Source organism: Saccostrea cucullata, unplaced genomic scaffold (genome assembly GCF_032062105.1).
Source record: "Saccostrea cucullata isolate Sc308-1 unplaced genomic scaffold, CSIRO_AGI_Scuc_v1 ctg1491, whole genome shotgun sequence".
Taxonomy (NCBI): Eukaryota; Metazoa; Mollusca; class Bivalvia; order Ostreida; family Ostreidae; genus Saccostrea; species Saccostrea cuccullata.
This window is the reverse complement of record NW_026922769.1, coordinates 51,261-123,349: the sequence shown is the minus strand read 5'-3', so window position 1 is coordinate 123,349 and position 72,089 is coordinate 51,261. Positions and strand designations below refer to the sequence as shown.

Genomic DNA, 72,089 nt, shown 5'->3' with positions numbered 1-72,089 from the left:
ATATATACCGAACTTCTTTGTTATTAGAGCCGACCGCCATGGTGCCTTCTTTTGGTAAATAGATCGCTCCATGTTTGAGAGGTCGAATCATTGCCGAGAGTAATCTACCTATAGCACATTCATACGATGCGATTTGCATATACCTCAGTATATTTTACACAAATATAAATTCACATACATGTGCAATTTTTATCGTAAGAACTGATTTGCTCACATGCAAATTCTGCAAAGTTGGGAAATTTTGCACTTGCTCAGGACTATGTTTAAAATAAACTTTTGCATGTTTAAATTTATTTACATATACAATTTTTGTCGTATGAACTGATTTGCTCATATGAATTTTCCCGTGTGTAAATTTTGTGGTATGATAACGCAGCAAATTAACTCGCGTACGTATTTCGTCTTGCATATAGCATCACTCTCTATATTTAGCGTTGTTACAGACGCGGGCTTTATTAGGTCACCTGAGTCACTCAGGTGACCTATTGCTATCTGTTTTTGTCCGTCGTCGTCCGTCGTTCGTTGTACGTCGTTCGTCGTTCGTCGTCAATCGGTCGTAAACTTTTGAACATTTTCAGCTTCTTCTCTGCAACCACTGAACCAATTTCAACCAAATTTGGCACAAAGCACCTATGGGTGCAGGGGAACAAACATTGTGAATTTCATTATCCCTGCCCCCCTGGGGCCTGGGGGGTGGGGCCAAAACCACTAAAATTGATGCAATCTTCAAAAATCTTCTACTTTACTCCTGGACATCAAGCAGTCAAACTGTTTGCATGATTGTAATAAGCAATGAGTTCTCTACCAAAATTGTGAAATTCATGGCCCTGGGGTCAGGGGTTCTTGTACTAGGGCGGGGCTAAATAAGCATATAGTGAAAATGCATTATTTCTTTGAAAATCTTCTTCTCTGCTCCTGGGTATTAAATAAACTAACTAAGTACATAGTTATAATGAGCAAGAGTGCCTCTACCAAAATTGTAGATTGTATGGCCCCAGGGTCAGGGGTTCTGGTGTCAGGGCGGGGCTCTATTGATTATATAGAGGAAATACATGAATTCTTTGAAAATCTTCTTCTTTACTCCTGGGTATTAAATAAACTAACTAAGAACATAGTTATGATGAGCAAGAGTGTCTCTACCAAAATTGTGAATTTTATGGCCCCAGGGTCAGGGGTTCTGGTGTTAGGGCGGGGCTCTATTGATTATGTAGTGAAAATACATGAATTCTTTGAAAATCTTCTTCTCTGCTCCTAGATTTTATATAATTTAACGAAGTCCATAGTTATGATGAGCAAGAGTGCCTCTACCAAAATTGTTAATTTTATGGCCCCAGGGTCAGGGGTTCTGGTTTTAGGGCATGGCTCTATTGATTATATAGTGAAAATACATGAATTCTTTGAAAATCTTCTTCTCTGCTCCTAGGTTTTATATAAACTAACTAAGTACATAGTTATGATGAGCAAGAGTGCCACTACCAAAATTGTGAATTTTATGGCCCCAGGGTCAGGGGTTCTGGTGTCAGGGTGGGGCTCTATTGATTATATAGAGGAAATACATGAATTCTTTGAAAATCTTTTTCTTTACTCCTGGGTATTAAATAAACTAACTAAGTACATAGTTATGATCAGCAAAAGTGCCTCTGCCAAAATTGTGAATTTTATGGCCCCAGGGTCAGGTATTCTGGTGTTAGGGCGGGGCTGTATTGATTATACATGTATAGTGAAAAAACATTAAATCTTTGAATATTTCCTACATTGCTTCTGGGTTTTAAGCAGATGAAATACCTATATAGTTATGAGCAATCCCTAATCTTCAAGAATTGTAAATTTCAAGGCCCCAGGGTCAGTTGTACCATAGTGGGGGGGGGGGGAGGGGAGGAGGCTGAACTTATGTACTGAAAATGAATGAATTGTTTGAAATGTGCTCCTTAGTATTAATCAAATATTTTTGAAAGCAAGTATTCCTTTCCAAAAATAGTGCAATGTGTGGATCTAGGCCTAAGGGTCAAGGGTTCATGTGTGGTAGCGGCACTACTGATTATTGCTGAATATTACTGATTAGTTGAAATGCATTTTTTGTTCCCCTACCCTGCCTATCGGTATAAAGTAACCAAACTAAGGAACTGCTAAGTGTATAGTTATGATGACCAAATTGTAAATGCTATAGCATCTGGCTTAAAACATATATAGTCACTGGGAAGTTGTTGAATAATGCTCAGGTGACCGATAAGGCCCAGGGGCCTCTTGTTATATATTTGGGAGGAACAAGTCATAGAGAAGCAAATGTAGAACCAGAGAGTCAACGGTGGATCTATATACAAGTCCATGTCTGTTGAGTTTTGAATAAAGGCTTTGAAAAAAACCTGAACAATGGAAGGCGAGAATCCACACTTTAAGGAGAATGTACAGAGAGACAAATACCAAACTTAAACAAAGTGGAAAAAGGAAGATTTCAATGAGTTAGATTCGATTCTTGGAAATCGGCCGGCTTCTTCACATGTAAAAGTGATTGAAACAATAAGTAAAAAGAGGTGTTATGAAATTGATGATTGATGCAATTCCAGTGAATATGAGTCTATAGATGCAGGTATCCGTTCTCTTGAAAAACTAGATGAGTCTGGAAATGATGACGATGATGATGATGATGATGAAAGTTACCCGGCCACAAACTCAGAGGATAACAGGATGCTACTAATAAAAATAATTATAAGGATAATTCGCAATCAAAAGAGAAGGTAAAAGGCTGTGGATCTGCAAAAGAGGCCTCGGAAAAAAAGAAAACAAAACAAAAAAAGAGGAGCAACTGCAAAAAAAAAAAAAAAAAAAAAAAAAAAAAAAGAAAGAAAAGAAAAAAGCGAGGAAAAGTAAACTTGAATTGGCCTAAATATCGGTAATGGATGGCTTTAATAGCTCAAATGAAAAAGATGAGGACAGATTTCTTGATCTAGATTTGGAAAAACAGAAAATAAATATCAAAAAAGCAAAGTTTGATTCAGAGGAAAGACAAAAACGGGGGGAAAGACAACATCAGTATAACATGATGTAAACGATTTTGGGTGTGTTTAACCAGAGACAGTCATATCCACAAAAATCTCCATTGTTTGCCACTGGAAGGCAAATATTAGGAGGTCAAGGAATATCGCAAATGTCTTCACTAAATATATAAACATTTTTCAGGTGCCAACCAATTTCCAAAATATCAGCACCAAACTCATGGGGTAGATAACTGTGAGGATCCTACTTATTATAACTTGTGACTTTCAGTGCAAAAATTGAGGGGAGACCGCAAAGAATGTTATCATAATCGTTTTTTCTAATTCTGTTTTTTTGTTTGTTATAAATTTATCTTTTAAGTGCTTTAAAATATCTTAAGAAAGTGTTCTCTAATAGGAACTATTAAAAATATTGAAATCCGTATGCATTTTCTTAAGTATAGGAATTGTAAATGCTTCCATTATTCTTTTTATCCCTTCACAAGAAATGATTCATTTGTTTTAGTTATGTAATAAATAAACAGATGTATTTTTATCGTGTTAGAACTCATTTTAATTCAACATTCTGTTTAAAGTTTTTAAATTATTGATTGTATATCAACGTTATTATAACAGAACATTTAGTGGTTAAAACATTGTCATCAGACGTGAAACCCATTAATTGTCAACAGACGTGAAACAAAATAAATCATGTGGCTAAAGTGACACATAATTATATATCATCATCATATCATTCAAAGGTCATTACTGGCAAAATATGCAGCAGTCACGCCGCCCATGCCTTTGGCAGAGAATAACCTCTACGTCTCCATCCTGTGTATCGTCGTCTTCATCGTCAGTGTCGTCCGAATATGTATCCCAAATGTAATCTTTTTTTTTAATTTCGCAAAAGTTAAGCAATACAACACAAGCTCCAATTACGGTGCAGGCGAATTCGACTTCAACGTCAAGTCTCTTCTGTAGACGACCGCAATCTTCCTTCCAATCGGCTAATCGAATTTTGAAGTATCATTTTTGCTCAATATAAACGATGGTTGAATTGAATTGAGTGTTTGTGATGGTAGATCTCTTGGTACAAGACTTCAAAGGATACGCTGGGTCGCCAAAAAGAACTACTGGCATAGTACTTTTCCCAAATGGCTTTCTCCATTCTGGAAACAAGGAGTCGTTAGTTCCTTTGAGATAAACCTCTGAATATGCAAAAATTTTGTGCATCGTGCACCCTTTCTGGCCAACCAATATTTATGTCTGTAAAGATATAACTATGGTCGCAAACACCCTGGAGAATCAGAGAGTGGAACCCTTTCCTGTTCCAAAAGTCTCCAAGGGAATGTTTCAGAGCTATAATAGGTATATACGTACCATTAATAGTCACACCACAATCTGAGTGGTCCCATTTTTCCTTATAACCCTTGATTACTTTCTTTTACCTTTCTCCTTCTGAAAAACACACTTATTCTTCAAACAAATTTTCGATAATTGCCTCACAAACGTGATATAAGCACTCATAAATGGTAGATCTTGCAACACCAAAATGTTTTTAAATTGTCTGATATTCCGCTGATGAGGCTAACCAGTAGATGGCAAAAGCTACCTTTTTGTGTCAAATCCAAAGGGTCCTCTACCGTCTTTCGGCCGGGGACAAAGCATTTTCCAACTTTGCCCAAATTTTAAAGAAATTATCCTTCTTCATTCGAAAATTCTCGCACCAATCTTCGTCCCTTAAGTCATGAAGTACGGTTCTCTCATACAACTCTATAGATCGGACTTTTCTTCTAAATTCCTTCAATCGGGAACATCCCAAGGCTAGTCCTATACCCAAATAGTAGGGAAATACTATTTTCCTGTGAAAATTCACACGACTAACGCGACAATGTGAAGATTTTCATAGAGGACTTTAATGTTGTCTCAACGCATAGCAAATTTATTTTAACTTTATATGTGTGCGAATTCACTCATGTATTGAATTGCTCACATAAGCAAATTTTCCTCGTCTGAATGGGATATTAAATAATATCAACTGGTAAGCATGGCGGCTAGATATCAAAGCTCTAAAAACACAGATTTGAAATTGACATCCTCGCTCTACATAAACGACCATTGAAAGTGATTACATTTTCTGTAATGGTACATGTAAATCTTTTGGTGTGTGAATTCAAAAGTCAAGTCTTTAAAGGATTCGCTGGGTCGCAGAGCTTAGTACTTTCCCCACTCCGAAAACAAAAAAAAACCCCTTATTTCCTCCATGATAAATTTTTCGATTTTGTTTTTACAAATGGGGCCCATTCCTGCCAAACATATGTTTATGTCTCTAAAGATATAATTATGTAGCTGTTGTGGAAAACACCCAGCGGAATCAGTGGGTAGAACTCCTTTCTGTTCAAGTGCTATCTATAAGAATTCTCTTGAGTTATGATAGGAATATGCATTCCATGAATTGCAAAAGTACAGTTAAGCTCTTGATGACTTTCTTCAACCTTTCTCAGTTTTTAAACTGAGGCAAGCTACTTACAGGAAATTTAATGGAACAAAGATTTCGACAACCTCGCTTGAAGTAAGATTTTGAATTTGTAAGTAATTGATTTTTGTATGACGTACTTTCCCTTTGAGTTAATTAACTCGGCTATCAATAATCAAAAATAAACGATTGCCACTTTATCCAAGTATTAATAATAAAAATTAAAACTTGTGAAAGTGCAAGGGTGTGTCAATAAAACCCATCCAACAATTAAGATGTTTAATATATTTTTGTGTGAAATGCTATTACAATATATAAGTTGTGATATTCTACAGAAAATATAAACTTCAAATCTGTGTCTATGTACTTTTAACAGTATTTTCTCTTAAAATCAGCAGAAATTCAAAACATTGTAAGTTACATATACTACTTATAATTTGAATTGACCAGTCCTACCTCAGACGACTTTGATCTCTCAGCGCATAACTAAATCTAATTTCTTGACATAATGTAGTCTTTACATGTATTTGATTTTCTTCACAAAACCACTGGCATACTCAGCCACAAAAAGGTTATCTTTGGTGTCTACACATAAACCAAATGGATCATGTAAATCACAGTTATCAATATAACGGAGGAACTGTCCATCCTGATCTAGGATGTGGATACAGTTCTTGTTACTGTCTGCTGTAAGGATCTGACTCTGGTTGTCTGTTGTGAGGCCGATTGGACCAAATGATCCCTTGGTAGAGAAATGACCAGTGTATCTAAATCTAAGCTTCCCTGCATGATTGACTACCACTACTGATTTGGCTATATTGTCAGCTACACAGATATCAAGGTTTCTGTTCTCACTAATGTATATAAGGTCACCATATGAATATAGACGTTTACCTTCACTATCAAACTGAATGGTTTGGATCTCATTAGAGCCAGAGTAACGGACAACTTTTGATTGTTTATCCTCACCGAGTATGGTAATCAGGAGGTCACCAGAGGAGGTACTACGGACAGAACAAGGTATCCATCCCTGTAGTCTGATCACTTCCTGTATCTGTTTATTCTTCACTACAGTTCTATCATTAGGGTCAGTAAAAACTAGATCTCCATTTCTTATGACTGCTATATCCCGTGGCCATCCAGACTTGGTTTGAATTGACTTCAGTAGTTTGCCTTGGAGGTTGTACAGTTTTATGATTTCGGAATTTCCACCTGTCCAGAATTCTTCATCACTGAGACAGGTAATACTTTTTAACAAGTATTTATGGCCAGTTTCTATGGTAGTGATGAGCTCTGGTTCATCAAGTGGTGCTTTGAACGGAAGACAGGCTATAGCTTCCGGTGTAATGGATAATACTGACAGAGAACCAAACATTTGATATAGCTGTTCTGTGTTGATCTGATGAGGAGAAAAGGTTGGAAATGAAACATTCAGATCTGGAGGTAAATGTTTAAACTCAGTATTCCTGGATTTGTAGGCAGATGTTAGGGGCACTTCATTGGATTCAAGTATTTCCTTCACTTTAAGAATGCACTGATTCACTTCTGTAGCAATGTTTTTGATTTCCTTTTCCTGTTTTTTTTATAGCAGCCAGATGGTGAGATCTCATCCCATCAATTTCAGATTTCTGTATGTTGACAATGATGTTAATTTCTCTGTGCCAGTCTTCTCCTTGTTTTGTGACAGCTGTTTTTAATTTACTGTAGTGCTTTTCCAAGTTGACTTTTTTTGGTTTTTATGCCTGAGGCAATTTCTTCATATTTTCTTTTCTTTTAATTCTTTTTCCATGTCTTTTCTTTTGGCGCTGATTTTTGCTAAAACATCTGATAAATTATGTCCTTTATGTTTACCTGAGGAGATGCAGGTTGAACATACAGGAATGTCACATTGCTCACAGTAGAGTTCACAGTTCTTTGAATGATTTGGACATTTTAGATTGTTTGGAGTTGAGGTTCTTTTATTATATGGTACGACTTTATGATTTTTGGTTGAATTGGAAAGATGTTCTCCTACACACATCTTACACAGGTTGACGTGACAAAACTCGCAATGACTTTGTACTACATTGGTTTCACAGAGGTCACATCTTACAATGTCCTGACAACTATACCGGGGATCCATTACTTATTTTACTGCCAACAGATCAGGTGAAAGTCTGCATTGAAAATGGAAAAGTAAAAATAGTTAAATACCTCTTATAGAATTTTCATGAAATTAATTAATTGTTGATACCTACAATCTAAAAACAATATTATCTACAGATAATAGAGAAAATTTGATACTGTTACTCCAAAGGACTATGACAATTTTAATTGACCTTAACATAATTATATTTATTGAGAGAATTTAAATTTCAGACAATTTAATGACCCGATTCAAAGTCAGAAATTCCTTTTCAAACACTGAAGTTTCAGAAAATCTATCTATATTATTTTACATTCATAAATAGATCAATAATTCATTCATTCACATAACTGAAAATATAAATGTTACTTCGTAATAAGGTAAAAACAGCTTCATGCAATATGTCGGACCTGTAAATATAACATGGCTCCTGGACGATAATATTACTTATTAGTTCTGAAATCTGTCCTAACTTGTCTTCTGGTCACGTGATTGAAATACCTGTACCTATTTATAACAAAAAAACATCGATGTAACAATAGCCGCCCGGGAAATAAAGAAATGAGACTTGATCATCAAACCGCTTCGATATATACAGCTGTATTTGTGAAAAAGGCATACATCTTAATGATGGAGACGATAGTTTAGAATATTTTGAAAACTTATAGTCGGATGAAAATCGCACAAAACGATACCCCTTAAACTTTATATCATTTCCTCAAGTTATTGTTGGCTGCATAAAATATAAATTGAAACCAGACATATGCATCACATATATCCTAAAATGTACATGCATTTCACTTCAAGAATAAAAAAAAACACGAACTGTGTATTTAATACGTTTTTATGCGACAAGTAAAATTCGAAAAAGGAACTGTCCTATGTTTGATAGTATATGATAAACACTTTATATACCGACACGCAAAAGAAACGCAACAAGCAGTAATTTACAAATGTTTGATTTTTTATCATATGATTTTAAAAAGTGAATAAAGTAAGGGAAAATTCACTTTTCAGAACATCAGAGATTTTATAAAAATGTTAAATGTTGATCTGTTTACTTTACTAAGTAAAATAGTACCCCCCTCCCAGCCATTCAAGTAAAACGTGCAAGACTGCCCTAAACAACAATTGCAGCTTAATTTCTATGATACAGTAATTTCATTAATATCGAGATCTGGGCGAAGGAATTCTTCTTTGACATTTTTAAATGCCCGATTTTCAGATAATTAGGTCGAATTTTCTCTAACTTAGAGCAGTATAGTCACCCTTGGTCTTCCGTTACAAGGACTGTCCTTAATGCATATGATACGTAAGACCCTGTTGAGGCGAAATGTAGTGAAATTTTGCATCAGCAACTCTCCATCACCTTTACATTGAAATTTTCCAGCTAGAGCAATGGAAATGCCTACATAAACCGTTTTCAAGTAGCCTTAGTATTGTTTCGGGAAACGAAAGTAGAGTTTATTTTCTGAAATATTGCTGCATGGTGAACAGTAAAAAACCCTTAAAACTCCATAATAATGCAAAATGCTTTGTTAAACATGCATTTCTTATTTCTGTTTAGCAGACTTAAACTTGACTTCCGGTTATGTTATGGAAATCGTCCAATCGTCAATTTACTGATGTTCACCAAATTGAAGATATTAATAATTTTAAGATACAGATTTCCTTAATTTACATAATTATTTCCCCCTAAAATAGGGTGTTGCGTTTCTTTTGCGTGTCAGTATATATTAAACATGAAGATTAAGTTTATGGAAATTGATATAATATTATTATGTATCTCGTAATTTAGAAAGGGAAAAAACATTCTGATTTACAATCTTTTGCATGATTAGAACACATTTCATTCTGAATAACTTTTCCCACCTCATTCCCCATACACGAACAGTTTAACTTTTATGATAATGTACAGAGCAGCCCAGTCCTCCGGGCGTAACGACTTTACTTTACCGGTCCCATGAAAAACGCACTGTAATGTAGTGTCGCCGAAGGCGACTTCAGTATTATAAGATTGCGTAAGCGATCAAAAAAGAATTTAAAAAAAAATTTTTTTTTCATCTTTTGACCCCAAAATAAATTCTACGGTTATAACTTTAGTTTAAAACATCGTTTTCAAACATTGTTTTTAACCCTGTTCTCTGAAAAAATTAATAAATAATGTTAATATTCATGGAATTCATCGACAAAAAATAATTCTGAATGAAGCGCGTGCGGTGCATGCTTAGTACCATTTCTTTCGGACTTAGCCATTCTTGTTGAAACGATCGAATGAAATGCCTTTGAAGCTGAATTATGATGTTGAAAAAAATTACAGAAACAACTGAATTTCTTAACTTATTGAAAAGAAAAAGCCACTAACACTCATCCATCGGATGGTATGCAAGGACTAAGACGCTTATACGAAATTTCCCGGACAGATGCTAGACTAACCCTTATCAGTCGAATAATGTGCGAGGACTAACCCTAATCTCTCGGGTGGGTGCAAGACTAACCCTAATCAGTCGAATAGTGTGCAAATTTAACCCATTTCAGTTGAATGACGTAGTTGTGACGCCATAGTCTTATGAGCGCGAGGATCTTGCGGATCTGAAGATCGGTAATGTAAAGTCTATCCCTCCGGGCTGCAATGAAATGTAAAATCCAAATTTAAATGACAAACTCAAAATTATGCGGGCTCCTCAGTAGATTTGAAATAAAAATTAACCTGATGACGTCATTCGCGTGACGTTATGCAGGCAACGTAATGAAATGTTTCTTTCGATCTCAATAAAAATTTGCCATGCCAGTTCAATTTGGCTAGGAATTTATTTAATTGTGTAGCATTCATCCAATTCTTTTTTCTTAACGCATTAATATATTTAGATGATTGATTTTTCATAACAGACCTCAAGGTGAAGATAAAACTTTGAATTGAATTGTATCAGTGATACATACCTGTACCTACTATGTTATGTTGCAGAGTAACTGAAACACTTTCAATGGGCCTTTCTATTCTCAATCTTGAATCAAGAAAAAAGGAATAATTTTAAATTCAACAGAACAATTGGAAAAACACAAAGAAAATAAATATCATAACTTGAGCTTGACCTTTGGCCTTTGTCCCCTTAGTATGAAAATTTTATCAACTGTCTCCGTATATTCAAAAAAAAAAAAAAGAAACAAATTTACAATTGATTTTTTTTCTTTTGATAAGCATTTTGCTTATCACACTTATATATCTTACTGTATCTGTGTATGTACTTAGAACTGACGTTAGAAATCTGATCAATACGATATAGTTCGGGTAAAAAATTACACATAGTAACATGCAATCAAGAATAAAAATATTCTCAGCTTGAAGCAACGGTTTTTGTTTTACTTGTTTGTCTGTTGTTTAACATCCCTTTCTTAAATTTTCAACACCATGGAGACGCCAATAGAGGGTTGCAAATACAGATAGATTTATAATCAGGGACATTAAACAGTGCGGAATCTTTTTCTTGCCAAAAATATAGCAACACAGGAACTTCATTAACATGTATATGGTGTAATCCGCAGGACTGGTGTTCACGCCCCTCACCTGTGATTTAAGAATAAGCTCATTACAACGCCCTTTTAGAGCAGACACTCCAAGTGCTGCGTCACGCGGGTGACCATTGCTTTAAATTTTTGCCCTGGAATTCTTTTGGAAAAAGCTTCTGTCGCTGCTCAAATTATAAAGCTGTGACCCTTATATCGTGTACAGTCTAAACCACACCAATTTAATTGCAAACATAACTGATCTGTAAAATACTTCCGTGACACCGTTGACCCATTCATAAAATTAAAAAGAGGAAGTTGGTTTTCTTACTTGAAAATATGTCCATAGGGCCTGAACCGGACATATTGTGTTATCTTTTTTTTGTTACTTTCCACATGCACAGTATAAATTGGTCTTTTCTATTTTGAAAGTTTCTATAGTCAAATGACAAATTCTGTCTTTTGAAGCAGTGACTTCTCCAATCCCAAGAAAATAGTGAAATGCAACTAAATACATAATTTTCTTGAGTACAGTACAAAATGTGAACTTGCTGTGTAATGTAAAATTCTTTGTGCTCTTCTTCATATCACCTTAAACTATATTAATACCTTACATCTTTCTGTTAATTAACTTTAGTTTTAAGACCCAGACCCCAAAATGTTCATAAGATGGCATATTTAAACTTGGGCATATTCCAAAATGTTCTGAAATATGTCCATTAAACTGTCAACCCTTCCCAACAGTAACACATTTTAATGCATACACCATTTCCTATTTCTGAATCAAAATCACGCAAATATATCACAGGCACTTGTTTCGGAAATGTGGAAAGAAGAACTCAACCAAGAAACGGTCTGTATTAATCTCGGGCAAAGAGCAAAACTAAATAAATCAGTAAGTTTAAATTTCAATTCCAGTTCTAAAATATTGCATTGAATAAACAAAATCTATTACGTCTCATTTTTCATAAAACCACTAATCGCACATACCGTTTCGGGGTTGAGTTCAACTTTCCACCCGGCAGGCAGTTTTGACGCTATTTACGGAGATAAATGAAAACAAAGACATACATGCCGTACATAGTTGTGTAGATGTATGATCGTAAAAGACAATGGTAATAAAAGTTTGCCAGTGCATTTCATCTGAATGTGTAAATGAGTGCGTTTCTTAGGAGGGGGGGTACTGAGTGTAATTCGGAGTTATATACCTTTTGTTATTATTAAATTATATATGGTTTAAAAAATTATTTCCGAAACAAATGCCTGTGACATATACATACCGTTTCCCCGCAATCATGCATTTTCACGCACTTTAAAAAGTTCACTTAATCTTCAATTTTTGGCCAAATTCCTTAAATTTTATACTTGCTTGAATCTCATAAAATAAGAAAAGTTATTTTTTAATAAAAAATCACGTCATAATATTATTCACGCTAAATCATATCTAGAGAAACCTGTACCATGCTATTGAGTGCTAGCGGGGAAATGGATATATGTCATATTTCTATGACATGAACATAAAGTGTATGTATATTATTTACTAATCATACACTTAATAATATATATGGCCATACCTCTAATAAAAGGTTCTGATACAAAATAAAATTTTATTGTTCAAATTTCTTATTGTAATATGTAATTGAGTTCTTATACGCTTACATTATTTTTTCTCGTGGACAGGCGCGGATCAACAGATAAAAATCAAAGCTTCGCGTTTGATCTGATGATCCGCCTCTGTCAGCTCGTCGTGATACGACCTTTTTTCATTCCTGGTAAAATCATATGCCTTGACATCTCTTGATACATATATATTATTATAACAGTGACTTGATCCGAAGTGTCGTATCACCTCGAGTTGACAGGCGCGGATCACCAGATCTAACGAGACGCAAAGCGTCGAATTTGATCCGATTTTCCGCGCCTGTCAACGTGACGCGGCTCTTCGGATCAAGTTATTGTTATGATAAATTTATTATATACCCCCTTATAAATAGATAAATATATCGCAATAAAACTTAAAAGATCAATTATATTATTTCCATAAACCAAAGTATTATTTCAGGGGACTTTTTAAGGTGCAAGAAAAATAACGTCATGTTTTTGCGTACCGGAATTACGTCATCAGTTTCAGTGAGTGGTGATATGGATTCAGAAAACCACATGGTGGTGATCCAGATAATCGGATCAAGACGTCACGTGATAGCATAAATTCAACAGTGCAGTATGTGATACGCATTAGTTTATAGAATAAAGATTATTATTTAATGAATTTTTATTATCAATTTAGATTCACAAACATAGTCTATTTTTCAAAATCTCATTTATTATTACAAGAGTACAAAATAAATCGGCAAAATACAGATTAAGACTGTATGCAGTAAGAAAATTATTTTCAAAATCATTAGAAAATAGAAAAGGTACATTCAAAGTGATAAAATTATATTGCAGAAATTATTTACAGTACAGCTCACGAGTTTTCCGCAACGCCCGGTGGAAGAAACACCGCGTGAAATGCTCTGTGTTACACCGTGTACACGGTGTGCCACGGTGTGTGTATATTCTCAATATACAAGAAGTCCACCGTGTCCCTCCGTGTCCAGGAAGCTCGTCCATTATACCCTCCGTGTTGCACCGTGTCGGTGCCCGTGTTACACCGCGTCTATTAAAGAAAGTTAGAAATATATCGCTTTTAATGTTTAGAAGTTAAAACATGCATGTAAATTTTAGATGAAGGAATAGGTAACGATGTTGCAATTCTGCTTTTAAGTCTATTTAATGAAACAAACCTTTAGTTTCCTATTTTTTTTTCAAGATTAAATAGTAGTCCGTTTGCCTGAAATATGAAAACGCTATTAAATCTTCAGAGTTCTCAAAATAATTTTCTCAAATAATTTTATCGTGGCAATAACTCTTTCAATATGTAGAGATTTATAATGACCTTTTTAAAACGAGTGTCTTTGGCCTGTGTGTAATAAAAACACAATGGTTGTCGAATTGACATCAACATGTACTGCTTTTCATTCATAAAAAAAACCAAATAATGAGTAAACGATACATGCTGCAGCAACTTAAAAAATATTTAGATTATAAACAGATTGTATTTTCGATACTTAGTTCAAGATATGTAGAAACAATTCTTTTTGAATTGTGAAAAAATAATGCTTATTTACAGATAAGAACATACACGGTCTGCCGGTAAATTTTTTTAATGTAATTAAACGTACTTGTAATTCTTCACTATTAATTTATCACTATCAAGAAAATTCGATTTACATATTTTGTTCGATTTTACATGTAATTTAACAAGATTTATTAAATGATTTCTGTAGAACACTACTTCACCGGTAAAAACTGGATTTCTGAACAGATAACAAAATCGTGAAAATTAACCTTGAAAACCCGAAACAATGAAATTTCCAATTTCTTAATTTACATCCACGTGCTCCACCTGTCAATCAACTGAGGTATATATATCGGTCATGGATCTGAACACTTCTTGTAGAAAGGCATTGTCCACCATATATCCCGTTCATTAACGTTACTCCCTATACAACCCATCTTAACAAATATTGAATAAATGTATTATGCTATAGAAGTCCGACGAGTGTAGATGCACATGCCACGCTGCTTTGCTACTTGATCGCGATGGAATTATCAAATTTTACGCAGTTTTCCCCAAAAAGTAATGTGAAAAATACATTGAAGTAAATAATCATAATCCACATACAAAAAGTCCACATAAACAAGGAATAAACGCAAAAAATCTAAGACCACAAAAGGAATACTGTTATTTCCTCTTGGCCATGACCTTCCCACTCTTAGCCCCAGGTCCCGACACCTATGCTGTATACATGTATTTAATAAACACCTTACGCGGGAAAATATTAAAACATTACTACTAAAATATCTCACTGAGTATTCGTTGGTTGTGAATCAGTGTTTGACCATGGATTAGTTGCAAGTTGTTTTTTTTTTGTCGATTATGAAAATATGACATAGGCGTCGGAACCGGGGGGGGGGGGGGGTCCCCCCACTTTTTTCCCAAATATATACTTAGTTAAAGAGACATTGAATATTGCTTCGTAGGTTTAGCCCCCCCCCCCCCCTTCAGAAATAAAAGCAGGATTTTCATGTTTGGAAATGTACTTTTTTGCTTGTCAGGTTTCTTTGAAGGTATATATTTTTTTTTACACTTAGCCCCCCTTCCAATTTGCTTCTGAGGCAATGTATGGCCATACTCATATTTTTCGATCTGAACAATAGGAGCTTGAGTTAAAAAAAAAATAATGATATCAATTTAGGTTAATGATTTATCTTTTTCTTGTATATTTATTTTCTAGCTTGGAAACAACCACTTTTTTGTTGTTGTTGTTGTTTGTTTGTTTGTTTTTTTTTTATCGAGGGGGTCTAGAAATTTTGTCCAATTCAGATTAATTACATTTTTCTGTAAAAGGTCAGATAATCTATTGACAAGATGATCGCAAATAGCTTAATTCGTATTTTCCTATAATCTACGAAAGTGTGACAAGGAAAAAAGCCGAAACTTTATATCATATGGATTTATCTTTGGGAAGGGTGATAGCATAAATATTCCATATTTATTTTCATAACAGTCGTAGCTAGAGAACTGTAGCTCTCTGAAAATTTGGACAGATAAAGCAGAGAGCTACAGATTTACGCGTTGTAAAAAAAACCTTCTATTAACGCCGCGGATTTTTTGGCACTCAGTTCGGGTATTATTCTTGTGGTTTATGCTCACCACACACACACTATCACGACTTGACAAAAAATATAAGGAATCAGTAATTTTTACAAAACTTTGGATGTAATGTATCCCTTCTCATATTTATTTTTGCTTACATCTTTAAACAATTTGTGCCTTTCCCCGGTTGGTTTTTACATCAATCTTCTTTTTTCATTAATAGTTAATTTTTTCTTACGTCGGTATATTAAAAAAATATATTTATTTAATGTAAGAAGAAGTTGAAGGTTTGTAGATTGCATATTACGGATGTGTTGGTGTTGAATTTCTCAAATTCAGTCTGTCTTGAAGAAGAGTCTACCTGTCGCCGTAATGTTGCGTAACTAACTTCCAGTGAAATCCGGCGAATGGTCTTCTGTGTAATGCTGCAGTGACACCTATTGTCCTCTTTACCCGCTACCGTACACACTCGGATCGCCTCAGACAATTTCTTTTAAACACAGGTGCTTCACCAAGTTTACGATTGTATGTTGAATGATTATGTAATTCGGCTGGATACCAGCTAAACGACTTGAATAATTTTTGACGAATAAGAAGCACAGTGTTACTGTAAAATCATGATACTGGTTTCGATACCGAAAAAAGCTATGAAATGTCGATTTATTAAGTTAATTTATTATGTTTACTTTAATTAAATTTATTAATTTTTTTTCCTAAACAGATAAAAATGAGTACAAACTAAACACGACAGTATAAATTGTGTGTTCTACTTAAGTAAAATAAATAAGGACGTGTTCATCGTTCTACATTTAATTCGCACGTACCCCCCCCCCCCATTTTAATTTGAAAAGAAACTAGATCCATGTGAACGTCTACCGATACTCTAATTGGAAAGAACATTGATATTAATTTCTATCAAAGTTTTGTTTCAGGAGTATGCATTAGACAAATGATGATTATATAAAAGGTCATAGTTTTACATATATTTGAATTAAAATAACACTTTCAGGTGGGGTTCCAGAAAATCCAGATTCGAGAATCAGCTAAAAGATGTACATTATTTCAAAAGAATAATGCGGACAGTAACTAAATCAATGAATGTCAAAGGATCAATGATCAATCCAAGCACCCCTCCCCATGCCCAATAAATAAATAAAGAAAATATTTAAATCCCCCGTCTGTCTTTTAATTGTCCAGTGGTTTCTTCTTGCAAATGCTTGGATTCGGGTACGTTTGATTGCACAAAAACAAATGCGGGCGCCCCCCACATAATAAAAAAATTAACACGATATGAAAACTTTAACAAACGCCTTTCCTCAAAAGAGGGCACCCAGGGCCTCACCGCGCGCTATGAGTTTATTATAATTTTTCAAACTTATTTGAATAAATCAAATTGAAATTGAATAAAACACATCTAGCCTAACAGTTTAATTCTTTAAATTAATATTAAAGAAAGTCAGGGAGTCAATGTTAATTTCAAAAAATTGCATGTCATGTAATAACATTGTTTTATTATAAAAAGGAAAAGACCTCTATAAATTTCATATCTCAATACTAAACGAAGATTTTTATTTTTTTTAATTGCTGATCTTTTTGAAGGTTTTGAAATTTTATCCATTCTCTTGAAAATATTTTTTTTTCAAAACAATTTTCTATAAATCGATCAAATAAGCTTCTTTTTTTTCAAAGACATCACCTGGACATAGTTAAAAATTATATGAAAAAACAAATAAATAAAATAATAATCTATGTTAAAATATAAAATTTAAAAAATCGATTCAATCAATTCCACACCACTGCAATTTAATTTAAACAATATTTTATTATGATAAACATAATTGGATTGGACAGCAGGCATTGCCTATATAAGTCCTTTCCACAATACAAGGTCAAAATCATACATGTACAAGTAAATATTATTATTATAACATTGAAAAATATAAACATATACATGCATATATTCAATAGAAATGTATATGACAAGGCAAATTAAGGAGAACAAATAAAAAGAGAAATATATGAGCTGATAATATAATTTAAATTTATATTTTAACATATATGACTGGCAATTATATTAATAATTGTATAAATTTAAAAAAAAAATGAATAAGAAAACATAAATAGGTTTTGGTTCTGTGATTTGACAATTGAAAAACAAAAGCAGATAGAATATCATGCAAATCGCTTTGTAGTTGCAATAAATTCTTGAACAAGTTTAAATATTGCAATATTTTGGTTGTATGTAAGATTATTGTCTCCATTTAGAATAAGTTGTAAACATAAAGGCATTGGTAATTGCAAAGTATTAAAGTTTTGTATTAGGTTCTGTCTTTGCATACAGTATTTTGGACAATTCATAAAATAGTGATATGATGTTTCTGAATTAAACCCGCACATGTCACAACTTTTATCTTCCTTTAAAAAATGATTAAATAAGTCAGCATTTAAATTACTAGCATTATTTCGCAACTGACAATGCAATATATTCATTTTACGACTTCCATAATTGTAATATTTCTTAGGTTTTATGCAATATATATTCTTTATGGCAGTCTTGAATGATGTAAGTGAAGAAAGGTTTCGGATATTAAATGGTAAATTATTCCAAAGTCTTATAGTTGAAGGGAGGAAACTTTTCATGAATGAAGTTGTTTTGGCTTGTGGAATATGAAATGTAAGATTGTCCTGATTCCTTAAGGGATAAGAATTATCTGGAAGAATGCATTGTTGTAATAAATCTTGCAAATACTGGGGTGCTAATCCATACACTATTTTATAAAATAACACTAGTTTATGTATTTTTCTTCTTATTTCAAGAGTATCCCAGCCAAGCTCTTCATAAAGCTTTGATCTTGATGAATTGATTCTTAAACCGGTTATTATTCGTGCAGCTGCAACTTGAACATCTTCAAGTAATTTTGCATCTCTTTCTGTACAATTATCCCATACAATATCTGAATATTCAAGAACAGGACGAATAAAAGCAAAATATATTTTTATCAAAGCATCCCTCTTAAGTGTGTGTTTTAACATTCTTAAGATATTTAAGCGATTACATGCTTTAGCATGAATATCAAGTATGTGGGATCTCCAATTACCATCTTGTTGAAATCTTATTCCTAAATGAGTATGTGTTTCAACATTTTTAATAGTGGGCCCATCTTCACCAAACTTAATTTTTGGATGGCAAATATTTTTCCTGCTAAAATCTAGATTGACTGTTTTACAAGGATTAAATTCTACTGCCCATATATTAGACCACTGTCTTATTTGTCCAAGATCCTTAGTTAATATGTTTGCAGAATTAATAATATCATCATCAACTATGACATAAAGAGAGGTGTCATCTGCAAAAAGCCTTACAGGACATGATAATTTTTCAGATATGTCATTAATATACAATAAGAATAAAAAGGGACCAAGGACTGACCCTTGAGGGACACCTGAATTGGTAGCTCTAGTAGTTGATGAAAAGCCATCAAGAACTACTTTTTGAGTTCTATCAGACAAGTAATTCTCAATCCAATTAACAATTTGTTCTGATATACCATAATATTTTAGTTTATAAAGGATACCTTTATGCCATACTCTATCAAATGCTTTTGAAATGTCACAAAAGACAAATCTAATATCTTTACCTTTATCAAGACTAGATATTATTGTGTGATATATTTCTAATAACTGATTAGTTGTGGAATCACCAGGTTGAAATCCAGATTGATATTTATTAATTAAATTATTTTCAAGACAATAATTATACAAGTGCTTGAATATGATTTTTTCTAAGATTTTACATACAACTGAGGTTATTGATATTGGCCGATAATTATTAACATCTTGTGCACTTCCTTTATTCTTATAGATGGGAGTAATTTGTGAATTTTTCCAAATGTCTGGAAGTTGCCCAGTAGTAAGTGAATAATTGTATAGTTTGGTAAGGGGTTTTACTATCGAGTTAGTTATATTTTTAAGAATCAAAGGTGACATACAGTCAGGACCTGGAGGTTTAGTAACATTTATAACTTGGAGCTGATCCAATACTTCCTGCTCTGTGATAACAAAATCATCAAGTGAAAAGTTCAATGGTGGTCCCGGTCCATGTAATGGTACCTCAGGTTCATTGTAAAGGGTTGAAACTCCAGCAAAATATTCATTGAGTAAGTTAGCTTTTTCAATAGGATGAAAGTATGTATAATTTGAGGACTTTAAAGGTGGTGGTGGATTGCTTTTATTATTTTGTTTGGATAAAGATTTAACTATTCTCCACCATTTTCCAGGGGGTATAGATTTATCTATTTGGTCTGAAAGTTTTTGGTTGAGTCTATCTCGTGAAGCTCTAATTTCGTCAATTACTTTGTTTCTTAAAATGCGGTAGTGTTCCCAGTGTTGAGGGTTTTGAGTTTTCACTGCCTTCTTGTGTATACGATTTCTTTTCCTCATTAGTTTTCTAATAGAATTATTCATAAATGCCTTATCTCTGGGACGGATTGTTATGGTTTTTGTTGGGATATGTTTTTTAATGCATGCATTTATTTTGTTTACAAAATTTGTATTTATCTCATTGATGTTATTAGAATTAAAGACTTCAGTGTCCCAATCAGTTGCATTTAATTCATCATTAAGACCTTTATAATTAGCACTTTTATAGTCCCTTATCTCTCTTTTATAAGCATACTGTTTCAATATATGAAACTTAACTTCCACTCCAGTTACAGAATGACTACTACAACATGGGGGATAGACAAAACTCTCATTAATTATACCAGTGTTGTTGGTAATGATTAGATCTATGCATGTACCCACACTTCGAGTGAAATTAGTAGGTTCATGAATCAAATTCGAGAGACCAAACCTTTGTAAGAGAAGTTTAAACTGTGAACTTTGATCTATCAAAACATTGACATTAAAATCTCCTAATAGAATGATTGGTAAATTACATTCCAGTACCTTTTCAATATTGGAGCAAAAACTGTCCCAATAGTCTGCTAATGAATTGGGTGGCCTATACAATACACCAACAAGAATTTTTTTCTTAATAACATGTACCTCTGACCAAAAAATTTCTAAATTAATAGTATTTAAATCTTTACGCTCATAGAATGCAAGTTCATTGGATATATACATTGCAACTCCTCCTCCATGCCTATTTCTGTCTAGACGAATAGGTGGATGAAATCCATTTATTGCCAATACCTCATTTTCTATGCTGTTATCAAGATGTGTTTCACTAATTGTTACAATATCAAAATGTGATAGTTCTGCAGTTATAATATCAAGTTTTGGTAATAAGCTGCACACATTGTTGTGTGCTATTTTCAATGAACTAAGTCTCATATTATTTGAAGGACCTGGGTTTGTTTCAATGCATCCAAGTATTAGAAGAATGCGAACCACAGTGACATGATAATGAATATTAGAATATTTATCACTGCAGTTGGCGACATACAAAGGGATAAATAAAAAACTACTTACTATCCATGGCTTAGATATACTATTCACAAATTCAATCATTGGTGTCAAAAATAAGAATATATTCAAGGAAGATAGCGAGCAAAGCCATGGGTCGTGGAAATCTGTATAAAACCGGATATACATAGAAGAATACTAAACACAGAACCAAATCCGCACAATTACTAGAAAAATAAGTGTGCGAAAAAACAAAACAAGAAAAAATATATATACAAACTAAATAAGAAAAGAAATGTCTTGAAGGAATGACATCTTTCGTATTGTAATGACAAGCAATACGAAGTAGAGATATTTCTATAATGAGAAGTATGTACAAAAACCTCATTACATGTAAGTACATGTATACAAGATAAGCATTGTTGCTCCGTAAAATATCAAAATGATTAGGAAATCATTGATTAGATGTGTTATTTAAATGATTTATAATTTCTATGATGAATAGAAAACGCTTAAACGCAAATTAAGTCAAGTCATGTAATCATGATCAGAATGTTACTTATTTAAACCTTCCACTGATCTATAAATAGACACGGAAATCCCCATACACTAAAGTCTTACCACTCAACAATGTGAGTTGTGCATACTGGTAGTTTACCCGTACTGGGGAGCTGGTGTGGACGTCTGTGGCTTCGGGGCGGTTAGTTTTTGCAAATCACTGAGACAGTTAATTGTTACTTTCTTATCATTCAGCGTTTTTACAATCACTCGCCCGTCATAGGTCCATGCTGAGTCAATCAGCTGTTCCCGTGCGAATTTCCTCGCCTGAAACAATAGGTCACTTCTTCTTTTCGTAAGGGCCTCGTTAACGAAGATTTTGTAACCGTTTGCGTCATTATCATTGAAGGTTTTAAGGTTACTTTTATGGGCGTATACCATGGCAGCCTCCCGGAGAGCGAGAACAATAAGACAGTAAACGGGTCAAGTTTTTCAGCACCGACTAAGATTGTCAGCACTTTTCTAAGTTTATCAGTACCGACAGTAAAAAGGTCAGTAATTGTCTAAGTTTTACAGTAACGACAGCACATTGTCAGTAATTTTCTAAGTTTGTCAGTAAAAAATGGGAATGTCAGTACGTTTTTGACTTAGTAGTGTGTCCGGTGTATAAGGTGCAGGTCTGAAGCTCGCTAGTATTAAAAAGAAATGAGAATCTGAAATCAATCGACAATATTTTATTGTGCTTGTTTTTCTTGACCACACATGTCAATCACGTGTAAAAGTTCTACTTCATTTTAGAATCGGATCAATTATTAGTACATTTATTATTCGGTTCGCCACGTGGTACACAAAGAAAATGACTAATTAATTGTTATAAAAACATATCAATTAAGGATACCCCCGATGTCAATTAAGGATCCCCGATCATTTGTTTGACTGGGTAGAAGCCATTGTACTTAATTGGTATGTCGGTCGGAGCTTTGGAACCATGGCAATTGACACTTAGTAAACTAAACAAACAAAGCATAGCATTAAGATTAAGGGAAGGCGGTCAATTAAAATAAAATTATTACCAAATTACTGAAGATTAGAAAATTAATAAGATCAAATAAATGCAAAAGTAATCACCTCGCATCAATTATACCAAATAAATGAACGCTTATGCTTATTTGATTTTAATGTAATTTTAAATTTTCGCAGAGTTTGGTAAAATAATTATTTAAAAATGTTAAATTTAGACCCAAAACAGCTGAAAGAGGCATGGAAATTCAAGAATCAAAAGTATACTTGATGCTGCGACAAGTTTTCACAAGAACACTTTGTAGTGATTTTGAAATTATTCCCCCACGTGTAAATTAAAAAAAAAACTATACATGTATATATCAATTGCTTTTACTGATTTTTAACGAAAGTTTTTGACATGAATAAATCGGAGTGATTTTTTTCTATATAAAATTAACAACACAGTAAACACACTGACAGTGCAATTACACCGTTAACACAAAAACTAAAACAGTGTAAGAGATTAAATATGTGATTCTAGGAATTATACGCAAGAATTATTATTGGTTTTGGGTATGGATATTTTCCAGATTTGTGTTTGTATATTTCAGAAGTAATTAGGGGGGAGGTATCAAAAAAAATTAATTTGAAAAAAATAATCTACCAACAGAGTGGTTTTACACTCACACACACACACACCCTTACATACACATAAAAAAACAGAAACAAAGATAAAACAGAAAAAATAAACATTTGTTTTAACTTTTTTTTTTTTTACTTTTATCATCGAATATAAAATGATCTTGATTTAAACTACTTTATTATAGACCACCTTTTGCATAATCAATGCAATACAATGATGTGTTCACGTAATATATTTATTTAATAGACTCAGACTTCACTATAATCCATAAACAGCCTAAGGCATGTTACCTGACCAGTTGGCTGTGTGCGTTCAAATTGAAGCGATTTCCTGTCACGAAAACATACTTTGGATGCATTAAAAGCATCTGAAAATGAGTTGCAAAAATAGGATTATTCAGTCTTGACACTGCTAGGCGATTTATTTATTACTTTAAGGCGAGGAAAATGGAATGACGTCAAGGGAAAAAAAAAGCCACGCAAAGCTAGCTGACATCGGATATTAAAATAAAACTATAATTTGTAACACATGTTCGTGAGTTTAAAAAATAGTAAGATTTCTTGGTCATAAACTCCGTGCGACACGGTGGAGACACACCGCAACACTCTGTGGACACACCTAGGTGCACCGTGGACACACCGTGCTACACGGAGCGCTGAAACCGCTACTTCAAAGGTGCCGACTATTTTCAAGGCCCACGCTAAAGCGTGGGTTCTCGGTCCACGGTGCCCCGTGTTTTATGCGGAAAACTCGTGAGCTGTACTGTACATATAGAAAATAACATGAAACAGAAACACTATTCAAAAAATCATACTCTTTTAAAACTATCTATATTTTTGGGAGTTAAGTTAAGATGCTATTCACCAAAGTGGTCCTGAAAATTTAAAAACTTCAAAACAGCGTATGCTGTGTGTGCAAATTTTGTTCATCCTTAACATAGTTCATACAGTAAATAGAGTATATGTTTTTAATATAAATCTTTCCTGTTTTTTTTTTTTTTTGTTTTGTTGGCGAAAGAAAACATACACGTGTCCATTGTATTTATATCCATTGCAAATTTGGTATTTAAGTTCAGTTTTTATTTAAATTCTTCTTCTACACCGGTGTTTCTTTTTGAGTTGATTTTATCAACTGCTCATAGACAGCGCACCAGGGTTGCATTTGCATTTACATGATTCAAATATCAAACAGCCACAAGAGGGGCTCCAGACTATAATAAGGAAAGATATGGAGATAACGAACAGTATTTAATCTCAAAGTCCATAAAACAATACAAAATAAGAGCAGAGCAAACAGGGACCCCCGAAACATCAGAGGTGGGATCAGGTGCCGTGGAGGAGAGAGCACCCCTGCCGACCGGCCACACCCGCCGTGTGTTACTTGTCATTATTAGGAAATAACGGAAACATCCGTAGTCAATTAGTGCATAAATAATGGACTAACCATTGGTATGAAAAACGTCAGTCAGCATTTGACTCAATGATAAATTGTATACGCTGACAAGGTCACTGTATCGACCATAGAACTTACGAAATGATTACTTTAAACGAGACTGCTGATATATTTGCTTCATCAACTTGCTTGTCAATAATTTACCTCTTTTTAGAAATTGTTCATACTTAGAGCATGCTCTTACGTATCGAATCAACTGAGATATATATACCCCGTATGCAGGTGATGAAACAATGTACTTTGAGTAAATGTTAAAATTTTTAAAGATTTATTGACGAAAATCGGTTTACATTGTATATGAATTGTGAATAACGTCGGACGACGCACGATGGCACACAAAAACAGATAGCAATAGGTCACCTGACCTAAAAAAAGACAACTAAACATACGTTACTAAATATATCAGCAACCTTATTTTTCTAGCTGTAAAATGTCTTTTCTTCTCAATAGTAAAGTTATATTACATAAGTTAATCATTAACTATTCAGCATATTGATTCTTCTTTACTATTGTTATCATGAGTATACCCGTATAATTTCCTGTGGCTGTAGATCTGTTCTTAGGACAGAAAATATGCCTAACCATAATGTCAAAGCAATACAGGTTTTTGAAACATGCCAGGCTCAAAGTTCATTCTTACATCAGAATATTTAAAAAGTTTTAATTATATTTTCTTCAACGTACACTTTCGAAAACATTTTTCCTCGTTACATCGTACTATGAATAGACTAAAAATTAGAAAAAAAATTCTCTCTCTCTCATCAAAACCAAAAATTCTTTTGATGTAATCCATGTACATTGCAAGGAAACCAATCATTTTTTGGGCAAGACTTTTTGTTGAAATGAACATGGCAAATCCCGTCTGTAAGGAAATCAAATAAATGTTATATTAGTGCATTAAAGTTCTACAAGACATTACCTTCACAGTTTAAACTGTTTATGAAAAATGACTAAATGTACAAGAAAGAGTTTCATCTTAATAAAATCTGCTTAAATAAAATATGTAAAAACAAATCGTCTAAATCTCTTCTTTAACAATTATTGCATACGTAATATTGGCACTTATTTAAAAAAGTTCGAGGACTGATGGTATAAAATTGATACTATGAAGTCTATGATTACAAACTTTGTACAGAACATACATTATAAAATAATGAAATAGAAACAAACGTTTGAAAATATTAGCTTCATATATATACATTGACAATTTGCCAAATTATACTAAAATATGAAAGATATATGATCATTCGGGGTTATTGCCCTCATGCACCCTTATAGACCAGTAACAGTTGCCTAGTGATGGAGCGTTCGCTTCGTGATTGGGAGGCCCGGGTTCGATTCTCGTTAACACGTTAACATAGGTAGTCACTGTTCCTTAGCTAAGCGCTAGGCATTAGAATTGAAAGTCACCTCTCATTCGGATATGACCTAAAATACGTAGGTTCCTTGTCACGGTAAGCGTTGGCACGATAAAGAACCCTTTATTAAATGGTCCTGATTGCCGAGTAGAGGTTTCAAAACTGAAGCTTTTCACTGGCATACGGTGACGTCAATATATAAGTGAAATATTATCGAATGAGTCAATCAATCACACAACATTATTGATGAGATTACCCGGGGTAAATTCAAGACTTATGCCCTTCTTGTCCATAAGACTTTTCTAAAACATGATCAGCTGCTGCTTTTTTCTTATTTTATATTTAAATTGGATGTATACATTGGGAAATGGTCTCACTTTATTATGCCAAAATACTTAAAGCTTGTTGGAGGTACATTTTCATCCACATGATCAGTGTCATTTTTTGATATAACTAATTTTCTATACTGACCACAAATCAACATTTTTTTTTGCGTCGTTCAATTATCGTTTAAACATTTGATTCGATGGGCAAGAGAATGCTCTACATATGAACAATTTCTAAAACGAGGAAAATTATTGACAAATAAGTTGATGAAACAAGAATATTAGCAGTCTTGTTTTAATTCATCATTTCGTTCATTCTATGGTCGATAAAATAACCTTGTCAGCAAAAACAATTTATCATTGAGTCAAATGCAGACTGACGTTTTTCATACTTATTGTTAGTCCATTTTTTATTCACTGATTTGACGACAAATTTCCCGAACATGACAAGGAGCACACGGCGGTTGTGACCGGTCGGCAGGGGATGCTCACTCCACCATTTCACCTGATCCTACCTCTGATGTTTCGGGGGTCTGTGTTTGCTCTGCTACAATTTTGTATTGTTTTATGGACCTTTGATCTTTAATACTGTTCGTTATCTCCATATGTGTCTTTCCTAGGTATAAAACAGATTTTGCCATGTGCCAAACTTTATAGAATGTAAAAAAATGAAACGATACTTGTATATTTTATGAAACAGTGCTGCCGTACAACGTTAACAATTCTTATTAACAAGATTTTTTTGTGGAAAATACTTATTTCAAAAGAGTTTTTCTCAGTTACACTCGGATAGGAAAACGACATCATACCTGAGATTGACATTCACCGCCAATGCTTACAAAACATTAAGAATTTAAAAACAAAAATTAAAAGATGATTTATGAACTATTCTTTAGATAGAAAATTTTATGCTACATGTAATAAAATATATTAAAATTCATTTATGTAGCTCAAGTAGTTTTAATTTTATGGCGCTAGTCCACAAACTTTTATGATAACCCCTGCTAATACAATGCACTTTTATGTAATTCTAGTATTTGAATCATGCTATTCTGCTGTAAGAAATAAAAAAAAATCCATCCAAAACTCTCTTACACTTACAGAATTCTTGTTTATTCTATTACTTACAAAAGTAAAGTATTTCAGTAAGAAGACAACGGTCATTATGTCAGCTATTAGTAACAAAGTAAAGTATTTAAGAACGAAGTCCACGACCATTATGACAGCTATTACTTACAAATTAAAGTATATCAGTAAGAAGGTCAAGGTCATTATGACAGCTGTTACTTACAAAGTAAAGTATTTCAGTAAAAATGACCAGCTTCATTATGACATATATTACTTACAAAGTCAAGTCTTTAATTAAGAAGGTCGAGGCCATTATGCCAGCTATTACTTACAAAGTAAAGAATTTTAGTAAGAGGGTCAAGGTTATCAAGTCAGCTGTTACTTACAAAGTAAAGTATTTCAGTAAGAAAGCCGCGGTCATTATGACAGCTGTTACTTACAATGTAAAGTATTTCAGTAAGAAGTCCAAGACCATTATGAAAGCTATTACTTACAAAGTAAAGTATTTCAGTAAGACGGTCAAGGTCATTATGTCAGCTATTACTGACAAAGTAAAGTATTTTAGAAGAAGTTTTTGACAGCTGTTGCTTACGAGGAAAATCTCAATACTCTTATCAAACAAATTGTAAAATATTTTCATATGTACAAGAATTTATTGAATCTTCTAAAAGACTAAATTAGGGACACTGTTATATTAAATATTCTATTAAATGCATAATTTTTTTTTTAAATATTTGTATTATTTTATGACATGTAAATAATTATACAGTGAAGTATTTTTTTTTTTGAGATATAATATTGATAAATAATACTTGATTGTAAAGTTTATTTCATTATGATTTTATTGATTATCATGTTCATGTATTATTTACAAAGTTGTATTTGACCAATATAAAAGGAGAGGGTTTACATAATTTGAAAGTAATTATTTATAAAGTTCAATAAAATATGTTTAAAGTAAGAAGGTCATTATGACAGCTGTTATTACAAAGTAAAGTATTTCAATAAGAAGGCCACGGTCATTATGACAGATCTTACTTACAAAGTAAAGTATTTCAATAAGAAGGCTACAATCAATTTGAAAGTAATTACTTACAAAGTAAAGTATTTCAGTAAGAAGGCTACAATCAATTTGAAAGTAATTACTTACAAAGTAACAATAACCATTATGGCATTTGTAGTGGAATCATCCTCACAAGTAAATTATTTAAAAAAACGGCCACGACCATTATGACAGCGATTACTTACAAAGTAAAGTATTTCAATAAAAAGGCCACGACCATTATAACAGCGATTACTTACAAAGTAAAGTATTTCAATAAGAAGGCCACGATCATTATGACAGCGATTACTTACAAAGTAAAGTATTTCAATAAGAAGGCCACGATCATTATGACAGCGATTACTTACAAAGTAAAGTATTTCAATAAGAAGGCCACGATCATTATGACAGCGATTACTTACAAAGTAAAGTATTTCAATAAGAAGGCCACGATCATTATGACAGCGATTACTTACAAAGTAAAGTATTTCATGAAAAAAAAATACAGCCACGATACATTATGACAGCGATTACTTACAAAGTAAAGTATTTCAAAAGTAATTTCATGATCATTATGACATATTTTAAAGAAACAATAAACTTACAGCCAGTGTTGTAGTGGATAATCCTCCATAGACCCTCTCCTGAGAATTAAAACAACGGATTAATGACGATCTTGTTTAATTATTGTAAATTTTAAAGAAAATATATTGTATAAAATTCGCGTTTAAATGCGTATTTAGACACGTATTGTTGTGTCTAGTTAGTACATGTAATTAAATCAAATACATTTTCTTCTGAAGGAATACATGTACAAGAAAAAACTTACCGTTTTGACTGGAGCTGTTGGTTTTTGGAGTTGGAGGAGCGAGACAGGTTCCATTTTGCCCTATTGTTTAAATTTTTGCTTTAATCAGGATTAAAATTTTGTTCATATTTGAAATCAAGAGACGAAATTGTTCTATGAATTTAAATACATTTTACAGTTGACTTTCGGCACATGCATACATTATTAGTGGATTTTTCAGCGAGATGCATATTAAGCAATTTTTCTTTACGAATTTGGCATTTAGCTTTAGAAAGAAGTTAAATTTTGAATTTTCGGATGCCTTGAAAGATAACAATTTCCTCAGATGTGGTAATGAATTGTTAGCAATATCAAATTTTATCGATCTCAACATCCTTGCTAAAAGTGTCAAAACTGAATCTTGGTAAAATTTCTGCTTTAACGTCATTAATATGAATGACAGGAAAATCCTTTCTGATGACTCACCGAAGCAATATCTTTCGTCCCTTTCCGTTACTGGTAATAAGCAGTAAGCAATAAATGAGCTGCAGTTTTGGATTCTAATATCATAAGTTTTTTCACAGCAATGCGTTCTCCCACGTCTACACACAGTTCTATTAACAGCACCATCTGATTCTTCCGGTATAGTTCCTGATATATATTTAAAACAAATTATTGTAAATATATGTTTTAAAAAAATTACGCGTATAAATATTTTTTTCTGAATGGTTGACAAAGAGCAACAGATTCAAAGAGCAACAAATTCATATAACGTGAAGAACAGATGATTCAAACAAAAACAATGGATGCCTGGATTAGTATTTATTTCTGGGCCTATATTTGTTGCAAATGATACAGTTAATAAATTTCTAAAATATTAAGAAATCGCAAACCGTCTATGGTGTTCATAATTATACATTTTTTGCAACAATCTTTACTGAATTATACACGTATTTTCACTTCAAATCCCAGTATTGTGACACTTTGAATAAAATACCAAAAAGGTACGCAGTGAAACTTGTTTACTTTATTCATTAAACATGCCTCGAGTTGTTATTTTCAATTTTAAAACTTAAATTTGTATCAGCTGTTTAATTCATTAAAATACGGGAAAGTACTGCATATAGTGTTATTTTCTCCCCATCTAATTTTCGCCCTTCTGCACCCGTGACGAATTTTGCCCCGTTTTAAATTCGCCGTTCCGTGGTTCTGTTTGAGAAATTATACTGTTTTCTTTGAATTCGCATCGTTCTAAATTCGCCCAAACATGAAGTGGCAAAAGGGGCGAAAAAAACGGGCGAAAATGTCCCTGTGAACAGTATTGTACTCACCATTCAACCACAATGGATAGACAGCCCCACACTCTAATAAACCAGGACAGCGTGTAGGCATGCTTATGTTAGACTTGTACCACTGTTGGTTTAGGTTTTGATCACTTAATTTATACGTTGAGTTATAAATGCAGTTTTGTGATCGTGAGTAATCTTCAGGCAGTGTTGAAGAATTTGCCGATGAGCATATGTCTATGGAGAATTAATTTAAACAATATTTTATAATGAATGAACATAATAGGATCGGACAGCAGGTACTGCCTATATAAATCCTCTCCACAATACAAAGATCAAAGTTATACATGTACAAATAAATATTACTTTCAAAACATTGAAAAATATAAATATATACATGCATATATGGAGGGTTGAAACAACCATAAGAATTTATTAAGCTGAATTCATGTTTTTCTCTTTATCAATATATCTCAATATTTGTTACATTTGAAAATACCTGTTTCTTTTTTCTCTAATTCACAAATATATTGTTTGTCTGCATAATTTAACATATTAAGGATTAAGCATAATTACTGGTTTTCATGAATAATCCTGAACACATGACTGTGTCCTGTACTCTATAATATTTTAAAATTACTTTTATTCACACAACAGGGTATCAGCGCCAAAGCCGCTAAAATAGGAAACCCGCTTTTAAAGTGCAAGTACAATGCTGGTATTGAGATGTAACAATTAAATGACACTCACCTGAAACGTCATTGCATGGAGATATAGAACCTAAAACATGACAATAACATGGGATCATATGACAGATTAGATGTACTCAATAAATATAATTTATGTCTTTTACATTTGAAATGCATGCTTTGTGATCATACACTAAAATTTTTAAATATGCTATAGAAATAGACATACCAGTTGCTCCGCATAACGTAATAAACATCAATACTTTGTATGTCGCCATTGCTAAAAATAGATGTTAAACTTTACGTTGTTTTCGTGATTTAAGAATGATAGAAACTTCATCTGTAGAAAAATAATACACATGAAATTTACCTTACATTCCCCAAAAATATTAAACTTCCTTCAAAATCCTGTCGCCATTAGGATAGGTAAATATTCGGCATCATTGAATTTACATCCTGTTTACAAAAGTGCTCTGTTATTGATCCTGTACGTTACTATAGAGTCGATCGAAATAAATCGACTAGCGCTGATAACAGGTGAATTTAAATACCCATGAAGCGTGAATCGGGAAACGTAGAATTATTTCTCCCGCTTATGTTTGTTTCATGATCATATTTCAAATATATATAAAATAACCTCTATATGGTTTATTCACAATTTGTGTTTTCTATATATTTTTAGATTAACTGTGTGTACGTATTGTAATTGTTGCAAATCTGCTGTTTTTTTTTTATTTTTTGTAAATTCATATTGTAGCAATATTATTGTCAATAAGTGTGCACAAAGTTTACATGCATTCTTAAGTATAATAAATTATATTTTTTCTCTTTATTTTCTCCTTAGTTATAATTACATTGATGTTCTTAAGTCACACGCAGACTAAACATTATAGATAAAAAGCAAATTAACAGCAAAATAAAAATAAAAAGAAAAAGAAAAAAAACTGTAGCTTCATTAACCTTAGGTACTAAAGATATAAAGGAATATAATATACTCTTCAAAAAAAAAAAAAAAACGCATAGTAGAAACAATGCCCTAAAAATTTTTGATAGTTTTGTCATACCTTTTATTTTTGTATGAATACGATGTATTCGAGTGAAATGAATGATTTTTTAATGCAATTGTTAACTTTACAGCTATTCTACAAGTCTCACAGACAAAAAGACATGATTTTGCAAAATTTTCCCCAAAGTTTTGATCTCAATTTTCATTTGTTGAATTACGATGCAATTCTTTCTGGTACAAAGGGGCTATCAAAAGCGGGGGTTCTCGATATTTTGAATCTGGTTTTATCTGAAAAATGACGCTTCCTTAAATTGCTGCATCTGAATGTTGCGTGGCACAAAAATGAAAATGGGCGACTGGAAGCAGGGGTACCGCAATCTACAGTTGCAAGAGGTTTAAATGTTACACATAGACCATATCTAACCTATAAAACATAATCCATTAACATCGAACACCCAATGTTCGCAAAAAATATGGTAGACTACGTATGACATCAGCAGCACAGCATCACCTCCGAGGATTACGCGAATTGCAAGAATGTAATGCAAGGACGTCATCTAAAGCATTAGCTAACCCTGAACTGCACAGATCATCTAACAAGACCGTTTTCAGTTGACTACGAATTATTGCAAAAGGATTATTCATGCCGTTGTTCCGACCCTACAACACCCCAAATATCGACTTCAAAGATCTCAGATGAATAGAGTATGACCACAGCATCACTGCTGAACATTTTGGTTCACCTACTAGTCCAGAATGTTTATCTAAAGCCTCTTATAAGTTTAAGAGTGCTAATGCTTTTTAATGAAGGTTAGATAGATAACTGCCTCCTGGACGTTAAAAAAGTTGGTGGTGGTAGTGTAATGATATGGAAAATGGTATTATAAGAACGTAAGATTGATTTGGTTCGAATTCAATGGACTTTGGTGGAAAAAGGTACTCTAACCATGTTCTACCTACACATACCCATTCAATTTTGCAGCATTCTAGAGCCGTATTGTAATCTCACAATACACAGCCACATATGGGTCGTTTGACACACCTATTCTTGCAAAGAAACAACAACCTGTTTCAGTCACAGTCATCTAAATCGCTAGATTTGATGCAAATTAAGCAGCATTGGAAAAAAGGGATTTACATGGTTTGCCAAAGACAATCGCATCCCCAGACTCTGCAACAGCTGGCTAAAATTCTACATTTGGAGTGGGAGAGTATTCCTATGCAGTTTTTATTACACACATTTGCTTCCATTAGATGCCGTTTGTGGCTATCATTTGTGTCTGCGGGGGCATACCAGATATTGATCTTTAATGGTCTTAAACTGACTATAATTTTAAAATTGTTGAGTAATTATAACATTTAGATAGTATTCCTGTTGCTTACCACATTTCTGTTTTATCAATGCATTATTTTACTAAATAATCTTTATGTTCAATGTGTCACTAAAACTCCACGATGCGTTTCTTTTTTTAAAGAGTATATTTCCATCAAAACATGCAGTCAATCTTATACATTTTTATCAAATAAAAGATCAACTCATATAACCAAATTACAATACTTATTTATTATCTTGACTTTAGATGACCAGGGTTTGTCCTGACGTGAGTACAATTTTTGGAGGAAAACCTACTTTAACATTTAATTCTCAAAACCACAATTCACAATACATAACATGATAAAACCACACTTCCTATTTACAAAACGGGAAATGCTACAGCGCTCCTTTTACTTTATAAAATGCACTTCATACACGTGAATATATTAAAGCATTGTATATTTTATACATTGCCTCATCTTTTTCTAGCAAATTTAATGGATGTTCATTGATGCCGTTGACCATATATGCATTTTTTTTACTTGACAACCTTTAATTGTGGGCCTCCGTCTTTAAATTTGGTAAGTTTATTATTCCAACCATTTATATTATGTATTCATTCATCAATTTTATAATAATTTGTATTTATTTTGTATTTATTCCTAAAAAATGCCATAATTAAAGAAAATAAGCATAAATAATTTTCATTGCAGTAAGTATATTCAAATTTTAATTTATAATATGAAATGATGTAATTTAACCGATACCTTGCCTTTAAACCTACTTGTCACTATAGATTACCAACACCTTTGTCATTTATAACGAACAACTCGTATCCCCTAATTACTTAAAGATTTTTCTTTTACTTATCAGATTATGCAAGCAAATTTACTTTTCTGCAAAAAAAAAAAAAGAAAAAAAAGACATTATAACATGTTGCTTAACTAGGCTTTTTTATAAGGAAAAACGTAGAATAATTTTTATTTTTTTAAGTTTATGCATTTCTTATACAGGTTTCTTATATAGATTTGAACTCTTGACTATTTTATCATAAGTGTTAAATACGAAGAAATATTTCGTTTTTCCCCTGTGGAAGAAAATGTAATTTTAAAATTGTTTATTGTTTTTTAGCATGTAGACAGGAATAGTAAAATTATATCCCAAAAGAATTTAATAGAGTCAATGTGGAAATACGTCCTTAGACATGTGAGTTTATGCAATCAATACATCATTGTTTTTATAACTTACATTCATTTCCCCGCTATCTCTGACTGACCGCAGTCTTCTTCATCTAAGGGCCTTGTTTATTTCTTTTCAAAAGATCACTTGTTCTGGTTATATTTTACTAAATTAAAATCTTCCCGCTGCTATAATAAAATATAAAGTTTCTTTTGCTGTATATATAGTATATGATAATAGTCAAACTTTAAATATGTATTAAAGATCGAGTATGTGGATCTTCTGTTATAGAAATTTTTAATTTGGGAAGGATCTGTGTCTTATTAAAAGTTCGATCTCTTGTGTGGTTAAATATTTTTCATCTGCTGTACATACTGATACTTTTTGCATACATAAGTTTGAAGGGTTCTCCTATTACAGTGTAGGGAACTAACTTTGTTACATAAATCAGTATAAGCATAAGTATCAGCACCAGCAAGCAAAGGATAAAATAACATTGGCCTACTTAAAATCAGCATTATCCTTCTAGGATCAGAAAAATCAGTTATTTTTTTCTTTTAAATAAGAACACAAACAGGGAAAGAAAACAGGTCAAAATTGTTCGAATATTTAATACAAAGTAGAATATTATTGTAAAATAATTTTAAAAATTAAATGCACTTTAATTGCTTTATATGGCAGTGCTGAAATTCAATTATTTACTTTTGGTGGCACGATGCTACTTCTGGTAACTTGGAACTAATTATAGAACAGCACCAGGATAAGGATTACTAGCATTAAATCAGCATGCAAAAGAAGTATTCAAATCACATCAAAACTGTAACAAAATTAGTTCCCTACACTGTGTGATAAACGATTTAATGTAGCGATATGTATAGATAAAGACTACTTTTGCTTCATGAGAGAACATCGATCTAATTATTGCTTTTACATGTATATTTATGTCCACATTCATTAGGAGAACTGCAGTACACTGAGGGTATATTCATTGTCTGTCGGACTGTGTGTCAATTCCATGTAAGCCAGTGTAGCTTGCGCAAATTCCAGATTTATTATTTATTTATTCTATATTTGTGTATGTCTGTATATGCCTTTTTTAAAAATGTGACTCTTTATTGATAAATGACAGATCAGTATGCAATTTGTTCCGTTTTAAAAATTATTTTTGAAGAAATTATGACACATACCAAAATTTAATTACTGAATAAATTTACCACGAATATTTACTTCGGCAGTATCTAGTGTTATAATTTGTTTTAAGCAGATCTCACCATTATAGATTTTTTTTTATCTCTCATAAATAAATAGATTACTTTAAGTTTTAGTCGTTTTCCCTCTGAATAACTGGTTATTCATACCTCTTCTTATCTGCCACAATAAACGGAATTGCATTCAAGGAGAAGGTGCGTTCAAACAAACTCTATTTGTAAATAACCGGAGGTGAAGTTCATCCCATTCACACCCTAAACAATTCAATATTTGCATAAGTCAAAAATGATTATATGTGAAGGAATATTGAAACTATTGGAAATTGAATTGAGTGGTACATGTATAGGAGGAGTTACGGATAAGAAATGGAAATCCTTCAATTAAAAAAAAGGAAGTGTCCATGTTTCGCCACGAATAACCCAAAATAGGTGTCAAATCAAAAAGTAAAATAGAAGGTTCAAAATGGCTTTATTCTGTGAAAGTAAATTAAAATTCATTCAGGTATAATAGGAGTTTAGGATAAGAAATAGGTACCCCATTGCTTAACAGTCGGACGGACTTACATGCATATTACTTATGCATAATTTTATAAACTTATGCATTTGAATTGTTAAATTGAATATCATAAATAATTCAAATTCACGGAATAATTATTCGGCAAAAAGTATTATTAAACTTGAGGTTTATGAGCTCTTTAAATGATTCACCCCTCCTCCGCCTTCAATATGGTTATTATGACAAAGTTCATGATTTGCTTTGGAAGACACGAAATAAGTGTCAGATAAGAAATTAAAATAGGAGCTGAACAATAGCATAAAGTAATAAAAAAATCTTTTAAGCAGGATATCAAAATTCAAACATTTATAATGCTTAAACAACTTTTAATATTTTGAGTATCGTTAAGGGAAAGTAATATTTTGACACAATTTTATTCGCGTAATTAATTATGATCTGGTAAATGACAATGGTAAAAAGTCATCTTTTCATCAAAAAGTACCGATATTTTCCTTCCTTGTTAACCACAACGTTCTTGATTTATCTTAGGGTTTTCTAAACTCGACATTGATAAATAATCGCCGATAACGTTTTTCAGTATATCATTAAAATATTTAAGTTTATCATTTTTAATTTTGTAGCTCGCCCAATGGCTACCTGCAGTTTACCATTAATCACCAAGTCTTATATCGTCTTCATTAATATCATTAGTAAGTTTAATTCTTCAAGATTATAAGCGTTTATCAACAAGTGACTGTAATGGCTACAGCATACGCAATGCCCTTGAAATGTTGTAAACAAAAGAGTTGTAAAATGCGACAATCAATATTAATTTCAAAATATGTTTCAAAGGAGAAATGCAGAGGATATTAAACGTTCAGATCTTTTTTATTAGATCGACATAAAATATATTTCTTTTGTATTTTTATTCACATTCGAAGGTATACTATCAATTGATCCATGCTTAGAAGGAAACTACAAGATTCTCTCGGATTTACCAAAACGTAGTCCCGACTTTGCTCAGGACGCTGCTCCAATCTGCGATCGCTATCTCGAGAAAGGATGGTATAAAGCTCCTAACTATGAGATGGTAACATCCCCACCCAGTATTGGGTTTTGTGGAACTCTGTATCCGTTTTGGTTAAAGGGTAAGTTATAAAAGGATTAAGATAGAATGTATAAAAAATAAAATTCATTTCAATGTTTTTTCATTTCATTAAAAAGAAACATTCTTAAGTGTCCTCCATAGGCTTGTGTTTTACCCAGAAATTATATACCGTATATCTGAAATTTTTTGCTGTACATAATTTTTTAGCAAATTTGCGAGTTCAGTGCATTCTCAAAAATATTTTTCTTAAGGACAGATAATACAATAGTATTTTTTCTTTGAAAAAGATTTAATATCTCTGAAACGTAAAAATTAATCAAAACATTTTAACCCGAATTCGCAAAATAAAATCGACGATAAAATTTCCAGCTTTACGGTAATAATAAAGATAGGATTTTCAAAATTATATATTCCATTTTTTTTTGTTCTGTAGTGGTTCATCAGCCGTAGATAGTCTGAGTTGGTATATTTTCGTAAACAAAGAGCAACATAATTATATACTTACTCAACTGTACAATTCAGGGGGGAAATCTGTCAATTATCAAAACGTTCATAATCTACAATTGTTATAAATCTATTAGAGATAATTCTTTTTAAATAAGGTTAAATGAAGAATATGGATATAACGAACAGTATTCAATATCAAAGTCCATAAAACAAAACAAAATAGGAGCAGAGCAGAACAGACCTCAAAAACATCAGAGGTGGGATCATGTGCCATGGAGGAGTTAGCATCCCCTGCCGACCGCTCAAATCCGCCGTGTGAGCTCCTTGTCATGATCGGGAAATAACGGGCAAATCCGTTGTCAATACATTGTATAAATAATGGACTAAAAATTAATATGAAAAACATCAGTCAGCATTTTGCTCAATGAAAAATTGTATTTGCTGACAAAATCATTATATCGATTATAGAACTTACTCAAATGTGACTTTAAACGAGACTGCCTTAAACCTCTTTCCCCAGGTGCGCTCCCGGAAACTGCTGGTACAAGTAAAGTTCTAGAAGCCTGCGAGGTAGGATTTGCTACAGACTGCCAACAGATCATCTACGTCAATGTTACCAACTGTGGATCGTTTAATGTCTACTATCTCATGCCTCTGTTCCTGTGTAACTCAGCCTACTGCTTTGGTATGTGTAATGTATTTTTTTTTATTTAAGATAAATAAGGAAACACTTTATTATAATTCTTTTCATGAATGAATTTTCAGATAAATTTACATATGATTAAATCTTTTCTAAATATTAGATAAGGAATAAATCTTTTACAAATGGATTTAAAAAGTATTTTTTCATTAATCGTAATTTTTTGCATGTTACGTAATATGCCAAGAGTTTCGTACAAAAATATCCTTGATCCGTTAATACCAGCATCAATAAAGTCGATGTCCTCTTTTCAGAGAAAGATGCGAATTGTAAGTAAAAATACAATCTATAACTTAACAAAACTTGTTAAATTTTAAATTTAAGTCCATTCCACTAAATCTGCTTATGCCAGGTAATCTTACCCCCCTGTAATCTATATATTTTCCACTTAAGGTATTGAGGAAGTGCCAAAAAATCCACGAGTGATATATCACAACGTGGAGTATACCGAAACAGAAAACGATTTTGGCATACAATACAGCCCTCTTGTTAACCTTAGATGTGATTTTACGCCGCTGGACGACGAGACCTTACTCTATCACATAGACTGGGATGTTAATAAGAAAACTGTTATATCCGGTCAGACTGTAACATCCTCTTCACTTAACAATGCCACATTGTCTACTCAGCTTCTAAGTGACGAAAAAATAAAGATTGGAGCCTCGGTAAACAACAGAAAGATTGTGGGAAAACTAACATTAATGTTATAATTATGAAATATTTGAAGGAGTTGATTTAAAGAATATTGTGCTTGTTTGAAGATAAATAGGTTAAGAGAATAAATGATTGATTGATTTAATTTATCATTATTTAACACCGAGCCGGCAATATTACAGCCATATTTCGGGTAAGAAAATAAAGAAAAAATCATGGCTTGATTAAGTCTTGCTCTTAATAGATGCATTATCAAGAACCAAGAACAGCAATTCCCATGCGATGACCATCATACTATTGTAATTTGCAGGTTCAGTGTATTGTTGGCGCTAAAAAGACAGAAAAAGAAAAGCCATGTACAAGTTCTTCCAGTTCTCTGTTCTTTGCTGGGTTCCAGGTAAAATATAAAATTAAAAGAAACAAAACAGGTATTTAAGATTTGTGAATACACAACAGTACATGTACCAATCAACTTATTTTATGTCGGCCTAATCAACTTAATCAGGCTAATGCAAACTACGAATAATTTCTTATTAATCACTCATTTCTTAACCTGTGAAGGACACAATTTATTTTAAGGATTTAAAATAATTTTACTTCAAGGTGTTGACGCCTACATTAACTTTGCAACGAAAAGGATCAGCAACAGTTAAGATACGCCCAACTATTCCATTTGCCACAGAAACTTTCTATAGTAAACGCGCCAAGAATTACTTTGCAGCAAGCTTAGATGTTACCGTATCCTTTCCTGATCAAATAGGAGCAAAATGTGCGTCTGGCAGTTCTAATCGCTGTAAAATAACCATAGAAGGAATAACCTACGACCAGAGACAAAAGTTTGCCGATAATTCTTGGTATAAAACATATGAAATGAAGGTTCATAATACAGACAATATCGCTTTCAACAACAACGTCAGGCAAATTATATTAAGGATGAAAACAAGTGGAGGGGGCGCAAATGCTGCTGATATCTTTAACGAAGTCACTCTACCTGATATCAACGTGAGTAAAGTCATCAGTAACATTATTTTAACAGCTACCTATCGTCTTTAAGTACACATTACGAGTTAATCTTGCTTCAAGGGGGTTCCGAAGGGGGAAAATGTGCATCTTCAGAGACAGTAGCAGAAATATAGCTTGAAGAGAGATCCGTCCCTGTACAAATAAAAAAAATATCAAATCATATATTTACATATACGAAGATTCGTATCTAATGTGAAAACTAACCATGTTAAAAGACCAGAAAAAAATGAACTATTCTACCATTTGGCATGCGGTCTAACCGCGTCTGCATATTTTTTTTTTTTGGTTGAAATTGAAAAAAAATATAAGGCAAGTGATTTGAGTATTCTCAAAAATACTCAACCATTATAAATAAATTAAATGTTTCAACCAAACAGTAGCAAAGAATGTTTGATAAAATAAGATTGTAGATACATGTAGAAGAATCATCTTATGTGTTACATCATATCTTCCCTTAAAATATTGACTTTGAAGTTAAAATTTCTAAAAGATAAGTTTACTTGACAATTTCTTATCCTATAGTTTAGGGTAATTGCGTCTTCAAAAGTAAAATAATTTTATTTTTTTTTTGATATTGATACGAAATCGATGTTAATAGTAATTTAAGCATGATTATTAAACTTAATTAATACACTTGAAGAGAACTTATTTTTATCAATTTAATATATTCATTTTAGATAAACGTTGTGGAATCAATGACTGTCTGGAAAGGAAAGCGATGTCACTCTCACGCTGATCCCCATATGAAAACATTTGATGGATAGTAAGTCAGGGCCTTGTCAATTTCAGTTCCTTAGAAATTTCCCTTAATCTCTAATATATTTATTTCTTTAGTTTGAACTATATATAGATAACGAATATTATTCAAGCTCAGAAAATCTGTTAAACAATACAACATAAGAGCAGAGCAAACACAGACCTCCAAAACATCAGAGGTTGCATCAGAAGACATGGAGGAATGAACATTCCCTGCTGACCGGTCAATACATGTGTATATCAATTATATAATATACGATTGATATCTGAAAACAATGCATACAAAGCAAAGGTCAAATTATTTCCATGTTCAACCCTTGTATAGGAAAGGCAATGACTTATCAAATTAACTGCAATTTCCCTAGTTGAGGACAGCTTTCTCGTACTCTATCTTTTTCTAAAAAAGACACACAAATTTTGTTTTTGATTCACAGCGCCTATGAATGCCAGCATACAGGCTGTGTGACAGGAATAACAAGCATCCTCTTTGAGAACAAAGAACAAAATCAGCAGGTATCTTGATTCAGTCAAACGGAATATTTTATTTCCTCGAATATTTATAATGCAAAGCGTTATATTGGACAAAAATCACTGCTTGTGAAAATAATGGATCGCTTTAAAAAAAATCTATGTTGTTTAAATAGAATCTTTCAAAAAGATAATGTTCTTTTTTATGTATTTAATATTATATTATCCAGATATATGTATTTAATATTTACCTGGATAAATATCTAATTTCAAGGTACAAGTGAGGCACCACAAATGCTTTAATCCTAATGCTAGATGTATCTGTGCTATAGCTGTTCGCTCTGGCAGAGACGTGTTCATGTTTGATGCCTGTAATGGACGCCAATACATTAACTTTCCAATCTGTGATGATAAGTCATTAAAGGTGGTGAGGGTGACAGACAAATCGTACAAGGTATAATCAATATAAGTATGAATATATTCTAAGAGTAAAAAGGTTTAGTGATTCTATCAAATGAAATATGTCTCCCTGCGATGAAATAAAAATATAATTAATGAATAAAAAATACAATAACACTTTTTTAAGAGAATTCTGTATAAGTTGTTTTGGTTTGTTTTTCTCTTTTATGTATTAAATGTAAAGTAGCTAGATTGCTGTATAAAACTTTTGGCAACACTAACTATCTCTTTTAAAATTCTCAGATATTCTTTCCCACTGGAACTTACGTGGACGCCACTCTCAATATGGCCAGGGACTGGTTTATTCAGACACAAGTGTATCCGTCTGTTGCTGACGTGGGGAAATCGGGTGGATTATGTGGTCTCTTAGATGGCAATACCCGAAATGATTTAACACGACGATCTGGAACAGTTGACAATCCAAACAATTATAATTACCGTAATCCTCCGGATGCATTCTCCATCTCATGGAGGTATAATCTTCTTTTTAATACGACACATAAATTGAGGGGATAGATTGGAAATATCATTGACATCACGCTTTTATTGAAATGCTAAATGCTCTCTTAGCTGAAAACTTTTTAAATCATTTTTTTTAAAAGATAATTTGTTATAGAATACCAAGATATTTTTTCATTGAACTCCAATGTGCATATGTATGCACCTTCTACAGCACACAAAAATGTTATTGTTTCATCAGGGAATATGATTGAAAGAAAATACTTAATAGTAAAAGTTTGGGTAAAAGGATTCATATTGTATAGACCTGAAATTTTTTTTGTCTTTATGAGTATATTTTTTTCAGAGCTACCTTTTCAGAGGATCTTTTTGCTCCTTCCATGGATTTTTCATCCTTGAAATCTTTATCGCTGACGAATGTTAAATTTTGTGCGTGTAACCAGGGCGTAACTGAATGCAGCTATCAACAATTCACCGACTGTAGCGGTATGACGCGGGGAAAGGAGTATGAATGCATACTTCACAGTAGTACCAGCAGACGCAAGCGTCATGCAGTATACATCTTATCCTTCTCCCCGGATCCTATTGAGCTTACGTTTTCAAACGTAAGTATTTTGTTTAAATTAAGCAGACACGTTCCTTGAAAATATATAATTGTTATTAATTATAAACTGAAGTTCCTCCTCATTAAAAATGTTATAATAAAAAGAACATTTCATGACCTTTGGGCATGATTTAGGAGGATTCTTCTAAAAATTAAATGTACTTGACTTATTTTCATCCCCATATTCTGTTCAAATAATTTCATAATTTAAAAAATTGCTAAGAAATTAGAAGATATAAATAATGATTAAAAAATTTAGTATAAAAGGAAGAAATGATATTTGACAGGTATTTGACAAACATGTCTTCGGACCTTAAATCAAATCAAAATCATTAATCAGTACGATTTATTTCCTTTATGGGTAAGTTTTTTTGGTATTATTGCAGAGAGTAAAAAGACAAGCTTATGATATAACTGACAACGCAACAACTATATGCAGCGCTGCATTCGAAGCCTCCTTTGCATATAGAACGTGTCGAGATAATGTCGCTGATTTTTCAAGTGATTCCGTAAAGGATTGTATCTTAGATGTTTCGGTGAGACCATTTAAATTTTATCATAATTCCTTCAACCTTACTTAATAACTCCAATTTTGTATCAAAGAATGGGGGAGTCGTAAGGTGTATCAAACATTCTTCAGAAACGTTTCAGTATTAAATACCCTTGTTTAAAAACATGTATATTTCTAAATTGTCAGTTAACAGGAGATCCTTCCTTAGTAACTTTTCACTTAGAGAGCGCCATCGACCAATGTAAAGCCTTCATCAACCTCAATGAAACGCTTCAAGAGACAGAACCGGAAGTAGCAAAGGAAATAACAAGCATTTGTCAAAATAATTGCAGTTTGCAGGGAACATGCAGAGATGGTTAGTTTTTTTTTTATTTTTTTAATATAAATTTAAGTTTTTTCGTGTGATCTGCATAATTTTTTAATTCCCTTTATTATATTTTTAAATAACACATTTTTAACATATTATCCGAAAATACAAATAAGAAACGCCCTTTAAAGATAATAAGATACGCTGAGCAGAATCTGGTATTCTATTCAGAAAATTCTGTATGTGTCGTTTTACTTTATTTTCTCTTTTTTGTCATGCTTTGTTTACTTATTTTGTTGTCCTCAAATGTATTGGTCGCATGTTTGGCGCAGTGGTTAGAACGTCTGCTCTAGAGTCGCGAAGTAAGAAGTTGATCCTTACGTCGCGGGTTCGAATCCCACTGTGGGACGTCGAGACTGGTCCCTCGTACGCGACCGTATAAACCGAGGCCCCGTGTCGGGTAGGTGCTGGCACAAAAAAATCTCGCATGGCTCAATGGCCCTAAGTGCCGAAATTAGGACAAAATTTGTAGCACTCAACCGGCAAGTGATGGCATCGCCACATGAGTAAAACATTCTCGAGAGTGACGTTAAACAACATAACCAATCAATCAAACGTATTGACATCAAACTGCAGATATCAGTTCATGACTTACTGTATAAGTACTTTTTTCCGCGTGATATTAATTTACGCTATGTACGCGGTCACAAATTTTCCGCGGAAATTAGTCCAAGCGAACTTAATATAAATGTAAGACATAAAGAGACAGTCTAAGAAATCCGCGTAATTTTCTACTAAAACAGAAGTTGAGATTCCGCGGAATTATGACCCCGAGGAAAAAAAGACGTCTACAGAATTCGAAAATTCTTCAAAAAGGCTGAATACTATTGACATGTCTTTCAGTGTTAATATAAATACCAAGTGACTCTAACTGTGGTGTTAGGTATATTTTATGAGTAAGAATAACGTAAACTGTTAACTTCTTGAACAGGAAGCTGTTTCTGTGATGACGGGTTCGGTGGAAGTGATTGTTCGTTTAATATGACGGAACCTCCAAATATAACGGAGGTGCTGGTCGGTGAATTGTGCGACAAGTCTACGGAAATATGTAGCTCCATCACCTTCTTTGGACAGTACTTTGTAGAAAACACCAATGCTACATGCTACATCCAAACTAATGATGTAAGTCGATATATAATTCCATGACATGTAAAATAAAATTATTTATTTTTGATCGATTTTGTTGACTTGAATGCTGCAAAAAAAAAATTAAGGAAAAAAATTAAAAGATATATTTTTCTTATAAAAATTGCTCTTTGCTAGTTTTCCCTTGCTGGTAAAATCCAGAGCAGGAAGACATTCGAGGAACCCCTTGATGTACAAACACTGTATGAGGCGAACTGCCCTAATCCCAACGTTAACACAACATCCTGGATACATCAGTTTGTTTTCAATGTTTCCAACGATGGTCAGAAATTCACACGGACGTTGTCGGTTTTTGTTTATGACTCCGAGTGTCAAATACCACGGAATAATTCTTGGATGGGCACCTTTGGATTAACTGCAAGTGACTTTTCATTACTGAATTATCTTGTATGAAAAATTTATTCGAAGGAAATTTACGAATAGATATTGTAACAGCTTAATTATTATTTTTTCATGTGTTTATATCTATAAATATGTAATTTGAAAATAATAAATAACAAAATTCAACTGAATATAACTGAATAATGTATGAAAGCTCTTAAAACTACCTTGTTGCTGATTATCATTTTTATTTAGTATTATTTTTTTATTTTTCCTTTGAAAACGATCATCAGAATTTCAATAAATGATTCTATATCATAAAAAAATTGATGTTAGAAATTCGAAATTGATTTCCTCTTTCTCGTTATGTAAAGAGAAATGTATGCTTTATCTATGATTGATTTAGGATGGTTACTGCTTCATCGATGGTCAATGTATTGTGGACGGTCAGGCTAAGAAGGAGAATGAAAGCCTGATCTGTGATGCTAACAGAAATGTCTTTCAGTGGTCTCTAGTTGAAGGTTTGTCTTACATTATGTAAAATAATGAATGTAGTGAAGCTACGAGATAAACAGAGTTATCCTTTCTATACCGCACATACACATGTTGCACATTTCTAAACGTTGCTGTTCTAGGTAATCGAACGAAATTAGCAAGGTTATTATTTCACTGGAGCTTTTTAAAATTTATTCTTATAAGTAAACATTGGAACACTTGTCATTGGTTAAGTTAAAATATTGACATTTAAGCGATACTGTTCTCTCTCCCCTATGAACTGAAGTAAATTTTCGAGCAATTTTCAAAAAGCCTTGCTTCATGATACAAAGAATAATATTTTATGCAACAAGAATATATATATATATATATATATATATATATATATATATATATATATATATATATATATATATATATATATAATTATTTATTTGATGGATGCTATTCACCTGTTAAATGGCGCAGTGTTGTAGAGTCGCGAGGTAGGGATTTAATCCTTCGTCTAAATACAATTCCTTCGGATGAAACTTACAAACCTACATGTAGTTCCCGTGTCACTGTAGGGCCGGCCCTAGCGCAAAAAAAATCCCTAACTGCTTCATGACCCTCAGTTCCGAATGCAAGTCAACATTTTGAGCTCTCAACCGGCAAGTGGTGTTGGCTCCATATGAGTGAAAAATTCTTGAGAAGACCATGAAATCGATGAATGCATATAATTCGATTTACTATATATTGTATTTCAGATTCAATATCTCTGTCTTTTGTTTTTTTTTTTTTACTCAGGCAGCACAGAAACTGCAGTTTCAAAAGCAGATGTAAGTCAAGCAATTCTCCTAACAAATTAGTTTTTTGAATAAATGAATGCATATTATATTTTTTAAGCATTAATCTTATTTCAGTACTCGACCAGTGGTTCGATGACGGTGGAAACTTCCACACGATACACAAGTGTTACAACTCAGATGCTGACAACTAAAGAAATGACGACAAAATCAGTGACAACAGAAAGTAATCCAAAAACAACAATGGCTTCTTCATCAGCAACAACTAGCAAAGAGAAAATAACAAACACTAAAACAACAGCTGCTCTAACTACCTCTAAACAAACACTTTCCACAACTTCCAAACTGACTTCGCGGATACCTACTAACACAGCCCCACCAATAACTTCCGTTGTTTTTCAGACGACAAAACAATCTACCAGAAAACAACACACTACCAAAATAATGACACCGACTAAGATGTCTGACGTAATACAGACAACAGAGAGTATCAACACTACTGGTACTGTTATTGATGTTCCAGTACAACTGGAGATTTCACAAGCCGCTATAGTTCTCATAGTTCTAGCCTTCATATTTCTAATCGTGATAGGGGTGTTTGTTGGTGCAATGGCCAAGAGGTGAGTACTAGATTAAAAGCCATGTGCTATATTTCTAGTTTTACAAAATTGTCCGTTTGAAACGTGTCGTTAAAATGCATTGATGACTTCAAAAATTTTCTGAAATTGAACAATTTTTAAATTTTGATCGTATTTCTGATTCTTATTTCAGGAAGTGGAATGCTGGATCTTTTGGAGTTAGAGGTGATGGCCATGAAATGAGATACAGATCCTTTGATTAGATGGTTTTGCAATTGTTAGAGCTACAGAACAGAAATAGCTTAAAGCTAATTAACATATATTAAAACATTGAAAATAATGATCTCCATTTAGTAAGAATTTGTATATTACATTAAAAACAAAGCTGGGGGACACGTACAATGTAAAGAGGAACTCAATTTACTTATTTTTCATTACGTCTATAATTTTTTTGCTTAATATATTTCATATTGCTCGGAGATTTCAAAAATACTTTTTTTAACTAATGAGTTTTTTATGCACAGTGATATTATTTTCTTTTTACTTCAGCAATGGATTGATTATTAGTGAATTGCTATTTATATGCTAGAGCTTTTTGTTAGTAAAATTTCGCTTGCTTTTCCTTTCAAGACGTAAGTTATGATACTATTTCAAATAAAAGAAAAATGGGAAAAAACCCTGAAATAACTTTCTTCATTTGTTTAATAAACACATTTTAGATTTATCATTTTAAAAATATATATGTACACAAGCGTAAATAACTTAATTAGGCCCAGAACACAAATGTACCAAAGTCTTTATTGTGGCGATATTTATATAAAGAAATAAAAAAAAACACACAATGTTTTATTGTGTAACAATTCATCGGAATGCAATACACGAATATTACGTGTACTTGGTTAAAAAGATTTTACTATAGGTAAATTAGACTAAACCTGAAAATCAACTCGGCCACACCCTTTATTCCTTTTTTTTTTAAAAAAAAATATTTGTGATAGCAGATCAAATTTGTGGTCTGGAAGCTTTATTGTAATAAAAAAAATGACTGTTCAGATTACTAATTCATCTGATACAATGTTTAACTGGTGCAGAAAGGTCCAAAAACAATTAATGCACACACATTTGCTATATTTATAAAAAAAAACTATTGCTCAATTTCTTTAAAGTTTGCATGATATTAGATTGTACGTATTCTAAATTATTAAATTTACAAAAAGAATATATGAAAAATTAAGGGGGATTATCCTATGCCTCAATTTTTTTTCTCTTTTTGTCATTTATTTTGTACAAAAATAAAAGGAAACACACGAACATATCATATATTTTATGCTTATTGCTCTGCGTTTTATATAAAACCCAGAAAATTTGATAAAACTTTACAGAAAATAAGATTTAAAAACCTGGTATGTAAAGTTAATAACGGTATACTGATTACAAATGTATAACACATTCTTCATTTTATAAAACATTTTGAACACCAAGAATTTGTCAAAACCAAGAGAAAATATTGGACAGCATAAGATCCAAATAGCTACAAATGGACATGTACATGTATGTAATAACAGATTAGAGCAAAATATATCTTTAGACATGACTTTTGTCTTACGTAAGGCAGTAAATGCATTTTATATTCACGAAGAAGCGTAGAAAATACAGACGTCAGTTTGAATTTACCCTTTTATAATTGTATTTGCACATTTTAATGATTAACACTAAATAATTTGTCGAGATGCTGCTGGTCATATATACTGCTCAGATTATTAGTGGGCAGATCCCGTCTCATGGAAGTAGCAGAAGGAGGCCTGGAATACATTTCTTCCTTGGAATCAAACTGAAATAGGTTATCAGATTGGAAGTTCATTCGTGATGCCACACCCTTGTTGTCTGGGTAGATGTTAACCTCATCATCAGGTTGAAGATTAGACGTAGAAACATGGCCATCTCCTCTGTAACGGATTGAATTCAAACCTTAATATTATATTATGATTTAGCCTTGCATATAAAATATTCTTCTGAAAAAAAAAATCTTAGTTTTAGGTTTGATTTAATTTGGAGCGTGCATCTATAATAAAACAATGTATGGAAAAATGAAATTTAATTATTTGGTTTCTACTAACTTTGTATTTTTCTGACATTTAGATTTCACCATATATCCAGCAATGGCTATTATTATCATTGCAACGATTCCGACAGCAGTTATTAAAACAATTGTTTCATCCTTCATTCCTTCATCTTGACTTGAATTTTGGTTTCCTTTACTTCCTGGATTTGGCGTGTTCTTTGTACTTGCTTGGTTGACAGAGTTAGCTGTAGTGAAGGTTGTAGATGTTGTTGTTATTGTTGGTTGTGTTGTTTGTAAATTAGAAGTAGATGATTTCGTTTCTGTAGAGGTGGATATAGCTCTAGTGATTGTTGTAGATATTGTTGAAGTTGCTGTTGTTGAAGTTGTTGGTGTTGATGGTAAAGTAGAAGTGGATGATCTCGTTTCTGTAGAGGTGGATTTAGCTGTTGATGACGTCTGCACTCCGTTAGTTGTGAAACTTTCTGTCTTAGTTGTCATTGTGGAACCAATGGTGTTTTCGGTGGATAATGATCCAGATGGCTGAGATGTTCCATGTTGGATCGATGTCGAAGTGGAGGGTGTAGACGTCATTATATTATTCGAATTACTTCTTGAATCTGTCGTCTGCGTTGGTGTTGATGTGAAAGAAATGCTGCTTGTTGAAGCAGAACTTGTTCTTTCTGTTGACAAAGTTGTTGTTGAAGATGTACTACCAACTATGTTTGTTGATGTTGAAACATTACTTGCGCAATCTGGAAAGACGGTTATATAATATTCATTTATTCATAATGCCACCGATACTACACTTTTTCGGATGTTAGATGAGTTTTATTGGATAATCAAAGCTTTTATAATCTACAAATGTAATTATTCTTTGTTTGGAAGTGAAAATAAAATATACCCAAAGTCCAACCAAATTTGTCTTTTGATGGGTCACATTGTAAACATGAATCATTGCTTTTCAATTCTCCCTTCTGAATACAGCTTCCATTGATGTGACAATATCCATCCTAAATTATCAACAATAAACACATAAATGAAAACTAAATTGCATGACTGAAGTAAAGAAAACTAGATATCACATGTATTTATACTTGCCTGCAAAGTGAAGTTTACATTTCCAGTAACGTTGTTGAATATCTGACACTTGGACTGATAAACATACACCTCGAACAATTTGGAGAACTGGTTTCCATCATTTGATATGTTGAATGTAAATAATGTGACCCACGAATGTGTAGATGCATATTCAAGCTTGCAATATCCTTCATACAGCGTTCTTTCCTCGAGGTTAACAGTGTACTTCTCTTGAGCTGAAACAGTGTTCGTTTCGGTCAACTAAAATAAAAACATGAAAGGTTTTAAGTTTAATAGTAAACTATTGATTACTGTCAGAAACCGACCGACAGAGGAAAAAAGGTAGACGGAGAGAAAAAGACAAAGGAAACAAACACACACACACACACACACACACACACACACACACAGAGAGAGAGAGAGAGAGAGAGAGAGAGAGAGAGAGAGAGATGTTGTGACTTTCACAATCTAATTTTACCTCTCGTCTGGTCATGTAACAAGTAGTCCCCATGTTTTCAAGAAAATATTGGCCGTACAATGTGATATCATCACAGGACTCCTCTGATTTATCGCATAAACCATCGTCAGAAATTCTAGTTATTGTTGGTGGTGACAAAGTATCAAACGAGCAGTCGCTGCCGCCAAAACCAGAATCACAGGTACAGTTTCCTGTAAAGATTTGTAAATTTTCATAGTATTTTAGTACTTTATATATTTCCAGTATTGATATGTTCTACATAATCTTTCTGATTGTGTGAATAGTTGACCATTTACCTCCTGAACAAGTTCCTCGATTGCTGCAGTTGTTCTGGCAGAGATTTACGATAATTACGGTCACGTCAGGTTGCTCTTCAACTAACGTTGAATTTAACAAGATATAAGCTTGACATTGTCCAAGAGCTGTGTCCAGATGTAACGTAGTGAGATTCCGGTCCCCAGTCATCTTTATAAATAAATTATATGCGCATCAGTTCTATTACAGGACATTTATTACATAATGATTACAGAATCCGATTTAATTGTGAACTGTCATAAATGAAATGATGCAAACTTACAGTTAAGTCATTTATGCAGTTCACCAAGCTTTCATTGCTGAAATTGGGAACAACTTGAAGACAAGTGTCATAGTGCGAGGACGTTTGGAAGGCCTCTTGACAGATATCTATTGCATCATTAACACTAATAACTTGTCTTTTCCCTCTCTGTAAAATATCAAAAACATAATTAAAAAATATGTTGATATATATATATATATATAATCAATCAAATACGCATTTATGATCAACGTATATTACTTGTAGAATATTTTTAAACTGTTGTATATTTCCTTTATATTCAGAAAGAACAGAAATGTCTCTTTTTCGTCGTGGGCTGCTATGTAGGATACAGCGGTATTCCTTTCCTCTAGTTTCTGTCTTACATTCCGAGTACTGTTTGTAACTACAATACGTTTTACCTCTGTCACATGTACATAGTTTTTGAAAGTACGTGGAAAGCGGAGCAAGGTTGTCGAATACACTTTGTCTATTTGACAAGAGGTCTTCAGTGCTTCCATCTGGAAGTCTTATAAGAAAAATAATATGAATATGATTAGACATCTTTAAACTGAATGAAATGTAGCAAAGAAATAGTTTTTATTAGAATATAAAAGCAATCGCTGTATTAACGAGATTGGCTCCTGATATTTAAAGTCATAAACTTTTTTGTCTAGTCATTTTTAGTTTCTACGCACACAGCTTAATTAAAATTTAAATCAAAAAATGGGGGTCAATATGCATCTTTTGGCGCTACAATGGATTTAATATGACCTTTTTGCACTGAAATTTTTGTCTTAATGATAAACCTTCGACCTTTTTCTCTCCAATATTATAATCCAAATAAAGCAAAGACAAAATAAACCATAAGTCTATTTAGAGAGAGAGAGAGAGAGAGAGAGAGAGAGAGAGGTCTTCAAAATTGTGACTAAGGAAAATTTACAAATTGCTTCAAAAAATCTATTATTTGACCTTTCTGCACTCACAAAATGGGATTTTTCTGGCATTGAAAACTTAAAAAGCAAGAAAATTATCTAAAAGTCTTAAACTTTTGCTGAATTTCAACAAAAAGGTGATATTTATCTGAAATATTCAGAAAAAAACATAGAAAGTGGGGGTATATTAAGAAAATATTTAGATATTGCTTAAAAAGTGTCACTTTTATGTTAAAATTGGCTCAATTTTTTCATGGAATTTCAGGATATATTAACTATATTTGTCACAATTCGTTGAAAGAATTCACAGAAAATAATTTATTAGATTTTTCAAACTAACTTTAAACATTTCGTTGCAAAAACAACTTTGTGTTCAACCAGCATGGAAAAAATAAGAATCTAAAATTAACAGCACTGTTTAAAAAGGAAAAAAAAATAGTTTTCTTTTAAAAAACTTTCCGCCACAAAATATAGTTCCTGGATTAATCCTACGTAAATGGAATTTAATTGCGGTTTTTTCTTTGATCATAGTTCAGTAAGAATAGAAAAGCAATCGCTGAATAAAATGTTGGTTAAAGATATCATGCAGACTTGATGTCCAACAGTCAGGAAAAGAAAATCTTGTCATTACCTCCACGAATTTGAGAAATCGTCAGGTGGGGACCAATAGCTGTAAGAATTTATATTGTCCTGTGATCCATTTCGTCGTCGAAGATCATTACTGCTGTCATTGTCCAACAATCCACATAACCCGGATGTACTTCCTACGTCAGCAATTGTGGGGTATATTTCTAAGTTTATGTACCAGAATGTACTACCATAGTTGTACAGCCATATCCTAACACTAGTCCCCGTTGGAAATATGACCTAAATCAAAATAAATGATACCTGATTAGTATATAGGTTGCTTCTTTTTGAATTGATGATTATATTAGAAAGAAATAATAAAGGAAATACTTTATAAAAAATACATATTTACACTGTAACTGTTTTATTTTTAAAAATAAAAAAAGCAAATAACCTTATAAGTCTTATCTGTTTCCTTGATAACCTTCAAAGAATTGTCATTACAGATAGGAAAATTGATGTATTGTCTTTTGTAACATGCATCTATTGTAAAAACGTCCTGTCCTGGTCGCACTGCTACAACACATACACATCTTGGCCTACCCCAGCAATTCTCATGTCGTACCTGCACCTAAAATGACATAACGAGAAATAAAACTTCAAAGACAAAGGTGAATTGTTCATTGTGTATCTGATTAATAACATTACATAAAACACAAAAGAGATAAAATATCTAAATTAGATAAATGGATGGTTTGGTTGATGGACAGGAAAATGTCTGTACAGATAGATGGGGAAGCTGGCCTTTTAAAATATAGATTGTGAATTGTATTATACCTTTAAATGTAATCACAATATCACTTACTTCTTGCAGATGTTTTTCATTTCTATAAAATATATACGTCTTTCCAGTTATACAACCTGTATCCTGGCACTCATAGGCGCTAAAAAATACAAGATTTGTTTTACATATAACATAAAATTGAATTGGTGGTTTCTTTTTGATGAATTATCAACCACTTCAGAGAATAACAAGTAATGCATAGTACATATGGAGATAACGAAATGAATTCAAAAATACAGAATTAGCGCAGAGCTACATGGACCCTCAAAAGTCAGAGGTGTGATCTGGTGCCATGGAAGTGGGCATAACCTAGCTACCGACAGGTTACCCCATCGTGTTCTCCTTGTTATGATCGCCAGATAACGAGAAAATCTAAAACAAGAGTTTACTGACATCGTGTAATATTTAAAAGCTTACTATCCATCAAAGGTTGTTTGATGTGGATCAGCATAAGAACTACAACGCTTTCCTTTCCACTCGTTCTTTGATTCAATTATGTTGACCTGAAAATGTCATATAACAATACATAAGTAATTGTTACTGGATGATCAAGTTTGCTGCTTGGGGGAAGAATAAAGATAAAGCAACTCTTTTTGTCCATAACTGCCTCTTTTAGTATATTTTATATAGTACCAAATTTTCTGCTAAGACTATGGATATTAATCAGAGTCTTGTTTTTGAAAGCTTACGTGAACATCTGGGAAGACAACATCAGAAAATATCTTAGCGCCGTTCCCTGCAGCGGTGTTCGTTTCTAGCCGAAGCACAAGTCGATGGTCACTCAAATAATAGTTCTCCTCGTCAGAATTATAAACGTCTATGGTGTAATCTTTTTTCCAGTTGTTATGATCTTCGTATTTGTCCTTTTCATCAAATGTGTAGGCATCTATTGTCTTGGAACAGTCATCCAGATTACCTCTAGCTTTACATTTGGCCTCGGAATTTCCAGGAAATGTCATCCGTACTACTAACTTTGATGTACTCTGCTTACCGTCTTGAGTCTGAATTGTTTCAGAAGCAAATGGAATAGTCGGACGAAGCGTCAGGGTAGCCTTACCCTGTCTTTCAACTGTAAGCGTGTGACTTAAAATCTAAAACGAAGGAGTTTAAACTCAAGATGCACGGTGTCATTAAAGATATCTCAGAATTTATAAAGAAATTTTAAAACTAAATCCCCCCAACAAATAAAAGCTACCATTTACCTCTATTCCAACATAAAATAAGCCACTTGATGTTGAAAAACATGGTTGTTTGTTTTCTTTCTTTATAGCTCCGACAACACAATGTATCTGCAACAAAATATGAAATCAAACATAATCATAATTTAAAAAAAAACCAAGATGTGTTTGTGAAACACTATGCGCCCGGCGGCAACAGAGTTAAAAAAAGCTATTTTTAGCATATAGGTCACAGTCAAGGTCACAAGGTCATTGTTCTTGGTGTCATTTTAAAGCACTTCATTAGTGGAGTATGTATAACAAATATAACAGCTATGGTTCAATAGAAATGACAAAAGTTCGAAAAAAGGTCACAGTGAAGGCAACAAGTTCATTGAGCTTGGTGTTATTCGAAATAGTTTAATTAGATCAGTTTGCATACCAAATATGAAGTATCTAACTCACATGGTTTAAAAGATATTCCGAAGGTTAAAGTTGACAACAGACAGACACACATAAAAAACAAACAAAGTCCTCTCAATTAAAATTTAACCTACCCAGACTCCCATTTTAATGTTTGCATTGTTCAGGTGTTCTGCAGATATGATTGCATTCTCCACCGATGACTTATGAACGATTTGACCTGTGACGATAGTTTTGTTGTCAGCATACCAGTTTATATAGTAAAACATATCTTCATCGGCAGGCGTAAATGAACACTTAAAATTCAAAAAGGGATCGTATCGCTTTATTCCAGGAATCCACTCGTGTTTCTCTTCCTTCCATGAAATATTGTTAAAAGAGACCTCGACGTTTTCCACAGAAACATTAACACCTACAAAAACTTGTCTGATTTACTTAAATCAATTAAACAAGAATAGTTCACTATTCTAGTACAATTAAAACACTCCGAAACAAGAAAATGGCATAAAATGTTCACTCTTTATTAACATGTATGTCAATTTAATATGTGTTATAACTTACAATCACTGTCAAGCTCTGAAATAGAAAAATGAACCAAAATAAATACTTAATAAAAGATTTTTTTTCAATCTTAATAAAATAATACCAAAGCAGTAGGCTGAATTGCAAGCGTCCAGAGATTTAAGGTTGTACACGAGGAAGTTTGTGCAGTTTTTGACTTCGATTGAATATTGTTTCTGAGAATCCCACTTCACAGGCTGTTAACGTTTGTGTTAAACCATCCGCTGGTACTGGATCTAAAATATTCCATATAAATCATTGCCGTAAAGATCACTTTAATAAATTCTTGTAATTGCATCTTGATTAAAATAGTTATTTTACCTTTAACAGTTATCCCAATATTTACTCAAAAATGTTAAAACGATTTGTGTAAATGCAGGTATGCTATTATTTGAAGAGAGCTCAAATTGAAAACAAATCTTTGGGAAATAATGACTCAGCCTTCCTCAGCATTTGACTTAATTGTTTCGTGAATACCAATATGTTACATAAATATATATCCCTTTTTAATACTTCATTGACTACGGTTAAAATAGTCTACTTAAGAGATGCATAAAGCTCAATAACGAATGCACCTGATCCAGTCTCTTGAATCTTAAGATGTTAATGCGCTTTTCATATATTTGTATTGTTAATGTTTTTTAGACCGATTGCATTTCGGTATCTTAATATTTTACATTCTATCTATGTAAATATTAAAAAGAAAAAATTGGTGATATAAAGCATAATTTAAAAAGTTCAAAAAGCATTTACGCCACAGTGAAGGACCTTAGTGTCGTTTGAAAGTACCTCAATCCTTCGATCCGGTCGCATAAAAATTCCTTTGAATAAATCAAACATGAAAATATTTCGTTTCAATCAAAATGAAATAACATTTAAAGAGAAAAGTCATATTTTGCTAGAGTTCTATGTATTGAAGGATTTTATAAGATTTGTTGAAATCATATATCACAAATTAATATGTCATGATGCTACTTTTATTTTTACATGTTTAAAGACCCCAAGCATATTCTCGATATTCTCCAAACCGTATATGGCTTCGTTTTTATTAACATCTGTTCGACCCAATTGTGACCTCATTTAAGTGCTAGTATCCCCGTGTATATTTCCACTCGTGAGTATGTAGAATATGGAGATAACAAAAGTATACACGAAACTGGAATACAATATCGAATTCACAGCTGGTTTAATGGAAATTTACACAGTTAATGTAAAAATTCAGGGATATTTTTAAAAAAATGTCAAAATACATTTGAAGAGAATAAACGCTTAGTGTGTATATATCCACCAACATGTATTGATAAAAATTGTAACAATGTTTTCAACATTTTTATGAAGGACCCTTTCTGCTTCAGTCTATAATTTTTCTTTTAACATTGAGAAAAAATTAATTTGTTGAAAGATGTTTGTCTTGAGCAGCACATGTTTCATCAAATTATTTTGGCCTTTTAAATGTTCAGTTTGCTTGAATTGTATACAGATTCAGTAATATTCCGTAAATGTCTATCTATTGAAAATCAGAACACTCTATCTGCAGAAAAAAAAAACATTGAATCAGATCCCTTTTATGTGCATTGTTGAGATGATTATTAATATTTAATTGGGGAAATTGAAATTCATAATGAATGTTTTATTCATGGGCTGCATTTGAAGTACATCACTCGCTACCATTTATATTAATGAACTTATACAAATGGGAAGAAGAGTTGATGTACCTTGTAACCAAACTGGATACAGAGTCCCACAGGTGCCGAGGCTGGGGGTGAGGTAGACATCTCGGAAGATTTGGCTCTGTACCACCCCTCCGTCAAATACCTATCACAAAGAGGCGTGGAGTCCATTGCGTAAGTGGGGGACCGCTTCGGCAGATCGCCCAGGACCATCATATTCCCATTTAAACAAGGGTCTTGACAAACTATCAAGATATAAACATAAGAAAATAGTAAACTGATAAGGAATGTGTTGAGAAGTACCGAGATGTCATGATTAAAAAACTATTGAACAGTTTGCTCTTGAAAATATTCTTAAAAATTATTTTAAATATGTGCATTTGTAATCAAAATATAATAGTGAATTCAAAATACCTACAGTGCAGGGAACTTATTCTGTTACATAAACCAGCATCAGGATCAGCATAAGTAGGATCAGGATAGAACTAGCATCAGCATCAGCATTTAAAAAAACAGCATTACTTGGATCAGCATCAGCAAGCAAAGGATAGAACTAGCATTGACCAAAGTGAAAACAGATAAAGGAAAGTCATTTAATACAAATTACAAATAAAAATTACCCTAAAAATTATTTTTAATGGCTTAAAATAGCGATGCTGTTTTTGAATTATCCACTTCCGGCAGGATAATCCTACGTCTGGTAGCATTACTAGCATTAACCTAGTTTTAAACCAGCATCAGGATAAGGATCAAACCAGGATCAGGATAAGGATAACTAGCATCAAAATCAGCAAGCAAAGGAAGTATCAAAATCAGCAAGCATAGGAAGCACCAAAATCAGCATTGATGCTGTAACAAAATTATTTCCCTGCACTGTACCCGAAGACTGTATAAATAAAATGAAAATTCATAATACATTTGAATGCATTTTCCCTTTACGACCTGTCAATATGGACGCATGCATCGAAAGGACATTGTATCATTGTTAACCTGCATGAAATAAAGAAGAAAATGCTCAGTTTTAAACAAATATGATATATCAAATGAGTTATCAAGGTTCTTTGGTTTTCAGTTTAAATAAAGATTTAGCTTTCAAAAAAAATCTAGCTGCTTTTCAAAATAAGCCTAACCCAAATTTGTCAGTTGCCTTTTTAAAATTTAAAATGAGTTCAATAGATGTTTCGACATGATGGTTGAAACTGTGCATTAAATCAAAACAAAAATTCCTGACAGGTCTTACATGTAAAATTTAAATGCATAACAGATATCGTCCATTTGGTAACCATTCAATATGTTTTTTTCATTTTATATATTTCAATTATCTGAATGAAATATAAATTCCTCCCGTTTTTCTTGCATGTGTTACTTTGAGGAGTTAATGCTGGAATGGTTTTCTTGGGTTCAAAATATAGACACTAGTATCTTTATCCAAATCATGATTAACTATATCTGCTTTCTTTGGGTTAAGTTAAAATCTGGTAAAATGAAAAAATAATAACTGTATAAAGTGTCGTCTCTACATGAGTTAAAAATTCTCAGTTGGGACGTATGTACGTGAAACAACATACAAACAATGAACCTATTCTACTTTTTCTCAGACGTTGACTGCATTTCAGTAAAATACATTAAATGGTTTATTTACGTTAGTTTAATTTCTAGATATACTTGGTACGATAGTATTTTTTAGATTCTTGTTGCATAAGTAGAGTGTGCAGTCTAGTTTTTATGAACATTATACAAACATCAAGAATGATTTTGGAATAATTTATTATATCCTTATCTATCGGATGGCAACGATCGTATTTGTAAGTTTACAATTTGTAGAAAAAATCTTACTTCTTAAGCGTTTGAAAAATATTCTACGTGATTATTTACACAATAGGTGGCAAGGATTGCATGATATGCCGAATTAAAATCATTTTAAAAGAATAATTTGTCTGACGAAAAAAAACAATAGAAGAAATATTATCCATCAGCAACAGTATAGAACCTTTCTTTTTCTTGAATAAACAATATTACAGATGGTCTGCCAGTATAAAATTCCTTTTCAAAATCAATTCAAAATTCAAAGGTAACTGTTTCATTATGTTAATGGAGATAACAAACAGTATTCAAGCTAAAAAATTCATTACAAAATGCAAAAGAGGAGAGACCCACAAACTTCAATGGAGGGATCATTTGCCATGGAGAAGTGAGCAATCTCTGCCATCGGGACACCCACTGGGTGCTCCTTGACAACAATCCATGAAAGCAAAATAATAGGAAAATTCGTCGACAAATCAGTTTTCACATAATGACCTAATATAGTATAGGAAACGTCAGTCCAAATTATCTGAAGTTTTCCTGGCTTTTTTACGATTTTGATATTTACATGCCTGGAAAACGTCAGAACCTGAGCCATTACGTAAACTGGAAATTTCTACGCCTTCAACTGGAGTTGCTTTTCGATAATTGTGAAGCAAACCAAATGCCAAAATCAGAATTTATCAAAAGCACAATGCCTCTAGTACTCACCAATATCGATGAAAAGAAAATATCACTCCATATTTCCTAACAGGACATACAAGATTTTTAAATGCACGAAATGTAGACAAATCTCGACTGTGTGATAAAATATTTTTCAACGAATTATTCATTTCATAAATGAACCATAAAAACTATATTGGTAAGTTCTTTAAGTATTGCACTATTGATAACTTTTGATTTTGAATTTTAATTCAGTTCGCAAGTATCTAAAATCAACTCTAGAATGCCGTCTCTGGTTGGAGGCGGTGATATCCCAGTTTAGGTAATGGCGCCGGTTTTGACGTTTTCTTGGCATGCAAAGTATCAAAATCGTAAAAAAGCCAGGAAAACGTCAGATTTTTCGGACTAGGGAAACGTCAGTCAGCAATTGACCCTATGATAAATTGTTTTGCTGACAATGGCATTGTATTTACCACATAGGTTGCAACATGATGTCTTTAAGTTAATTTGTTTTTCATCAACTTGTTTATCAATAATTCCTCCTATAAACTAACCCTCAAAACCATCCTGATTTGAGGTCTACATATATATAGCATTTAAAAATTGTAGAAAAAAACTTAATTTTGATTACCTTTCTAATTTTATTATGATTAAGCAGACGTATATTTCATATGCAGGTACATAATGCGTACATGTATTTTCTGGAAATTAATTTTGAATATTTTGCCAAAATACAAAAACTATGAAATATTGATTTTTAGATAACAAGAAAGTAAATCATTTTTTTTAAATTTTGAAATAGTTCAAGTTCGATGCTTACTCTTCCATATCCCCCCCCCCCCAATCAGTCTTTCGTGAAATCCATTTTATACGTTGTAAAACATTTATAGAACACAAAATAATTTCAGCAATAAATTGATACATTAAATTTATGAAGATACCATTTTGTTTTCTGTTTTCTTTGTTTTTATCTAATTACTGATGTTTACTAGATCTTGCTGTATTTCCATGCTTTGTTGTAAGTACATAATTAACAAAAAATTAAATTTTAAGCAGGGCACCGTTATATAAAATTATTTCGGGAATATGAATTAATATCGCAAACCAAAGAAGCTTTTTTTTCTTTAAAATAGCTAACTTTAACTTACTAAATCTTATTTTTTCTTTTTCGTACTGACTGGTCAGGAATTCACCGGACATTTTGTTTGAAGAGGTAAAATACTTTTGCACTGCAGTGCCATTTGAGAAAATATTTTACAGTTAAAGATGATATTCCGTCCAAGCTTAATTACAAGAGCAATACCCCCTACCCGCTCAAAAAAGCTGAGGTGTTGTTTATGTACAATTATAAAGTTAAAGCAGGAAGATAAAGAAATAAACTTCAACATACAACTCTTTTTTACCTTAAATTAATTTGCAAACAAAATCTACCGCACACCTTTTTATCCTGATAATTTCATAAATAACGAAAAACGTACCTTTTTAAAATAGCACTTGTATAGTCATAGATGTAATAACAGCATATATACAATGTACTTTGAGGTCTATCTCAGTGCCCTGTACATTAATTATAAGCCTTGGTGTGGTGCTGAGATGCGCTTTAAATACTTTTTGACAGTAATGAACCCCGGTCAAAGAGTTTCAAATATTGATAGGGAAGTCAGGGAAGTCGAAATTTAAATTGCATTTTTTTTTGTGTCGTCGTAGAAAAATTGGCTTCACGTTTATCATATAGCTTGGTTGTTAGATTACCATTAGTGTCTTTTTCAAGTAAAATATCCAAGTGTAAAGCAGAAGTGTCGGACTCTGTGGTATCTTTTATCTCAAGTTCACCAGGTTATATCGTATCGACATAGGAATGGAAATTATCATTATTAATTGACAGTACGTCGTCGATATATCTAAATGTCGAGTCCATGACAAGAAGCACAAGGCGGGTGTGACTGGACGGCAAGGGATGCTCATTCCTCAATGGCACCTGATCCAATCTATTATGTTTTGGAGGTCCTTGTTTGCTCTGCTCCTTTTTTATATATTCGATCAGTGCTTACTATTAATTCAAGATATATTACTGTAGTCAGCGGCGACTCACAGAAATTGTTGCGACGAAAATAGGTCCATCATAATAATGTTGTATATGTCATACGTAAGAGAAACCAAAATTTACGTAATTTTTTTCCCCAAAGATCACTTTCCCCCCGAAATCCAAATAAAAGAATTAATATTCCTACGCTCGCTCCCTCCTCAGCTCTTTTGTTACATGTTTGATAACATAGAGTATCTAGGTCATTCTTCAATTAATATTTTTCACCGATGAATTGATTATACTATATGAACAATTGTATTAAGTTCATGTTAATTGTTTGATAATTATTATATAGTTTCCTCTTACAGAAAATAAATTAATCATTCTGTGTGTGTGTATTATTAAATGACGGAATGTTCAATTACTTATTCCCTGGATACTGACACAATCAATTGTTTTACCGCTCCTGTAAAGAACATTGAGGTAATGTCATGTTTTACCCTTGAGTATAGAATTAGCAATTCTAATCCCAACATACATGCATGCGTACGTACATGATGTTATAAATCACTTAACCATTATAATACAACTATACCTGAAACGAAAAATAATATTAAATTGTAAAGACAGAAATATTGACATAATGAAAATAAATACGACAAAAGTTTAGATTTTATAAAAACTATAAAAGGCATTGCTGATACAAATAATTTTTATCTGAAGCACTGGACCACTTTTTTACTTATAGGGTCCTTGAAAACATCTGCATCATAATTTTTTTTCTAAATTCAAGAAGAGGAAGTATATTTATTTAAAAAGTCTCTTGTCTAATGAATAAATATTTATGTTCAATAAGGTCTTACCTTATTTCAATGGTAATTATAGACCATGAAACTGTTGCAGTGATTCCCCTACAGTGGACATTTATTTTTTTTTTATAAATATATAAGCAACATTCTTAGTATTGATTTCATTCTCGCTGTTAATTGCAGAATGTCTCCAATCCATTGACTGTACAAATTGCGACATTGTGCATGAGTTATGCAACTCTCAATCATCGTAAGCTTTTGAGACACACATAAAAATAATTCTGTCCCCAGAGAAAAAAATCCTGTGTTTTCTAATGTACGCAAAGATTAAGGATAAGATAAGAAGTCGTAATCAAAATCCAACAACAAAAAACATTATAAAAATAGAGATAAAATAAAAAAATCTGATGTGTAGCCTTTTTTTTTTGAGAAAGCATCATAAATCATGATGAAAGCATCATAAATCATGATCTTTGAAGACTAGTTTATTACATGGAATGAAATAAAGTTTAGCTGCTTCTTAGAAACTGAGAAAAAAACATGTTTACTGTTTGTTCATCATATTGTCTTAATATTTTGTTACTGCTTTTTTCTGCTTGTTAATCAGTAGTTCAAAAACCTTTTACTGACCATATCATGTTTAAAGCTGTAAAAGTAAAACATGTATATATTTCAATGTAAAGAATCTCCGAATGCTGACTTTCCAGCTAAAATATTAATGAGCTTATTCCGAAAAAAAAAATGATCATGTCTTCAATTCGAATTTTCATAGTCGAATTATTGATGTCAATTTAAGATCATCCAAAGAGATTTAAAAAGAAAAAAAATAGAGAAACGATGTCAATTATATTGTTTATATCAATTTATTTTTTACGCTGAATAAAAAAAAATGAATCATATGAGGTATATATGGGATTAACTTAAAATACATGAATATTGCACCTTTTGAAAGATTTCAGATTTTACAATCAATTTTCAAAACTCCCTGTGTTCAAATTCGGAAAAATGTGTGGATGATAACATGTTAAAAAGATAATTTATGTACTTTTCTTTTCAATGCTATCTTTTCATTGATTTTTTTTCTCTCCCAAATTCAATGATTGAAAAAGCGACATTTGTTTGCAACATAACTAAAGGTCGAAGTTAAACAAAAATTTAACTACTTGCAAATCTATTCAAAGACAAATAAATGCGTCCTGAATTGACTGAATAGACGTGTCATTTTAATATTTGTCTCTCCTGATGTGAGTTTACATTTGGTCTATTTACACAAATAATGATTTCAAAAAGTCTAATTGTTTTGAAAAGTGGCTTATATTTCATTGATCTATTCATCTGTTTGAATAATATTGAAACTTAAAACACCAATCATTTTGGAGGTAGTTCTCAGACCAGGAAGTTGGTTCTTACATGTTTCAAGATTTCAAAATCGCAAAAGCAATTATTGAGATATTTATAACATATAAGTCGTAACATTTGCATTTTGATTAAATCGAAAGTTGAAAATTTACTACAGTAGTGTATACAGTGTTAATACAAGTCTGAATATGAAATAATGCCACATTAAAAGTCTATATGCAAATTGCAGTCAGACATTTTATGGTTCACAAACTTCTTACCATGCTTAACAATTCGCAAGATGAAGTCCTTTAAATAATAAAATGCAATTTTCAGTTCTTTTTGTTACTAAAGAAATTTTCAAAGGTTCACCTCTTTTAAAAAAAAGAAGGATTATATTTTTTCTAGTAATGTCAACGAGTAACCCCTCAACCAATTAACCTTGGCTACTCTGTTTCTCGGACATATAATTTCTTTGAGGGATAAGTGAATTATAATAACAACTCACATATCTGTTGTTACAAGAATTGAAATAAGGCCGCCATAGTCATAAAAATATTTTAAGAATGTTTGTCCAACCCATGTATCTTAATCCCATTTCAAATATTTTACATCCAAGTGATCTAAATTCACTCATTCTTAAAAATATTTTAATGGATATTTCAATATACCCCTATCATCTACATCAGAGGTTTATACTCCCGAATTGATTCGATACACAAAAGCATTTTCAACCAACGGATAATGGTAAAACGATGTAACTATAATGCGAACGGACTAGTTTGACGTTAAGCTTATTTCATTTTAACATCAAACATTTGGATTTTTATTTTTTTTTTTATACATGTTCATGAACACACACTAAATTTTCTTTATTATGTCACACTGCAAAGAGCTAGCAATAATTTTTAAGGATAGATTATGATTCATTTAATTTTTAAAATTCAAAACAATACACATTTTTACGAGCGTCATCAATATTAATAATTCGTACACACAAGCTGCATAGTCCAGTTTGCTGCATCGTCTCGGGCCATGGTCCGGAGTCCACATATAAATAGCTCTCTCCTACCCGTGGCTGCTTGATCACAAAAAGTGTCGTAATCTTGAATATTTACGCCTCTCTATTGTGACGTCATATTCAGTCAGTGGCAAGTTTTCTTTCCATCGCAATTGAAATCAACAACTGACGTCAACAGTACACAAGAAATATTTCCTTTACTGCGATTGGATATTGAAAGGTCGCGATAAAGTTCATCTTCCGACTTAATGCTTCACTCGCATTGGTCAATATCTTAATGAGCTACGAAGAATTCTCTCCTCGTTCAACCAGAATGGGAGAGGATCGTACATTTTGGCCGTGGTTTGCGACGATGAGTTTGCTGTTGCGCTAGATTTATAACAATTTGTACGCATCGTTGAAAAATCGTATATACCTATATCAAATCATTAAACAAAATATATTCTAAGAACTTTGAGTTGCTTGAACAAATATGTAGTCTCTGACGTCTTTTCAACCGTATTAAAACATAATGTTTAAATCGTACGTTGTCCTGTTCAGACGGCCGCTTTTTCTGTCGAGTTTTGACACATATTTTGTAATGGTTTTTGTTTAATATTTTTACTGTCTATACAGTAACCAATACTTTAGATATCAAAAAATGATAATAGCTTCTTTATTCGTGTTAAATATAATGTTTTTAAGTTTTGACTTGTTTTATATAAAAATAATCATTTTATTTCAAACACTTTCTTCAAACTTCATGGAATTTCAACCTTGGTCCATGCGCACCATCTGCAACATTGAAGGACCCTGACTTTTACAAAAAATATAAAGTTACATAAATAGAAACAATAAAACATTGATGTAACCATCAATTGTCGCCCAGGAAATATATAAAGTAACAATGAAATTAAGTCTTGATCATCAAACCGCTTTGATATGTGTGAACAGGCATGCGTCTAATTGATGGAGACGATAGTGGCGAATATTTTGAAAACTCATAGTCGGATAAAAATCAAACAAAAACGATACCGTTTTAATCTTGATCAATATCTCAAGTAAATGTTGGTTGCATAAAATATAAATAGAGGTTAGACTCATGCATCACCTATATTCAAAAATGTATTTTAATTTTCAATTTTCGATTATCCTAAAACACGAACTGTGCAGAGTACGTTTTTATGCGAGAAGTAAAATTCGATGTTCTAAAAAAAGGGTCCTGTAATTTTTTCCATAGTAAATGATCAGCAACTTTGTATATTAAATATGAAAAACATGTATATTTTTACAGATTCACTTTATGGAAGTAAATATATTATGTATCTCCTAATTTATAAGGGAAAGAGCATTCTGATTAACAATTTTTTCAATGATTAGAAAATCTTTAATTCTGAATAACAACTCCCGCCCAAATCCCCATACACCAACACTTAAACTTATATGTATAGAGCAGCCCGGTCCTCCGGGCTGCAATGATATCTATCTGACTTTGTTTTCCATAAGAAATATTTTGATATAGAAAAAATGTATATAGAACCATTTTGGACAAAAACGTCATTGTCCAAGAACTTTTTGGACAACCCTCGTAAGAAAGGCTTTTTCAATTTGATTACTTTTTTATTATCTCCATGTTTCATGCCAATGCATTAAAACACCAATCTGAATAAATAAACAGTTGTATAAATTTCAAGCAAGGTTAAAAAATCTTAAAATACCAAAACAATTATCTTTAAAAAGGTTTTTAAATCTTAACTTTGTGGCATAGACTTGCTCAATCTGTTTTGTTATCTTAAAATCAAATGTAACTATATGATCAAAGGTCTAATTTTACATCTGCTCCTAATAGTGCTTATAAAATCTATTTATATTTATACATACTTATTTCGACGAGATTAAATTAAATTTTGAACACTGTGTGATAATGCTATTAGAAAAAAAAGAAGACTTTTTACATGATAAAATACTTTTCATTGAAAAAAGGCTGATGACGTTTTTTTTCTAATTTTTTTTTTATGAGAAAAGAATATAAGAAAAGAAATTTAGAAACTTTCTTGTTCTGAATCTTAATTATAATTCAAACCTCATAATTTAAAAGCTTAGATGATTTGCATTGCTTTCTATCAAATATTATCTTGAAAAATTCATAAGGATTGATTGATTGTATATTGTTTAACGTACCTCGCGAGAATTTTTCACTCATATAGAGACGTCACTGTATGCCGACTAAGGGCTTAAAATTTTGAACACTACTCGGCACTCAGGACCATGAGCAGTGAGGGATCTTTAACGTTCCAAGGCCTGCCGCTGGGCCTTGGTTTTTAAGGTCTCATCCGAAGGACCCGTAACTTTCACTTCAAAGTGCCGAGTGCATGGCGAAGGAACAGTTGCTTCCCATTTTTATCGACTTAGGTCAGTCTCGGCCGAGATTCGAACTTAGGACCTCCCGATCACATAGCGAACGCTCTACCGACTGAGCTACCGTGAACGGTACTTCATAAGGAATACAAATACATAAAGAAAGAATACGTCAAAGACTTATTGAATTCAAGTTAGGCCTGGGATAAGTAAGAATCCTCTGTTGACTGATCAAACCCGTCATGGCCCTGTATATGTTTTGATCAGGTACGTGGAAATAACAGAAGTCACTTCAGTAAAAAAAAAAGGGTAAACAATTAATTTGCTACACTTCAGCCACAAAAAGACCAAAGTCAAGTTTTTTTTGCTATGAAGATCATTATAAAGACCTTTTACAAAAAACTGACTTTAAACGATGCTGTTGAAATCCCTGTAACATTAACTAACTGGTGAGTGACCTGCCTCGTTTTAAAAACTGATCGTTCTCAGAGCAAACTTTTATGTAGACGCTGGGATACAAAAACAGCAAAAGCACTTGATAATTGAATAGTACTAAATAAGTAAGGAGAGTTGAAAATGGAAAAGTTGAAGTAATTCGTTTGTCATATCTTTTTTTATAAGTTGTCTTTTAACGGGGAGAATTAGGTTGTTATAATTTTTCTCTCTTTAATTTGTACTTACATGAACTAAAATACACAGTGCACGAAATAAATTGATGTTTGGACTTTATCGAAATACCATTTTAGTTTATATCTGTTCCTTATCTATTAATTTGAAACATGTATTGTTTGAAAATTGATGTCAGGAATATTTCTATTATCACGGTCCTTGTTTGGTCCATCCATAGTAAATACAGCCACGTTTTCACCGTGTTTCTTGCGTATCTCAGGAGCACTTTGTTTGACTTCACATTCTCACTTCCTTTTGCTGAAAAAATAACATTATAACAGATATATGAATAGATCTTTTTCACGAAAGGGTATGATTTATAACCAAAGAAATCAGTATTTTCTTTAAGATTTAATAGTAACATTATTATTTACTTCATTATGTAGTAGAAGATGATTGCGGTAACCAAAGACAAAAGACAAAGAAGGACGATCACTGCTGATATTGTGCCTATATATTTTTCTTCTAGTTCTGAAATGTATAGAAAAAACTTCAATATAGAAGTAATGTTTAAAGCACTTTTTGTAAAGTTGAACAAGTCTTAAAACGTATGTTGAAAAAAGAGAAGACACCATACGTTTGTATTCGTTAGACAGTTTTGCATCATTCTGAGCTGTAGTAGTGACTGGGTATTCACAAGATCCATTTGTTCCTTTCAAAAGAAAATTGGGAATAAGAGCTAAATATCTCTTATTATAAAAACGTCCATTGAATCGTTGACAAAAATTTATAATAAACTTTAAAATTTTAAATAAAATTTGACTAATACTATATAATATATTTATTTTCCTACCAAAACAAATTCTTTCCGGGTAGGAGTCTAACGCAGGAAGACAGTAAACGTAGAACGACCCACAGTTCTTTATTTGGATATCATATTCCTTGCTACAGCAGTCAGTGAATCCAGTTTTGCAAAGTTTCTTAGTAGTAACAGGATCTCCAGCATTAGGTAAGGAATCTTTACAGAGAAAGAAGCCAAATCAATATGCAAATGTTAATTTCTTTAAAAAGTACAAAAATGAAATGCAATAAATAGGTTAAAAAATAGATACCATTCAGCCAGACAGGATAAAGTGTCCCGCATTTGTTCAGTGGAGGGCATTGATTCAGTATCGGATCATCTGATTTATACCATCCTGGTGTTAGGTATCTGTCACATGGTGAGTAGTTAGAATCAAATACACAGTTCCTTGTTCTGTCGAAGGGCTCAAATAATGTATTTGAAGAAGAACATGGATCTAAACACATAAATAAGAGTTTTCCTAAATATTATTATTATTTTTTCAACTTCAAACTAATTGATTAAGTACATAAAAGTTTTGCATCAATTAAATTCGACAGTTTCATTTTTTTTTCTTCCATTGGTTACGGAAAAAAAATATTTTAATAATAAAGCATCTGAAAGATGCCTAAATACAGTAATATGTACTAAATGTTTCATTTACTTACATTCAAATGAAAGGTTCAAATAATGATAAAAAAATATTCACCCAGAAATGAACATTAAGGTTTCATAATATCTATACGAAAAGGTTTCTGAAAAGTAGGATTTAACAAATGTTTAGTTTACTTTTTTAACAGATGTAATGGTCAATAATTTAAGATGTTTGTTATATCTATAGGTTTCATTACCTGATTAATCTCATATGAGAGATGCGTGTCTACACTTGGCGACATAAGTAAACATATCCATCACTGAAAACCCCTATCTTTTATTGTTATGTTTTTTTTATTGATTTAATACATAAATTAAATCAGTTAGTTTGGTTTTATATGAAGGTATCGAATTACTTACCTGGAGAGAAATTACAGTAAAACGTTGAATCTGAAAAATCAGCTGTTTACATAAGTATGAAACTCATTAATTTGAATATCCCAAATCATTACAAATATGCAACTTTAAATACGTACCTACTAAATTTAGAAGTATTGTAGATAAAGTTATGAACAGTATGCCCATCCTAGATATTCCATGAAAAAAAAGTGTAACATGACATTGTATATAATTAAATTTTTGAAAATATTTTCAAAACGAAAAGCTTTTATTGCTTTTCTGTGTTTAAGCAATCTTTAAGAGGCTTATCGCCCTTACCATTTCATACCCGATTTTCATAATGTTGACATTTTACCAGTTGACATAAACTCGCGGAATAAAATAATTCTGAATGGATATTGCGAGCAGTAACTGTTTCTGACCAATAAATAATCATATACCTTGAAAGCGATGCCTGTCGAACTAGCACAATTATTTACTCTTACATAAAATAAATCTTACCATGTACAAAATAAAGAAAATGTCCAAAATACAACACACTTATATGGGTGCCCTTTTGATTCTTAATGAAAATCCAGGAGGTAGATCTCTCAGATCAGAACACTGCCTTGTGGTTGAAAATAACATTTAAAGTCCTCAATTGATTTATACCAATACGCGTGTGCTTAAATCGAATTCAAAAATAGTTTATTTTATAAATTGCAAACAACAACTTTAAAATTGACGTTTGATTGCTTTATATTATTGTTGTTTGATTTTTCTTTTTTGTTGAATACACATGTAACTGATAAATAATCTCCTGAAGTTTGATCTGTTAAGAACGTTTAACATGTAAATGACAAAAAAAAAGGCATAGTTATATTGATATTATAAAATTCTCTTTGAAACACCTTCTGATCGGTTAAAAAAAATTATCCTTTCGGCGTCACAAAATATTTACAATTCAAAGATTTTTTTGAAGAATAAATTGACTCATTATTTAAATTTATTGATTGAAATTTAGATAATTATTATGAAAGTCATTGATCAAATCGATGGCCATCTAAACAACATATCCAATGATCATTCCAATACTAGTAGTCTTCCAATCCAGGGTTTTTGAAACATAACAGATAGGTTCAGACGAAGTAGATATGAACTGCCTCATGTATCTGCCATATCAAGGATTGTTTCCACTAACAGGAATTTTGACTTGATGGACTATATTTCCATCGACTTTTCGTTTGACGTCGTTTTAACCAACGCTTGAAAAGCAGGAGGGTATACATGTGTATTAAGGAGGCTGGGGGTAAAAAAAATAACTCCCAGATTTTACTTTATTTTTAGATGATATCTTAGGCTGTCAACTATCATTTCGCAAAGAAAAATATCATACATTTTAGTTTTAAAATTTGAATATTTTTGTAGATCTTAATATGGAGCAATTCTTCTAAAGGAGATCAATTTATGCTGAAAATAGCCACAACCCCAAGCCCCTTTATTCGGGATGTCCCTCCGTCTGTCTGTCCTTCCGTCCATCTGTTACGCTTTTGGATATCCTTTTATTTTCTACAACTCCTAATTTACTGCTGATTGAATTAAATGAGACTTTCACTGAATATTTGTTATATAGTGCCATTGCACATTTTTGAGCTTGCTAGGGCAAAACTTGAGCAATAAGCTTTCTTATATTTGATATTGAAGATAACCCATATCTTATCCACAACTCATATACCACTGAATATAATTTAATGATAATTTCTCAGATTAATCATTACATAATGTCATTGTGCATTCAACGCCAATTATAATTTTTGATTTGACACTTATCTCACATTGCAAAACATATGGGAGGCTGGTGAGTTCATTGCCCAAAGTACCTCTAATGTTATCATGTTGTTTGTAAGTATCTGATC

General features: G+C 32.5%; 3 protein-coding genes and 1 pseudogene across 5 annotated transcripts; 1 reads left to right on the top strand and 3 right to left on the bottom strand.

The window, feature by feature from the left end:
- Window positions 1-29,111: 29,111 nt before the first annotated feature.
- On the bottom strand, window positions 29,112-31,837 carry LOC134262410 (uromodulin-like). Its single transcript, XM_062744798.1, has 7 exons — window positions 31,710-31,837; window positions 31,569-31,619; window positions 31,401-31,430; window positions 30,696-30,887; window positions 29,851-30,015; window positions 29,407-29,466; window positions 29,112-29,221 (listed from the first exon to the last, which is right to left on the bottom strand). The coding sequence occupies exons 2-7, from the start codon at window positions 31,615-31,617 to the stop codon at window positions 29,112-29,114; spliced, it is 606 nt and encodes a 201-aa protein (XP_062600782.1). The 5' UTR covers window positions 31,618-31,619; window positions 31,710-31,837.
- A 2,248-nt stretch (window positions 31,838-34,085) lies between these two features.
- LOC134262413 (von Willebrand factor D and EGF domain-containing protein-like) lies at window positions 34,086-47,923 on the top strand. 3 transcript variants are annotated; one of them, XM_062744803.1, is made up of 22 exons: window positions 34,086-34,241; window positions 34,792-34,866; window positions 37,185-37,253; window positions 37,485-37,691; window positions 38,619-38,783; window positions 39,053-39,067; window positions 39,192-39,463; window positions 39,763-39,849; window positions 40,056-40,454; window positions 41,153-41,238; window positions 41,666-41,744; window positions 41,974-42,153; window positions 42,402-42,631; window positions 42,964-43,222; window positions 43,608-43,757; window positions 43,919-44,087; window positions 45,031-45,221; window positions 45,363-45,602; window positions 45,973-46,087; window positions 46,848-46,879; window positions 46,964-47,466; window positions 47,618-47,923. In XM_062744803.1, exons 3-22 carry the CDS (start codon window positions 37,193-37,195, stop codon window positions 47,685-47,687), a joined length of 3,510 nt encoding a protein of 1,169 aa, XP_062600787.1. In that variant the 5' UTR covers window positions 34,086-34,241; window positions 34,792-34,866; window positions 37,185-37,192; the 3' UTR covers window positions 47,688-47,923. The 3 variants fall into 3 exon arrangements, with proteins under 3 accessions (XP_062600787.1, XP_062600786.1, XP_062600788.1); XM_062744802.1 differs by lacking the exon at window positions 34,792-34,866; XM_062744804.1 differs by lacking the exons at window positions 34,792-34,866; window positions 39,053-39,067.
- Window positions 47,911-59,963, bottom strand: LOC134262408 (von Willebrand factor D and EGF domain-containing protein-like; annotated as a pseudogene).
- An 8,472-nt stretch (window positions 59,964-68,435) lies between these two features.
- LOC134262409 (oncoprotein-induced transcript 3 protein-like) lies at window positions 68,436-70,387 on the bottom strand. Its single transcript, XM_062744797.1, has 7 exons — window positions 70,332-70,387; window positions 70,216-70,245; window positions 69,473-69,658; window positions 69,214-69,378; window positions 68,998-69,072; window positions 68,795-68,891; window positions 68,436-68,678 (listed from the first exon to the last, which is right to left on the bottom strand). Exons 1-7 carry the CDS (start codon window positions 70,378-70,380, stop codon window positions 68,666-68,668), a joined length of 615 nt encoding a protein of 204 aa, XP_062600781.1. The 5' UTR covers window positions 70,381-70,387; the 3' UTR covers window positions 68,436-68,665.
- Between the last annotated feature and the right edge of the window lie 1,702 nt (window positions 70,388-72,089).

Bases quoted from the DNA above. Each gene is read 5' to 3' on its own strand.
- LOC134262409 (XM_062744797.1), bottom strand. From the start codon at position 70,380: ATGGGCATACTGTTCATAACTTTATCTACAATACTTCTAAATTTAGTA. The intron at 69,659-70,215 runs GTAAGTAATTCG...TTATGTGTTTAG, and splicing joins TTACTGTAATTTCTCTCCAG to ATCCATGTTCTTCTTCAAAT. The intron at 69,379-69,472 runs GTATCTATTTTT...TTCTCTGTAAAG, and splicing joins TTATCCTGTCTGGCTGAATG to ATTCCTTACCTAATGCTGGA.
- LOC134262410 (XM_062744798.1), bottom strand. From the start codon at position 31,617: ATGGCGACATACAAAGTATTGATGTTTATTACGTTATGCGGAGCAACT. The intron at 30,888-31,400 runs GTGAGTGTCATT...AATTCTCCATAG, and splicing joins TCCATGCAATGACGTTTCAG to ACATATGCTCATCGGCAAAT. The intron at 29,222-29,406 runs GTAAGTTTTTTC...TTTAATTCTCAG, and splicing joins CAACAGCTCCAGTCAAAACG to GAGAGGGTCTATGGAGGATT.
- LOC134262413 (XM_062744802.1), top strand. From the start codon at position 37,193: ATGGCTACCTGCAGTTTACCATTAATCACCAAGTCTTATATCGTCTTC. The intron at 44,088-45,030 runs GTTAGTTTTTTT...CTTCTTGAACAG, and splicing joins GCAGGGAACATGCAGAGATG to GAAGCTGTTTCTGTGATGAC. The intron at 47,467-47,617 runs GTGAGTACTAGA...TTCTTATTTCAG, and splicing joins GTTGGTGCAATGGCCAAGAG to GAAGTGGAATGCTGGATCTT.